At 45.4% G+C, this 72089-nt stretch overlaps 3 protein-coding genes across 3 annotated transcripts in view; 2 read left to right on the forward strand and 1 right to left on the reverse strand.

The window, feature by feature from the left end:
* LOC125533648 (putative multidrug resistance protein) overlaps positions 1-597 on the forward strand; it is a 4531-nt gene extending 3934 nt beyond the window's left edge. The window contains exon 6 of the mRNA XM_087539957.1: positions 1-597. This exon is cut by the window's left edge and continues 1873 nt beyond it. Within this exon, the coding sequence (XP_087396083.1) occupies positions 1-458 (458 nt within the window). The 3' untranslated portion in view covers positions 459-597.
* A 16646-nt stretch (positions 598-17243) lies between these two features.
* On the forward strand, positions 17244-20423 carry LOC125533649 (uncharacterized). Its single transcript, XM_048697025.2, has 3 exons — positions 17244-17613; positions 17718-17950; positions 19579-20423. Exons 1-3 carry the CDS (start codon positions 17313-17315, stop codon positions 20185-20187), a joined length of 1143 nt encoding a protein of 380 aa, XP_048552982.2. The 5' UTR covers positions 17244-17312; the 3' UTR covers positions 20188-20423.
* Positions 20424-21250: 827 nt separating this feature from the next.
* On the reverse strand, positions 21251-58125 carry LOC147985899 (uncharacterized). The gene is made up of 4 exons (XM_087541784.1): positions 57634-58125; positions 24519-24745; positions 22044-22100; positions 21251-21758 (listed from the first exon to the last, which is right to left on the reverse strand). Exons 1-4 carry the CDS (start codon positions 58123-58125, stop codon positions 21251-21253), a joined length of 1284 nt encoding a protein of 427 aa, XP_087397910.1.
* Positions 58126-72089: the final 13964 nt, after the last annotated feature.

Raw genomic sequence — 72089 nt, forward strand, 5'->3', positions numbered from 1 at the left:
CGGAGGAGGAGGTTCGGAGCGCGGCGGCGCTGGCCAACGCGCACGAGTTCATCAGCGGGATGGAGGGCGGGTACGACACGCAGATCGGGGAGCGCGGGGCGCAGCTGTCCGGCGGGCAGCGGCAGCGGATCGCGCTGGCGAGGGCGGTGCTGAAGAACGCGAGGATCCTGCTGCTGGACGAGGCGACGAGCGCACTGGACACGGTGTCGGAGCGGCTGGTGCAGGACGCCGTGGACCGGATGCTGCAGGGGACCAGGACGTGCGTGGTGGTGGCGCACAGGCTCTCCACGGTGCAGAACTCCGACATGATCGCCGTGGTCAAGGACGGGAGGGTGGCGGAGAGAGGGACGCACCGCGACCTCGTAGCCCTCGGCCGCGCGGGGATGTACTACAACCTCATCAAGCTGCAGCACGGCGCGTCGCCCTGCCGTAGCCCGATCCGTGCGGTAAGCAACTGATACAGTGCAGGTCATCTCGCTTGTGTGTAATGTAATCTCAGAGAGCATTGCATACAGTTTTTTTTTTCTTCACAATCATTCATTTGTCACAACGATTATATTTGGATTATTTGGATCTGTCTAGGACACATCTAGATATGACATAATTATGTGACATCTAACCTGATGTTCATTATGCTTGTGATCTATATTTTTTGCTGTGGTATTTTTTTTTTTGAACATCGGTACAGACTTAAGCGCTCATACACTCTCGCACCAAGACTTGAACCCTGATGGGTTAGGGATACCACAGTTCCTCTAACCATCCAACCACAGGTTGGTTCGCTGCTGTGATATTTATGAGAGCTTAGATGTGATATCCTTAGAAAATATCTAGATGTGAATTAGATAAACAGATTATATTTATATTGATAAAAAAGGAATTAAAGCCTCTGCTAAGAGCATCTCTAACAGCCGCGCTAAAAACTGCGTGTGCGAGAAAAAGGCAAGTTTTAACGCGCGCAGGACGGTTTGGCCTGGGAGAATCCGGCGCGGAAAAAGAATCGCACGCGCGGCAGTTTTGGCGTGAGGTGTCCGGCGCGCTTTATAAAAAGCGCGCGCGAGCCCGCCAACCGCCACTCCAGCGCCTTCTTCTTCCCCGCTGCCCCCTTCTTCCTCGTCTCCAGCGCCCCATCGCCACCGCCACGCCCTTCTCCCGACGCCACCGCGCCTTCTCCCACGCCCCCGACATGCCGCCGAGCGCCCGGAGCAGCTCCGGTTACCGCCACGTCCGCACCCGCCCCTCCGGCATGTGCTACGTGAAGATCCGCTCCGGTGATGTACGTCTCGGTCTCGGGACGTTTTAGACCGCCCACGAGGCCGCCCGCCCGCACGACGCGGCGGCGTGGCGCCTCAGCCGGCCACGTTCGTAGATGAATTTCTCGGACGCTCGGATGCGCGAGCAGGTGCAGGACCTCACGCCTTCGCCGCGGCTAATCACCGACGAGGCCCGCCGCATCCGGCGTAGGCGGGAGCACCACCTCCTCATCGCCGAGGCGGACGAGTACGCCATGGCGGAGTGGCGCCAGCGCTTCCAGGAGGATCTCGCCGCCGAGAATGACTTCTGGGCGCAGTGGAGGGCGCAGTGAGCCGCAGAACGGGTGAACAAGCATGCGCGAAAGGCACTGGCGATAGCGCAGTGCGAACTGGGAGCGGTGTCGATCTTTGACAACAATGATCCTCGGTGAAATGATGTGTTTCTGTCGTCGGACTAGACCACCGAGGAATAGGACAACAACGAAGAGTAGTATCTAGTATATTTGCATCGTAGTAACGGTTTTATCTTTTTTTATTATTTGTATTGTATGGACTAATTCGTATTTGGCTTGAACTATGTTATTTGTATCGTATGAATTTTTACCTATATGTTGAATTTTTATCTAAATGCTAATTTTCTTTTTTATATGAACCGGTTGCTCGCGCGCCGCTTTTTGCAGCACCTGCTGAAGTTGCGGTCGCTGGAACCAGCGCCTTGCTACACGCAAAAAACACTATTTCAACGATGTAAAAAAGTTCTACCGTGTTGTGCGGTTGCGCTCCTGTTGGAGATGCTCTAAGATAGTTAGCCTCGTAAGCTACTTCATTTGCTTCTCTAGAACAATATTGCGGTATATATGCTTGAACTTGCCACAACTATTTAGTTTAGTGCATAAACTTGAAAAATACGCTGTATTGGTTCTAAAACTTGGCACAAACGGGATTATTTAAATACTATATGACTGTAAGACTAGCGAGCCTTGGCTGCACTCAATGCAACCCATTTGGCACACGTTATTATTTTTTAAATAGAATATGCAAATTATAATTACAACAATAAAAAGTAGATTCGAATATTTATGTGTTATTAGTAATTACCTCGTAGCAAAAAATATCGTGTGCACAGATTATTTAAAAATAAATATAAACAAGACTCCATGCAACGCTATCGGTTATGAATATTTGTGGTGCATAAATAATAGCCTCATGGTACAAAAATTCGTGTGCACGCAAAGTAAATATATAGAGGTTTGCTCTAAAATATCTTACTGAAAATCTTCCTGTACTTATTTAAAATATCCACCTATTATTCATAAAAGTAATATTTTAAATATAACCCATGAGCACTTAAAAATTTACTTAATGCAAACATTTAAAATATACGGTCATGGATCATACTAGAAATGTTTATTAATTAAAAAATAAAATGTTTAGTGAATACAAACATATTTATACATGCATGGCTTATATTTAAATAATACAAAATTAGGGAGAGCAACATTACTAAATATTATGAATATTCATTGGTGTATACTTTTACTTGTGGCTTATATTCATTATTACTGTATAATGTAAATATAACCCATGAGTGAATATTCAAATAAATGTTTTAAATTACAATTATTTTTTAGTTGTACTAACATTTTATTTAACAAGATAATTATGAATTATAAAAATATGTGTATAATTATTCAAGTGTTTGAATAACTAAAATAATATTTACAAACTATAATTTTAAAATATTCTTATTAGTTTATATTATTCAAACATGGTTGTCATTCATATATATTATTTCAATTATATGAATGTTTGTAAAATAATACATGAATATTTGTTAAGTACATGACCATATTTTAAAAGTTGATTGTTTTAGTTATATGCAGAGCCTTTATAACACATGAATAGTTGAACTTTATTTGTATTACTGTCATTATAATGTATAGGCCTTTTTTCATTTGTTTTGAATAAAATTAACAGGTGCTAAATAGGCCACACCGACTACAGCCCATTTGAGAACCACTACCGTTTCCATTTACATCACATTAAGATTTAGGAGCCCCAATTGAGAACAGGATTTAGTTTACGTTGTCGCAGCATTGTCTCCTTTTTAGCTTGAGGTTGGCGGTTTGACTTCACTCTGTTGTTGTTTTTCTTTTTATTAATGTCCCTTCTGTGCTGACTGGCAGGACCCATTAGTCATAGACATATATTATTCTAGTAACCCTGTTTCGTATTTATGAGTGGGCCCCATGCCACGCCAGCTATATACGATGCCACATCGGCACACTTTACGCATACGAATGGGATTAGCACTGTATTTATACATTTATGCTAAGTTTTAGAACCCGTTTAACGTATTTTTTCAAGTTTAGACATTAAATTAAACATCCATGGCAAGTTCAAGCATCATTGATGTATTTACCTTAACAATATTCATAGGTAGAGCATCTCTAACTGGTCCTTTAAAAGGCGTTAGATAAATAAAGAAATCGGTATTAAGCCGCTAAATTGCACCTAGCCGATCCCTTATCGGTTAGAGGGGTAAAAAATTTACTCCTTGGCTGTCCCGACTCTCGAATATACTCGGTCATCTCCCCGTAGAGTATAATTTCCTCCCTCCACACCACGCCAGCACCCACCCCGACATGCACCGCATCCTCCCTCCCACTGATGAAATGTATCATGATTGTTTGAGTGCTTCCGTATGGGTGTTCGCTGACATCATTGACGACTATGTATGCGTTGGGGAAGATACAATCTTGGAGGCCGTTCGTAGGTACACACAACCGTGATTGAGATCTTTGGGCCGGAGTACTTGAGGACACCCGTCGTTGAAGACACCGAGAGGCTCTTTAGATTGAGTGAAGAACGAGGATGGCATGGGATGCTTGGTCAACTAATTGCATGCACTAGACATGGAAGAATTGTCTTACGGGATTGAAAAGGCCGGCACAAAGGCCACTACAAAGATCCAACAATCATTGTTGAGGTTGTTGCATTGAATGATCTATGGATTTGCCATTCATTGTTTTGGATGGCCTGGCTTCCATAATGACCCGAATGTGCTGTCGAGATCACCACTACCAACAAGGCTTGTTGCCAGAGATGCTCCTCCTTGCAACTATGTTATCAATGGCCGACGGTACATGATGGGTTACTACCTTGCAGATGGCATTTATCCTCCGTGGGTTACATCAAGGTTGTCAGAATCACGATGAATCAGATAGGAGCTCTGATGGCAGGATCGCAAATCGTAGAATCTTCACTATTAGGATCGTAGAAACGTAGATTCCATAAACTAAAATCGTAAAATCAGAGGGGTTAATTTGGATCATAAAGTCGTAGAATCGTATAATAAAATCACGATTCTGACAACCTACTCACATTTGTCAAGATACTCTAGCATCCTTAAGGGACCAAGATATATCACCATGCAACGCGTCAAGACTCGACAAGGAAGGATGTGGAGAGGGATTTCGGTGTGCTTCGGAAGCACTTTTGCATTATTCGGGGCCCTGCCGAGTATTGGAACCCATAGGTCCTATAGCAAATAATGGCATGTTGCATCATCGTGCATAACATGATCATTGAAGCTGAGACAGGCATGCCAGAGAGCTTTTAGTACATCTCAAATGGGGATCTTGTTGAGCCGGAGCACGATGCAAACAGGATACACAGATTCCTCGCATCACATCAAAGAATCGAGAACCAAGAAGTTCATACCCATCTCCAAGATGATCTTGTTGACCATCAATGGCTACTCCACCACACTTCATAGTTGTGCTTTTATCATGCTGTTTGCTTCATTTGAACCCTTCCATGTGTTTGACTTTGAATAATTTGGACTGTAAACTTTGAATTTGTAATATTTGTGAATTGTGTAAAACTTAATTATTATGTTTGAGTTTAATATGTGTGCAAATATGTAGTTGATATGTAGTATGTAAACTAAAACTAGGAAGATTTGGCGGTTCTTTAAGGACTTAAGTTCAGGTGTTCGGCTAGGAACCACAATTTTCGAAGGAGCAAATAAATTTTTTAAAGGATAAGAGGCCATAGAAGACCCTAAATTTTAAGGGTTCAGTTAGGGATGCTCTTACATGAGAGAAATCCCCTATTGGCAGCTTCCGTACGCGACCGCGTTTGCATCCGTCCGGAGCTAAGACCATTCCGTAGTAACATTCACATGATTCCAATTTAATGGACCGATTGTTCGATCTTTCATGCTGAGATGGATAAACTTCTACTGGATCATTGATGAAGTTGATCCTGTGTCACACTCATGCCTACTATCCTCTCCCAGGAATATTAAGTAGAAAGAAAATTAACATCAGCTAATATTAGGACAAAAAAACATCAAACTAGTATGAGATTTTTGTACTCGTTTAAAATAGCTGAAACCGTATAAGATCTAGCTAAAATTAGATTACTGGTTTTTGGTAATTATTCCATATGTGTATGATCATGTGACCATGTTTACAACCAGCTGGAGGTAATGGTAATATTAGATTACTAATTTTGGTAATTATTCCATCAGGAAATTTGATTTGCTCTTTTGTGTGCATAATTGGTAGACTGATGGATGTAAATACCGAAGGAAATATGCCCTAGAGGCAATAATAAAGTTATTATTTATTTCCTTATTTCATGATAAATGTTTATTATTCATGCTAGAATTGTATTAACCGGAAACATAATACATGTGTGAATACATAGACAAACAGAGTGTCACTAGTATGCCTCTACTTGACTAGCTCGTTAATCAAAGATGGTTATGTTCCTAACCATAGACATGAGTTGTCATTTGATTAACGGGGTCACATCATTAGAGAATGATGAGATTGACTTGACCCATTCCGTTAGCATAGCACTTGATCGTTTAGTTTGTTGCTATTGCTTTCTTCACGACTTATACATGTTCCTATGACTATAAGATTATGCAACTCCCGTTTACCGGAGGAACACTTTGTGTGCTACCAAACGTCACAACGTAACTGGGTGATTATAAATGTGCTCTACAGGTGTCTCTGAAGGTACTTGTTGGGTTGGCATATTTCGAGATTAGGATTTGTCACTCCGATTGTCGGAGAGGTATCTCTCGGCCCACTCGGTAATGCACATCACATAAGCCTTGCAAGCATTGCAACTAATGAGTTAGTTGCGGGATGATGTATTACGGAACGAGTAAAGAGACTTGCCGGTAACGAGATTGAACTAGGTATTGAGATACCGACGATCGAATCTCGGGCAAGTAACATACCGATGACAAAGGGAACAATGTATGTTGTTATGCGGTCTCACCGATAAAAGATCTTCGTAGAATATGTGGGAGACAATATGAACATCCAGGTTCTGCTATTGGTTATTGACCGGAGACATGTCTCGGTCATGTCTACATAGTTCTCGAACCCGTAGGGTCAGCACGCTTAACGTTTCGATGACAGTTATATTATGAGTTTATATGTTTTGATGTACCGAAGGTTGTTCGGAGTCCCGGATGTGATCACGGACATGACGAGGAGTCTCGAAATGGTCGAGACATGAATATTGATATATTGGAAGCCTATGTTTGGATATCGGAAGTGTTCCGGGTGAAATCGGGATTTTACCGGAGTATCGGGAGGTTACCGAAACCCCCCGGGAGCTTAATGGGCCTACATGGGCCTTAGTGGAAATAGAGGGAAGCAAGGGGAGTGTGGGGCGCGCCTCCCCAAGGCCCAAACCGAATTGGTTTAGGGCAAGGGGGCTAGCCCCCTCTTTCCTTCTTCCCCTCTCTCTTTCCTTCTCCTGAATCCTATTCCAACTAGGAAAGGGGGGAAGTCCTACTCTCGTTGGGAGTAGGACTCCTGGCGCTCCCTCTCCCTGGCCGGCCGCACCCCCCCTTGCTCCTTTATATACGGGGGCAGGGGGCACCCCATAGACAAAACAATTGATCGTTTGATCTTTTAGCCGTGTGCGGTGCCCCCCTCCACCATAGTCCACCTCGATAATACTGTAGCGGTGCTTAGGTGAAGCCCTGCGTCGGTAGAACATCATCATCGTCACCACGCCATTGTGCTGATGAAACTCTCCCTCAACACTCGGCTGGATCGGAGTTCGAGGGACGTCATCGGGCTGAACGTGTGCTGAACTCGGAGGTGCCGTACGTTCGGTACTTGATCGGTCGGATCGTGAGGACGTACGACTACATCAACCGCGTTGTGCTAACGCTTCCGCTTTTGGTCTATGAGGATACGTGGACAACACTCTCCCCTCTCGTTGCTATGCATCACCATGATCTTGCATCTGCATAGGAATTTTTTTGAAATTACTACGTTCCCCAACAGTGGCATCCGAGCCAGGTTTTATGCGTAGATGTCATATGCACGAGTAGAACAGAAGTGAGTTGTGGGCGATATAAGTCATACTGCTTACGAGCATGTCATACTTTGGTTCGGCGGTATTGTTGGATGAAGCGGCCCAGACTGACATTACGCGTACACTTACGCGAGACTGGTTCTACCGACGTGCTTTGCACACAGGTGGCTGGCGGGTGTCAGTTTCTCCAACTTTAGTTGAACCGAGTGTGGCTACGCCCGGTCCTTGTGAAGGTTAAAACAGCACCAACTTGACAAACTATTATTGTGGTTTTGATGCGTAGGTAAGAACGGTTCTTGCTAAGCCCGTAGCAGTCACGTAAAACTTGCAACAACAAAGTAGAGGACGTCTAACTTGTTTTTGCAGGGCATGTTGTGATATGGTCAAGACATGATGCTAAATTTTATTGTATGAGATGATCATGTTTTGTAACCGAGTTATCGGCAGCTGTTAGGAGCCATATGGTTGTCGCTTTATTGTATGCAATGTAATCGCCCTGTAATGCTTTACTTTATCACTAAGCAGTAGCGATAGTCGTGGAAGCATAAGATTGTCGAGACGACAACGATACTACGATGGAGATCAAGGTGTCACGCCGGTGATGATGGTGATCATGACGGTGCTTCGGAGATGGAGATCACAAGCACAAGATGATGATGGCCATATCATATCACTTATATTGATTACATGTGATGTTTATCTTTTATGCATCTTATCTTGCTTTGATTGACGGTAGCATTATAAGATGATCCCTCACTAAATTATCAAAGTATAAGTGTTCTCCCTGAGTATGCACCGTTGCGAAAGTTCTTCGTGCTAATACACCATGTGATGATCGGGTGTGATAGGCTCTACGTTCAAATACAACGGGTGCAAAATAGTTGCACACGCGGAATACTCAGGTTAAACTTGACGAGCCTAGCATATAATAGATATGGCCTCGGAACACGGAGACCGAAAGGTCGAGCGTGAATCATATAGTAGATATGATCAACATAGTGATGTTCACCATTGAAACTACTCCATCTCACATGATGATCGGACATGGTTTAGTTGATATGGATCACGTGATCACTTAGAGGATTAGAGGGATGTCTATCTAAGTGGGAGTTCTTAAGTAATATGATTATTGAACTTAAATTTATCATGAACTTAGTCCTGGTAGTATTAGCATATCTATGTTGTAGATCAATAGCTCGCGTTTAGCTCCCATGTTTTATTTTTGATATGTTCCTAGAGAAAACTAAGTTGAAAGATGTTAGTAGCAATGATGCGGATTGGATCCGTGATCTGAGGTTTATCCTCATTGTTGCACAGAAGAATTATGTCCTTGATGCACCGCTAGGTGACAAACCTATTGCAGGAGCAGATGCAGATGTTATGGACGGTTGGCTAGCTCAATATGATAACTACTTGATAGTTTAGTGCACCATGCTTAAACGGCTTAGAATCGGGACTTCAAAGACGTTTTGAACGTCATGGACCATATGAGATGTTCCAGGAGTTGAAGTTAATATTTCAAGTAAATACCCGAGTTGAGAGATATGAAGTCTCCAACAAGTTCTATAGCTAAAAGATGGAGGAGAATAGCTCAAGCAGTGAGCATGTGCTCAGATTGTCTGGGTACTACAATCGCTTGAATCAAGTGGGAGTTAATCTTCCAGATAAAATAGTGATTAACAAAATTCTCTAGTCACCATCACCAAGTTAGTAGAACTTCGTGATGAACTATAATATGCAAGGGATAATGGAAACGATTCCCAAGTTCTTCGTGATGCTGAAATCGACGAAGGTAGAAATCAAGAAAAGCATCAAGTGTTGATGGTAAACAAAACCACTAGTTGAAGGAAATATTCCCTAGAGGAAATAATAAAGTTATTATTTATTTCCTTATATATCATGATAAAAGTTTATTATTCATGCTAGAATTGTATTAACCGGAAACATAATACATGTGTGAATACATAGACAAACAGAGTGTCACTAGTATGCCTCTACTTGACTAGCTCATTTATCAAATATGGTTATGTTTCCTAACCATAGACATGAGTTGTCATTTGATTAACGGGGTCACATCATTAGAGAATGATGAGATTGACTTGACTCATTCCGTTAGCATATCACTTGATCGTTTAGTTTGTTGCTATTGCTTTCTTCATGACTTATACATGTTCCTATGACTATGAGATTATGCAACTCCCGTTTGCCGGAGGAACACTTTGTGTGCTACCAAACGTCACAACGTAACTGGGTGATTATAAAGGAGCTCTACAGGTGTCTCCAAAGGTACATGTTGGGTTGGCGTATTTCGAGATTAGGATTTGTCACTCCGATTGTCGGAGAGGTATCTCTGGGCCCTCTCGGTAATGCACATCACATAAGCCTTGCAAGCATTGCAACTAATGAGTTAGTTGTGAGATGATGTATTACGGAACGAGTAAAGAGACTTGCCGGTAACGAGATTGAACTAGGTATTGAGATACCGACGATCGAATCTCGGGCAAGTAACATACCGATGACAAAGGGAACAACGTATGTTGTTATGCGGTCTGACCGATAAAGATCTTCGTAGAATATGTAGGAGCCAATATGAGCATCCAGGTTCCGCTATTGGTTATTGACCGGAGACATGTCTCGGTCATGTCTACATTGTTCTCGAACCCGTAGGGTCCACACGCTTAAGGTTTCGATGACAGTTGTATTATGAGTTTATGAGTTTTGATGTACCGAAGCTAGTTTGGAGTCCCGGATGTGATCACGGACATGACGAGGAGTCTCGAAATGGTCGAGACATAAAGATTGATATATTGGACGGCTATATTCGGACACAGAAAGTGTTCCGGGTGATTTCGGAGAAAACCGGAGAGCCGGAGGGTTACCGGAACCCTACCGGGAGTAGTAATGCGCCATATGGGCCTTAGTGGAGAGAGAGAACGGCGCCAGGGTGGGCCGCGCGCCTCCCCCCCTTGGTCCGAATTGGACTAGGAGAGGGGGGGCGGCGCCCCCCTTTCCTTCTTCCTGCCCACTTCTTTCCCCCTCCTAGTAGGAGTCCTACTCCTACTAGGAGGAGGACTCCTCCTGGCGCGCCTATAGGGGCTGGCCGGCCTCCTCCCCTTGCTCCTTTATATACGGGGGCAGGGGCACCCCTAGACACACAAGTTGATCCACGTGATCATATTCTTAGCCGTGTGCGGTGCCCCCTTCCACCATAGTCCTCGATAATATTGTAGCGGTGCTTAGGCGAAGCCCTGCGACGGTAGTGCATCAAGATCGTCACCACGCCGTCGTGCTGACGGAGCTCTTCCCCGACACTTTGCTGGATCGGAGTCCGGGGATCGTCATCGAGCTGAACGTGTGCTAGAACTCGGAGGTTCCGTAGTTTCGGTGCTTGATCGGTCGGGCTGTGGAGACGTACGACTACATCAACCAAACGCTTCTGTTGTCGATCTACAAGGGTACGTAGATCACACTCTCCCCTCTCGTTGCTATGCATCACCATGATCTTGCGTGTGCGTAGGAATTTTTTTGAAATTACTACGAAACCCAACACTAGTTTCAAGTAAAGGGACAAAGGGAAGAAAGGGGAACTTCAAGAAGAACGGCAAACAAGTTGCTGCTCAAGTGAAAAAACCCAAGTCTGGACCTAAGCCCGAAACTGAGTGCTTCTACTGCAAAGGGACTGGTCATTAGAAGCGGAACTACCCCAAGTAATTGGCGGATAAGAAGGATGGCAAAGTGAACATAGGTATATTTGATATACATGTTATTGATGTGTACTTTACTAATGTTTATAGCAACCCCTCGGTTTTGATACTAGTTCAGTTGCTAAGAATAGTAACTCGAAACGGGAGTTGCAGAATGAACAGAGACTAGTTAAGGGTGAAGTGACGATGTGTATTGGAAGTGGTTCCAAGATTGATATGATCATCATCGCACACTCCCTATACTTTCGGGATTAGTGTTGAACCTAAAATAAATGTTATTTAGTGTTTGCGTTAAGCATGAATATGATTGGATCATGTTTATTGCAATATGGTTATTCATGTAAACTAGAGAATAATTGTTGTTCTGTTTACATGAATAAAACCTTCTATGGTCATACACCCAATGAAAGTGGTTTGTTGGATCTCGATCGTAGTGATACACATATTCATAATATTGAAGTCAAAGGATGCAAAGTTAATAATGATAGTGCAACTTATTTGTGGCACTGCCGTTTAGGTCATATTGGTGTAAAGCGCATGAAGAAACTCTATACTTATGGGATTTTGGAATCACTTGATTATGAATCACTTGATACTTGCGAACCATGCCTCATGGGCAAGATGACTAAAACTCCGTTCTACGGAACAATGGAGCGAGCAATTGACTTATTCGAAATAATACATACTAATGTATGCGGTCCGATGAGTGTTGAGGCTCGCAGCGGATATCATTATTTTCTGACCTTCACAAATGATTTGAGTAGATATGGGTATATCTACTTGATGAAACACAAGTCTGAAACATTTGAAAATTTCAAAGTATTTCAGAGTAAAGTGGAGAATCATCGTAACAAGAAAATAAAAGTTTCTACGATATGATCGCAGAAGTAAAATATTTGAGTTAACGAGTTTGGCCTTCAGTTAAAACAATGTGAAATAGTTTCACTACTCACGCCACCTGGAACACCACAGTGTAATGGTGTGTCCGAACGTCATAACCGTACTTTATTAGATATAGTGCGATCTATGATGTCTCTTACCGATCTACCACTATCGTTTTTGGGTTATGCATTAGAGACAGCTACATTCACGTTAAATAGGGCACCATCTAAATCCGTGGAGATGACACCGTATGAACTGTGGTTTGGCGAGAAACCTAAGCTGTCGTTTCTTAAAGTTTGGGACTGCGATGCTTATGTGAAAAAGTTTCAACATGATAAGCTCGAACCCAAATCGGAGAAGTAAATCTTCATAGGATACCCAAAAGAAACTGTCGGGTACACCTTCTATCACAGATTCGAAGGCAAGATATTTGTTGCTGAGAATGGATCCTTTCTAGAGAAGGAGTTTCTCTCGAAAGAAGTTAGTGGGAGGAAAGTAGAACTTGATGAGGTAACTGTACCTGCTCCCTTATTGGAACGTAGTTCATCATAGAAATCTGTTCCTGTGACTACTACACCAATTAGTGAGGAAGCTAATGATGATGATCATGTAACTTCAGGTCAAGTTACTACCGAACCTCGTAGGTAAACCAGAGTGAGCTCCGCACCAGAGTGATACGGTAATCCTGTTCTAGAGGTCATGTTACTTGACCATGACGAGCCTACGAACTATGAGGAAGCGATGATGAGCCCAGATTCCATGAAATGGCTTGAGGCCATGAAATCTGAAATGAGATCCATGTATGAGAACAAAGTATGGACTTTGATTGACTTGCCCATTGATCGGCGAGCCATTGAGATTAAATGGATCTTCAAGAGGAAGACGGACGCTGATAGTAGTGTTACTATCTACAAAGCTAGAATTGTCACAAAAAGGTTTTTGACAAGTTCAAGGTGTTGACTACGATGGGAGTTTCTCACTCGTATCTATGCTTAAGTCTGTCCGAATCATGTTAGCAATTGCCGCATTTTATGAAATCTGGCAAATGGATAAACAAAACTGCATTCCTTAATGGATTTATTAAAGAAGAGTTGTATATGATGCAACTAGAAGGTTTTGTCAATCCTAAAGGTACTAACAAAATATGCAACCTCCAGCGATCCATCTATGGACTGGTGCAAGCATCTCGGAGTTGGAATATATGCTTTGATAAGTTGATCAAAGCATATAGTTTTATACAGACTTGCGGTGAAACCTGTATTTACAAGAAAGTGAGTGGGAGTACTACAGCATTTCTGATAAGTATATGTGAATGACATATTATTGATCGGAGATAATGTAGAATTATTCTGCAAAGCATAAAGGAATGTTTGAAAGGATTTTTTTAAAGAAAGACCTCGGTGAAGCTGCTACATATTGAGCATCAAGATCTATAGAGATAGATCAAGACACTTGATAAGTTTTTCAATGAGTACATACCTTGACAAGATTTTGAAGTAGTTCAAAATGGAACAGTCAAAGAAGGAGTTCTTGCCTATGTTACAAGGTGTGAAGTTGAGTAAGACTCAAAACCCGACCACGACAGAAGATAGAGAGAGAATGAAAGTCATTCCCTATGCCTCAGCCATAGGTTCTATAAAGTATGCCATGTTGTGTACCAGACCTATTGTATACCCTGCCCTGAGTTTGGCAAGGGAGTACAATAGTGATCTAGGAGTAGATCACTGGACATAAATTATCCTTAGTGGAATAAGGATATGTTTCTCGATTATGGAGGTGACATAAGGTTCATTGTAAAGGGTTACGTCGATGCAAGTTTTGACACTGATCTAGATGACTCAAAGTCTCAATCTGGATACATATTGAAAGTGGTAGAAATTATCTAGAGTAGCTCCGTGCAGAGCATTGTTGACATAGAAATTTGCAAAATACATACGGATCTGAATGTGGCAGACCCGTTGACTAAACTTCCCTCACAAGCAAAACATGATCACACCTTAGTACTCTTTGGGTATTAATCACATAGCGATGTGAACTAGATTATTGACTCTAGTAAACCCTTTGGGTGTTGGTCACATGACGATGTGAACTATGGGTGTTAATCACATGGTAATGTGAACTATTGATGTTAAATCACATGGCGACGTGAACTAGATTATTGACTCTAGTGCAAGTGGGAGACTGAAGGAAATATGCCCTAGAGGCAATAATAAAGTTATTATTTGTTTCCTTATTTCATGATAAATGTTTATTATTCATGCTAGAATTGTATTAACCGGAAACATAATACATGTGTGACTACATAGACAAACAGAGTGTCAGTAGTATGCCTCTACTTGACTAGCTCGTTAATCAAAGATGGTTATGTTTCCTAACCATAGACATGAGTTGTCATTTGATTAACGGGGTCACATCATTAGAGAATGATGAGATTGACTTGACTCATTCCGTTAGCATATCACTTGATCGTTTAGTTTGTTGCTATTGCTTTCTTCATGACTTATACATGTTCCTATGACTATGAGATTATGCAACTCCCGTTTACCAGAGGAACACTTTGTGTGCTACCAAACGTCACAACGTAACTGGGTGATTATAAAGGTGCTCTACAGGTGTCTCCGAAGGTACTTGTTGGGTTGGCATATTTCGAGATTAGGATTTGTCACTCCGATTGTCAGAGAGGTATCTCTGGGCCCACTCGGTAATGCACATCACATAAGCCTTGCAAGCATTGCAAATAATGAGTTAGTTGCGGGATGATGTATTACGGAACAAGTAAAGCGACTTGCCGGTGACGAGATTGAACTAGGTATTGAGATACCGACGATCGAATATCAGGCAAGTAACATACCGATGACAAAGGGAACAACGTATGTTGTTATGCGGTCTGACCGATAAAAGATCTTCGAATATGTGGGAGCCAATATGAACATCCATGTTCCGCTATTGGTTATTGACCGGAGACATGTCCCGGTCATGTCTACATAGTTCTCGAACCCGTAGGGTCCGCACGCTTAACGTTTCGATGATAGTTATATTATGAGTTTATATGTTTTGATGTACTGAAGGTTGTTCGGAGTCCCGGATATGATCACGGACATGACGAGGAGTCTCTAAATGGTTGAGACATGAAGATTGATATATTGGAAGCCTATGATTGGATATTGGAAGTGTTCCGGGTGAAATTGGGATTTTACCGGAGTACCGGGAGGTTATCGGAACCCCCCGGAAGCTTAATGGGCCTACATGGGGCTTAGTGGAAATAGAGGGAAGCAAGGGGAGTGTGGGGTGCACCTCCCCAAGGCCCAAACCGAATTGGTTTAGGGCAAGGGGGGCCAGCCCCCTCTTTCCTTCTTCCCCTCTCTCTTTCCTTCTCCCGAATCCTATTCCAACTAGGAAAGGGGGGAAGTCCTACTCTCGGTGGGAGTAGGACTCCTCCTGGCGCGCCCTCTCCCTGGCCGGCCGCACCCCCCTTGCTCCTTTATATACGGGGGCAGGGGGGCACCCCATAGACAAAACAATTGATCGTTTGATCTTTTAGCCGTGTGCGGTGCCCCCTCCACCATAGTCCAACTCGATAATACTGTAGCGGTGCTTAGGCGAAGCCCTGCGTCGGTAGAACATCATCATCGTCACCACGCCGTCGTGCTGACGAAACTCTCCCTCAACACTCGGCTGGATCGGAGTTCGAGGGACGTCATCGGGCTGAACGTGTGCTGAACTCGGAGGTGCCGTACGTTCGGTACTTGATCGGTCGGATCGTGAGGACGTATGACTAAATCAACCGCGTTGTGCTAACGCTTCCGCTTTCGGTCTACGAGGGTACGTGGACAACACTCTCCCCTCTCGTTGCTATGCATCACCATGATCTTGCGTGTGCGTAGGAATTTTTTTGAGATTACTACGTTCCCCAACAAATACTTCTATTGGCTGGAAGCAAGTTGGACACACATGCTGAAGTTGTGACAGCAAGCTTCAGAGTTTGCAAAGAAGCTAGAGATTCAAGAAAAGCTAGGTGCACAGAAGCTTTTTGAAGTTCAGAAAATGAAGAAACTTGCAATGCTGTTCTGGTTGTTTCAATTGTTTTACCATTTGTCTGTGTAAAGTGTAATGATAGTGTTGGCTTAGTTAGTATGAGGCTGAATTAAGCAGTACTTTTGGCATTGTGGCAGGTTGAGAGATAATAAAAAGTAGTGAATGTAATGTGGAACTATTGCTGAATTTTGGCTATGTCCTGCTTCTTAATTTTCCTTTTCAAATTAGTAGTATTAGTTTTTTTGACGTATCAAATTAGCAGTATTTGGGATGTATGATGTTGCTCATTTTCTATGTGAATTGGCAGTATTCTTAGTGTTGTATTAGCTAACCGAAACTGTAGCATTTTTGATTGGGTTGGCATTGGTTGATTTTGCTCTGCCGGCTGCCGCCGCGTAGTCGAAGGAAAGAAGGGAGACAAGGCCAAAACAGGAGGAGCAGTTAACTAGACCCACCCCATCAAGCAGACGTGGCAGTCGTCCAACGCCCCGCAAGCAAAACCACCTGCAGAAACCACTATAATCAGCACAAGGGGGTGATTTGACTGGTATTAGAGACCTCAGGGGGTTGCTTAACTGGTTTTAGGTCTTAAGGGGTGAATTAGTCGGTTTGTGAGACCCCGGGGGATGATCTGGATTTCTTTAGAAAAAAAAACATCCAAAGTCGTCTTCACACTTTCACCATTGCAAACAATACTTTCACCAAATGAAAAGAAAATGTTCCCTAAAAAATGAAATACTTTTTTTTGAGACAAATGAAATACTTTTTGTGGAAGGGCAAAACGGAAAACCATTTCCCCCCGTTTTTTTAGGGCCTGCTCGGCCTTTGGTTCTCTCTTCACAGAGGAAAAAACCGGTAGGCCCCGGTGCTTTTCTTTTGGTCGTTGTTAAATTATAGCGCATGGGCCGAGAAAAGAAGCCCGACACATCCGATCTCTGGGCCTCAGGTATTGCTCCTTTTTTCCAACTTCGCAAAAACCCAACCCGATCGTCGTCTACGGTTCCTTCTTGCATACACCAAACCAGAGAGAGAGGTGGCGGCGGCGGCGAAGGCGCCTGCCATCTGGGCTACGAAGAGGGTTATGCATTCGTCGGGTGGCGAGATGGAGGCGGTGGAGAAGGCGATGCGTGACAAGCGGATGGAGGAGAGGGAGAAACGTGAGGCGGTGATGGAGGAGCGGATGGCAAAGAAGGAGAAGGAGGAGGAGGCGGAGAAGGCAAAGAAAGCGGCGATGATAAAGGCCGCGAAGGAATTTGTTGAAGCGACGGGGAGGAAGATCTTAGAGAAAAGGGGGGAACCCGAGGATCCCTTTGAACAGTTTCGTGGTTTCTGGACGAGGGTTTGGGGCGAAGACGGCTATTTTGGTAAATTCGAGGATGAGAGTGAGTAGCGTAACCTCTATGCCTACTCGCGCTTTGGTTTCATTTACAGTATTATTTTCCTCCCCATCCGTCCTTACTGACATTGTGACATGTCATTGATGCAGCTACTATCCCCCCCCCCCCCCCCCCCCCCCCCCCCATGCGTTTCACCTTCTCTGGCGATGGCTCAACCAAGAATACGCTGCAGTTCTTTTCAGTCAAAGTTGCAAAGATTGACGAGAGTTTACAGTGGCCGCTTGATGTGTATGGGTTCTTTTCCGTACGTGATGTGGTGGATCACAAACGCAACATGATCTTCTCCTGCGACAGGGATAACTGCCAGACCATCAGCCAAGAGGTTTGTCGCTATTGGTATCTGTCTGAAAATCATTATTCTTTAGGCTCTATGTCAGTAAGAATGTAACACATCGATCCTTAGCAATATAATGGTTATAAGTACTTACAGTTATACCAATTATAGATGCTTCTAAGAAAAATGCAACGATCCAGTGTGAAGGCTTTGTTGTTCATATAAGAATAAATATGCAAGTTTGTTGGTAATTTCTTGTTTGTGCGAAATTTCAATGCCAAATGTTTATGGCATCTCTTCACGAAGGAAAAAAGAGCTTCCAACATGAAAGCCTCCAAGCCAGCCAAACTTTATTTTTTTCTAAATTTATTCAATTCACCACCGCCACTACAAATTGTTTTGTATTTTCACTGACAACAATGTCTTGTTAGAACAATTAATAGTTTACTATCAATATTAATAATTTATTCTGAACTTATCAAATTGATTTTAAAAGTGTATGTAGAGAAAATGCTGCCCTTATGTAATGGTTCATGCAAGTGTTGGTTTTTTATCTTTGTACTTTTCAAGGAGCGTTTGGGAGGTGCATAATCATGTTTTTTTATCCATATAAATGGCTCTAGACTGGAATGCAACGGACAATCTCATAATTAGTTGAAATTAAAGCTCCTCAAGTTTTGATTGTGATCAGCTGGATGTTGTCCTTTTTAGGGCTTTATGGAACGCCTTGTGATGGGAATTAGGCCTACAACTGGGGTCATATTCCGTCACTTTGTGCTTATCATGAAGTGCATATGCAAGTGGTGAGTGCTGATAAGATTTGTTATCCTGCAGCACTCCCTCATCAATAGTAGAGCAGGCATTTTGTTAATGCACAAGTTTGAATTTGAGTATGATTCCGCGCATCAAATTAGTGCATGTTTTCAGGTATATAGAAGTCATATGGAAGAGCGCCTGTAACATTTAACCAACTCTTGATTATTCATTCCCTTGAGAACTCCACAACCCTAACTTGTGCTCCCAACTCCTGCACTACGTAGTCCATTGTCCGTCTGTCCCTCAGTTCTGTTTGGGAGTAGCGTTCTCTTTGTTGTCTCTTTATGTAAGTAGTGTCTTGTGTTCTCCTTTGAAATTTTGCTTGAAAGATCTTCTAGCGCAATATGCAAGGAATTAGCAAACAAATAATTTTGAACAATGACATGCTTAGTGTGGATATACGTGCAACTGAACAAATATACTATTATTTTTCTGCCGGTCACTTGAGCATTAAGCTAATATTTTTGTCCCGTCATTACTGTAATGTACCTCACATTCTTTATGCTATGCATTTTCAATTCAGTGCACGATTTTGTGAACTTTTTTTTCATTATGCTGCTCAATGTTTACTTTGGCATTTTGGACTTACTTTTTGTTTAGACTAGTTTGTTTAGTCTGAAGGGCTTCCAAGGTATAAAGTTGCTAACTGGCCAAACTGTGATTGTAGGCTCTTGCCTCTTACATATTTTGATCATTGTAACCTTCCTCACATTTATCTCTTTTGGATTTCTAACACATACATTGTCACCATAGTTATGTTCCACCTGTCTTTTTACCAACAGAGACCATAATAGTTTGGTTATGTTTCTTATTAATTACTGGTGAACTTTACATAATAATTAATTAATTGTGTGATGCAGGATCCCTATCTAACGCTGACAGGTCCAACCCGTGCTGTTGTGGTGACATCAGATCCTTCGTACTTTGAGATTGAGCTGAAAGTGAAGGGCACTGCTGAATCTGAGGATAAATATTTAAGCCGCCTAGTTATGACATACAGGACGGGTTTTCTGGATAGAAGTTTTACTAGTGGGCTTAGCACTCTGGAGATGGCATTCAAAGAGATCATCCAATCTGTGGAGGCCACAATCAGTGTAAAAGTCGTTGATGGATCATGGCCAGATGGTTTTCGTGGTGTATTTTGTGCGAGCATCGATGACATAGCTGGCTTGAAAGTCAAGTTGCTGGAATGTGGAGATGATAGATTGCCTCTTGATGCTGATGGCAACATCAAGCTTAGATGCAAGGTCGTTTCTGTTGGACTTGAGGGATTGCTGAGGATTTCTGTCATGGCACACTGTATTAATGGGGATCAGGTTGTGGAGAGTCATTGCAGAGAAGATGTTAAGAGTCATGAAGTAGTGTTTGAACCCAGGAGATCGGGTACAAGCTCCAATACTGAGCTTAAGATTGGCTCTTGCAGAATGGAAGTCACTGTGAGCTGGTCCCTTTTCTCTTATCAGCTGTAACTTACCTGGCAAGGTTATTGCTACTAGAGCCCATCTGCTTTAAGCAACAGCTGTCGCATTTTAAGTGCTATTTTGTGCTATACTAAACAAAGTATGTATTTCTTATTGTTGCCTGTATGGATAAAGTTAGATTTTCATAGGTGCTGTGTTGGCTTAATTCTAACAGTATCTATGTATGCTAGCAGAGTTCAACTTATCTTACAGAAACCCTGCCACATTTACTGCTACAATCATAACATCGGCGTATATACTATTCCCTCTGTCTCAAAATGTGAGACATTCACATTTTTTGACACTATTAAAAAACATCTTACATTTTGAGATAGAGTATTATTTATAAGGTTTCATCATTCTCCTATCCTTCATTATATGATTGCGGTATGTAGAGCCAAACAGAGATGAAAAGCTGGGAGTTCCCTTGCTTTTACTGTCTTTGGTCTTGATGCTTACAATTTGAATATCACTTTTGTTGAAAGGGATATTCTGGAATTGAACTGGGAGCTTAGACAATCTACAGCCGGAGCCCCATATCCTCCCCAAATATCTGGGCGGCCTGCTAGGTCATTACCCGGACAACAAATTGCCGCCAACCAGACTGTGCATAGCTATCAAACACACCTTAAGCGGCTGTTACATGCATACGGCACTCCAAAACATGATGTCCAAGTTTGCCTGATGACTTCAGGTTCACCGCGAGCATCTTCTCGCCGCTGCCCGTCCTGGTCTCCACCGTGGGGGTTTCTCTCTGCACAAATCCGATCATTCATTGGGAAAGAAACACATGATGATGTAGACAGAAATCAAACAGATAAAACAAGTCTGAATACGAGTTCAAACATAACTGCCAAAGAGCCGGCGTGCACATCCAAGTCTTAATATGAGTACAACATAGCTGACAAACAGAGCATACAGCCGGCGTGCACAGCCATCCCTGCGCACGGCCGAGCTGTCAGTCAAATTGTCCTAAACACACTTACATGTGGCCGGCATGCACAGCCACCAAATCCAATTCGACTTAAACAATAATACTAGGGTTAAGCCCAATAAGAGATACAGACCAAGCTCACCAGCTATCCGGGGGATACACTTGGTTCAGCGGTATGAAACCCGGTTCAAGAATAGGCATCCCATAGGCCGGGGTTCGCTGATGCATTTGCGGGATCAGATGAGCTTTCTCAGTCCTCTTCAGAACTGTGAATCCATTCATCATATCCAGGAAGCTGTTGATACGGTAGATTCTGTCATAATCCCTCATCTTTTCTCTGGTTCTTAGCAAGCCACCATTGAGGCCTGCTTCCAAGGCAACTTCACACATGACGCCCCAGCTGCCAATGCGCTTCCAGACTCTCCAGCTAGGCAGCCCTGCAATGTCCAGGGCGGCTGGATTCGCTCCATTTTGGATCCTCCTGACGAGCTCATCAAAAACATACTGGAACCGTAGTGCTTCGCAAATAAGCGTAATTGCTTTTTGAAGCACCAGCTTCAGATTTGAGCTTGTCATATCATTCGGGTGCCACGTCCAAATTGTGTGGAAGATAAACTCTAGAGTTGTGCGACCGCCCATGTCAACCCTGTATCATATAGTACTGGTAGCCTTAGTACACAAGAGATAAAAATCAATATAAAATGTTCAAACTAAATGAGTTGGGGATTTAATTTAGTTATGGATTTAAATAGGAAACCTGAGAATTTAAAACTATACAACACTGCAGTTGCCAAACTTTAAACTCTCCGGACAGAGTAGTATATGCATGATATCCAAAAGTATTCCTAAACGCTACTCGTATTTTCAACACACAAGTACTGAAACAGTGATGAATTCAACAAAACTTGTTGAAAATGGGGAGAAAACTTACTTGTCCTGATGCCCCCCATCAAACTCATAGTTTACAACATCACCCATCGGGAATGCCTATGTTCAATGATCTCTTTAATGGACACCTGCAACTTTTCAAATTAAACTTTGGGAATATTACTTTGCTGCCAAAGAAGGAGGGAGGGTCCGCCCTGAGCAATTCAGGCCGATCTGTTTGCTCAATGTGAGCTTTAAAATTTTCACGAAGGTTGGCACAAATCGTCTCACACAGATTGCGCACAGTGTGGTGCAGCCAACACAGACCGTTTTCATGCCAGGACGACATATCCTAGAGGGGGTGGTTGTCTTGCATGAGACCCTTCATGAAATCCACTCGAAGAAACTTGATGGTGTGATCTTTAAAGTGGATTTTGAAAAGGCCTATGATAAAGTCAAGTGGCCTTTTTTGCAACAAGCTTTGCGCATGAAAGGATTTGACAAAGCCTGGAGAAAACAGGTCGAATCCTTTGTGTAGGGAGGGAGCGTTGGTATTAAAGTTAATGACGATATTGGTCATTACTTTCAAACGCTTAAAGGATTAAGACAGGGTGATCCCATGTCACCGATTCTTTTTAATATTGTGGTTGATATGTTGACCGTGCTTGTTAACAGAGCGAAACAAGATGGTTTGGTAGGTGGGCTTATCCCACATCTAGTTGATGGTGGGGTATCTATCCTACAATACGCAGACAACACAATTATTTTCATGAAGCATGACCTCACGAAAGCAAGGAACATGAAGTTAGTTCTTTGCTTATTCGAACAATTGTCCGGCCTCAAGATTAATTTTAATAAGAGCGAATTGTTCTGCTTTGGACACGTCAAGGAGGAGCAAGAAAGATATAAACAGTTGTTCGGGTGTGAATTAGGTCCGCTTCCCTTTACGTATCTAGGGATACCAATTCATCATCGCAAACTTACTAATAAAGAATGTAAATATATTGAGGATCGGTTTGAGAAGAAATTAAGTTGCTGGAAAGACAAACTTTTATCGTACAGAGGAAGGCTAATTCTTATTAATTCGGTGCTAACGAGCATGCCAATGTTCCTCCTCTCTTTCTTTGAAGTACCAGTAGGAGTACGGAAAAGATTAGACTTCTACCGATCTAGATTCTTTTGGCAAATTGATGAGAATAAGGCCAAGTATAGGCTCGCCAAGTGGGAGATGATTTGTAGACCAAAGGACCAGGGTGGATTGGGTGTTGAGAATTTAGAAGTGAAAATAGGTGCTTATTGAGCAAATGGTTATACCGCCTTTCAGTGGAGACTGAGGGGGTGTGGTTGCAGTTACTTCGAAACAAGTACTTATACGCTAAGCCTTTGGCTCAGGTAACGGCACAACCATCGGACTCACCTTTTTGGAAAGGACTTATGAAGAAAAAGGTTGCTTTCTTTAACAGAGTGACATTTAAAATGGGGAATGGGCAACGAACTCGATTCTGGGAGGATACCTGGTTAGGGGGCACTCCATTAGCATTACAGTATCCAGTTTTATATCACATTGCACAACGGAAAGAAGTTTCTGTTGTGTCTGTGTTGCAGTCCATTCCACTTAATATTCAATTTCGACGGGCACTTGTGGGTCCACGCTAGGATACATGGTTGCATCTTGTGCGTAGGTTAATGAAGATTAATTTTTCGGATGCCAATGACACGATAAGTTGGAAGTTAACGGGGTCAGGTATTTTCACGGTTAAATCAATGTATATGGATTTAATCAATACTGGAGACATCCCATGGTCGGGCCATATCTGGAAAATTAAGGTGCCGTTGAAAATAAAAGTGTTTATGTGGTTTGTTCACAAAGGTGTAATCTTAACCAAAGATAATCTAGCCAAACGCAATTGGGAAGGGAGTCAACGATGTTGCTTTTGTGACCAAAATGAAACAATTGAACATCTACTTATTAAATGTCCGATTGCTAGATTACTTTGGAGAACTATTCATGTTGCTTTTAACATCACTCCGCCAACTTTAATATCACAGTTTTTTCATGACTGGCAGAATGGGGTGGCACCTCAGACAGCTGCACAAATCAGAGTTGGAGCATGTGAGTTGCTTTGGGTGATATGGAATTGTCGGAATGATGTAGCCTTTAACAGACAGAACATTACTAATTTTTTGCAGGTCATCTTCAGAGCGTCTACATGGATCCGTACGTGGTCCTTACTTAGCCATACGGACCACGGGGCGCACATGGCTATTGGGTGCAATCGATGGAAAGCGGTTACACGGGATACGTACAACCGATATGGATGGCGGTCCAGTAATAGGCTAGGTGTGTAGACATCTTGATCTATTATAGCCGGTTGTGACTTTTTTTATTTTTGACCGTGTGTGGCATTTGTTTCTTCATGACTTTTTGAAACCACTTGAGAAGACTTTTGAATCTCTTTTCTTAATAAAATGACTGTGTGTATCGAATAATGCAGAGGCCGAGGGTTAACCTCCTTTTCTAAAAAAAATCAGGAATAGCGGCCACCCCAGAGTAGGAGTAAAACGGAACCAAGCCGGCCACTCGCCGTCCAGCTGCCTTCTAAATCCCAGTAGATAGAGGTCAAAGTCCCTTATCAGGAATTCCACTCTCGCATAATCATTGGTGCTTGAAAAGAAGACGACACGAAAGTAGCTATGACCCTCAGTAGGATGGTTGGCTGCATTTGGGTATGGGGTGATTGGCTTTCCGTAATACTCCCTTCGTTTCTAAATATTTGTCTTTTTAGCGATTTCAACAAATGACCACATATGGATGTATATAGACATATTTTAGAGTGCAGATTCACTCATTCTCCTCCGTATGTAGTCACTTGTTAAAATCTCTAGAAAAACAAATATTTAGAAATGAAGGAAATAGGTTGCAGGGCAGATCTTTGTTAACCGGCGGATGATTATCTGCATGAAATTCTCATAGTGCTGGGCCAGCTCGTCTTCTTCTTGTGACGCCCCCGATTTAATCGTACACTAATCATACACGCAAACATATACGATCAAGATCAGGGACTCACGGGAAGATATCACAACACAACTCTACAAATAAAATAAGTCATATAAGCATCATATTACAAGCCAGGGGCCTCGAGGGCTCGAATACAAGAGCTCGATCATAGACGAGTCAGCGGAAGCAACAATATCTGAGTACAGACATAAGTTAAACAAGTTTGCCTTAAGAAGGCTAGCACAAACTGGGATACAGATCGAAAGAGGCGCAGGCCTTCTGCCTGGGATCCTCCTAAACTACTCCTGGTCGTCGTCAGCGGGCTGCACGTAGTAGTAGGCACCTCCCGAGTAGTAGTAGTCGTCGGCGACGGTGGCGTCTGGCTCCTGGGCTCCAACGTCTGGTTGCAGCAATCGGATATAGGGAAGGGGAAAAGGGGGAGGAAAGCAACCGTGAGTACTCATCCAAAGTACTCGCAAGCAAGGAGCTACACTACATATGTATGCATTGGTATCAAATGGAATAAGGGTATCATATGTGGACTGAACTGCAGAATGCCGGAATAAGAGGGGGATAACTAGTCCTTTCGAAGACTACGCTTCTGGTAACCTCCATCTTGCAGCAGGAGAAGAGAGTAGATGGTAAGTTCACCAAGTAGCATCGCATAGCATAATCCTAACCGATGATCCTTCCCTCGTCGCCCTGTGAGAAAGCGATCACCGGTTGTATCTGGCACTTGGAAGGGTGTGTTTTATTAAGTATCCGGTTCTAGTTGTCATAAGGTCAAGGTACAACTCCAAGTCGTCCTGTTACCGAAGATCATGGCTATTCGAATAGATTAACTTCCCTGCAGGGGTGCACCACATAACCCAACACGCTCGATCCCATTTGACCGGACACACTTTCCTGGGTCATACCCGGCCTCGGAAAATCAACACGTCGCAGCCCCACCTAGACCAACAGAGAGGTCAGCACGCCGGTCTAAACGTAAGCGCCCAGGGGTCTGGGCCCATCGCCCTTAGCACACCTGCACGTTGCGTGGGCGGCCGGAAGCAGACCTAGCCTAACAGGCGTTCCAGTCCAATCCGGCCCGCGCCGCTCAGTTGCTGACATCACGAAGGCTTCGGCTGATACCACGACGTCGAGTGCCCATAACTGTCCCCGCGTAGATGGTTAGCGCGTATAGGCCAGTAGCCAGACTCAGATCAAATATCAAGATCTCGTTAAATGTGTTATTTTGAAATAACCGCGAACGCCGACCAGGGCCAGGCCCACCTCTCTCCTAGGTGGCCTCAACCTGCCCTGTCGCTTCGCCACAAAGATCCACTCAGAGGGCCGTCGGGATAAACATCCTTTCGGACCCAATCCGTGGATCACTCGCGGGTACTCCTACGAGCCGACCCGTCTTTAGTTATCATCAATATCATATATTATGTATATAGTATATACCCGTGATCACCTCCCGAGTGATCACGGCCCGATAGTATAGCATGGCAGACGGACTAGGATGTAGGTGTTGGAAATATCCCCTAGAGGCAATAATAAAAGCATTATTATTATATTTCCTTGTTCATGATAATTGTCTTTATTCATGCTATAATTGTGTTATCCGAAAATCGTAATACATGTGTGAATAATAGACACCAACATGTCCCTAGTAAGCCTCTAGTTGACTAGCTCGTTGATCAACAGATAGTCATGGTTTCCTGACTATGGACATTAGATGTCATTGATAACGAGATCACATCATTAGGAGAATGATGTGATGGACAAGACCCAATCCTAAACATAGCATAAGATCGTATAGTTCGTTTGCTAGAGTTTTTCCAATGTCAAGTATCTTTTCCTTAGACCATGAGATCGTGTAACTCCCGGATACCGTAGGAGTGCTTTGGGTGTACCAAACGTCACAACGTAACTGGGTGACTATAAAGGTATACTACGGGTATCTCCGAAAGTGTCTGTTGGGTTGACACGGATCAAGACTGGGATTTGTCACTCCGTATGACGGAGAGGTATCACTGGGCCCACTCGGTAATGCATCATCATAATGAGCTCAAAGTGACCAAGTGTCTGGTCACGGGATCATGCATTACGGTACGAGTAAAGTGACTTGCCGGTAACGAGATTGAACGAGGTATTGGGATACCGACGATCGGATCTCGGGCAAGTAACATACCGATTGACGAAGGGAATTGTATGCGGGATTGATTGAATCCTCGACATCGTGGTTCATCCGATGAGATCATCGAGGAGTATGTGGGAGCCAAAATGGGTATCCAGATCCCGCTGTTGGTTATTGGCCGGAGAGTCGTCTCGGTCATGTCTACATGTCTCCCGAACCCGTAGGGTCTACACACTTAAGGTTCGGTGACGCTAGGGTTGTAGGGATATGTATATGCAGTAACCCGAATGTTGTTCGGAGTCCCGGATGAGATCCCGGACGTCACGAGGAGTTCCGAAATGGTCCGGAGGTAAAGAATTATATATAGGAAGTTTCGGGGTCACCGGTATTGTACCGGGACCACCGGAAGGGTCCCGGGGATCCACCGGGTGGGGCCACCTGCCCCGGGGGCCACATGGGCTGTAGGGGGTGCGCCTTGACCTATATGGGCCAAGGGCACCAGCCCCAAGAGGCCCATGCGCCTAGAGATAGAAAAAGGGGAAGAGTCCTAAAAGGGGAAGGCACCCCTAGGTGCCTTGGGGAGGAGGGAGTCCTCCCTTGGCCGCCGCCCCCCTAGGAGATTGGATCTCCTAGGGCCGGCGCCCCCCCTAGGCTCCCTATATATAGTGGGGAAAGGAGGGCCTCTCAACCCACACCTTTGGTGCCTCCCTCTCCCTCTCCAACACATCCTCCTCCTCCATAGTGCTTGGCGAAGCCCTGCCGGAGTACTGCAACTCCACCACCACCACGTCGTCGTGCTGCTGCTGGAGCCATCTTCCTCAACCTCTCCTTCCCCCTTGCTGGATCAAGAAGAAGGAGACGTTACGCTGACCGTACGTGTGTTGAACGCGGAGGTGCCGTCCGTTCGGCGCTAGGATCTCCGGTGATTTGGATCATGTCGAGTACGCCTTCCTCATCCCCGTTCTTTGAACGCTTCCGCGCGTGATCTACAAAGGTATGTAGATGCAATCCGATCACTCGTTGCTAGATGAACTCCTAGATGGATCTTGGTGAAATCGTAGGAAAATTTTTGTTTTCTGCAATGTTCCCCAACAGTGGCATCATGAGCTAGGTCTATGCGTAGTTCTCTTGCACGAGTAGAACACAATTTGTTGTGGGCGTTGATGTTGTCAACTTTGTTGCCGCTACTAGTCTTATCTTGCTTCAACGGTATTGTGGGATGAAGCGGCCCGGACCAACCTTACACGTACGCTTATGTGAGACCGGTTCCACCGACTAACATGCACAAGTTGCATAAGGTGGCTGGCGGGTGTTTGTCTCTCCCACTTTAGTTGGAGCGGATTCGATGAAAAGGGTCCTTATGAAGGGTGAATAGAAGTTGACAAATCACGTTGTGGCTTTCACGTAGGTAAGAAAACGTTCTTGCTAGAACCCTATTTCAGCCACGTAAAACTTGCAACAACAATTAGAGGACGTCTAACTTGTTTTTGCAGCAAGTGTTCTGTGATGTGATATGGCCAAAGTTGTGATGAATGATGAATGATATATATGTGATGTATGAGATGTTCATGCTATTGTAATAGGAATCACGACTTGCATGTCGATGAGTATGACAACCGGCAGGAGCCATAGGAGTTGTCTTTATTTTTTGTATGACCTGCGTGTCATTGAGAAACGCCATGTAAATTACTTTACTTTATTGCTAAACGCGTTAGCCATAGTAGTAGAAGTAATAGTTGGCGAGCAACTTCATGGAGACACGATGATGGGGATCATGATGATGGAGATCATGGTGTCATGCCGGTGACAAGATGATCATGGAGCCCCAAGATGGAGATCAAAGGAGCTATGTGATATTGGCCATATCATGTCACTATTATTATTTGATTGCATGTGATGTTTATCATGTTTTTGCATCTTGTTTGCTTAGAACGACAGTAGTAAATAAGATGATCCCTCATAATAATTTCAAGAAAGTGTTCCCCCTAACTGTGCACCGTTGCGACAGTTCGTTGTTTCGAAGCACCACGTGATGATCGGGTGTGATAGATTCCAACGTTCACATACAACGGGTGTAAGACAGATTTACACATGCAAACACTTAGGTTGACTTGACGAGCCTAGCATGTACAGACATGGCCTCAGAACACAGAAGACCGAAAGGTCGAGCATGAGTCGTATAGAAGATACGATCAACATGAAGATGTTCACCGATGTTGACTAGTCTGTCTCACGTGATGATCGGACACAGCCTAGTTAACTCGAATCATGTTATACTTAGATTACAGGAGGGATGTCTATCTAAGTGGGAGTTCATTGAATAATTTGATTAGATGAACTTAATTATCATGAACTTAGTCTAAAATTTTACAATATGTCTTGTAGATCAAATGGCCAACGTAGTCCTCAACTTCAACGCGTTCCTAGAGAAAACCAAGATGAAAGACGATGGCAGCAACTACACGGACTGGGTCCGGAACCTGAGGATCATCCTCATAGCTGCCAAGAAAGATTATGTCCTACAAGCACCGCTGGGTGACGCACCTGTTCTCCCTACAGAACAAGACGTTATGAACGCTTGGCAGGCACGTACCGATGACTACTCCCTCGTTCAGTGCGGCATGCTTTACAGCTTAGAGCCAGGGCTCCAAAAGCGTTTTGAGAGACACGAAGCATATGAGATGTTCGAAGAGCTGAAAATGGTTTTCCAAGCTCATGCCCGGGTCGAGAGATATCAAGTCTCCGACAAGTTCTTCAGCTGTAAGATGGAGGAAAACAGTTCTGTCAGTGAGCACATACTCACTATGTCTGGGTTGCATAACCGCTTGACTCAGCTGGGAGTTAATCTCCCGGATGACGCGGTCATTGACAGAATCCTTCAGTCGCTTCCACCGAGCTACAAGAGCTTTGTGATGAACTTCAATATGCAGGGGATGGAAAAGACCATTCCTGAAGTATTTGCAATGCTGAAATCAGCAGAGGTAGAAGTCAAAAAGGAACATCAAGTGTTGATGGTGAATAAAACCACTAAGTTCAAGAAAGGCAAGGGTAAGAAAACCTTCAAGAAAGACGACAAGGGAGTTGCCGCGCCCGGCAAGCAAGCTGCCGGGAAGAAGCCAAAGAATGGACCCAAGCCCGAGACTGAGTGCTTTTATTGCAAGGAAAGTGGTCACTGGAAGCGGAACTGCCCCAAATACTTAGCAGACAAGAAGGCCGGCAAAACGAAAGGTATATGTGATATACATGTAATTGATGTGTACCTTACCAGTACTCGTAGTAGCTCCTGGGTATTTGATACCGGTGCAGTTGCTCACATTTGTAACTCAAAGCAGGAGCTGCGAAATAAGCGGAGACTGGCGAAGGACGAGGTGACGATGCGCGTCGGGAATGGTTCCAAGGTCGATGTGATCGCCGTTGGCATGCTACCTCTACATTTACCTACGGGATTAGTTTTGAACCTCAATAATTGTTATTTAGTGCCAAGTTTGAGCATGAACATTGTATCAGGATCTCGTTTAATTCGAGATGGCTACTCATTTAAATCCGAGAATAATGGTTGTTCTATTTATATGAGAGATATGTTTTATGGTCATGCTCCGATGGTGAATGGTTTATTCTTAATGAATCTCGAGCGTAATGCTACACATGTTCATAGTGTGAGTACCAAAAGATGTAAGATTGATAATGATAGTCCCACATACTTGTGGCACTGCCGCCTTGGTCACATAGGTGTCAAACGCATGAAGAAGCTCCATGCTGATGGACTTTTAGAGTCTCTTAATTACGAATCATTTGACACGTGCGAACCATGCCTCATGGGTAAAATGACCAAGACTCCGTTCTCAGGAACAATGGAGCGAGCAACCAACTTATTGGAAATCATACATACTGATGTGTGCGGTCCAATGAGTGTTGAGGCTCGCGGTGGCTATCGTTATGTTCTCACCCTCACTGATGACTTGAGTAGATATGGGTATGTCTACTTAATGAAACACAAGTCTGAGACCTTTGAAAAGTTCAAGGAATTTCAGAGTGAGGTTGAGAATCAACGTGACAGGAAAATCAAGTTCCTGCGATCAGATCGTGGAGGAGAATACTTGAGTCATGAGTTTGGCACACACTTAAGAAAATGTGGAATAGTTTCACAGCTCACGCCGCCTGGAACACCTCAGCGTAATGGTGTGTCCGAACGTCGTAATCGCACTCTATTAGATATGGTGCGATCTATGATGTCTCTTACCGATTTACCGCTATCTTTTTGGGGCTATGCTCTAGAGACTGCCGCATTCACTTTAAATAGGGCTCCGTCGAAATCCGTTGAGACGACACCGTATGAATTATGGTTTGGGAAGAAACCTAAGCTGTCGTTTCTAAAAGTTTGGGGATGCGATGCTTATGTCAAGAAACTTCAACCTGAAAAGCTCGAACCCAAGTCGGAAAAATGCGTCTTCATAGGATACCCTAAAGAAACTATTGGGTATACCTTCTACCTCAGATCCGAAGGCAAGATCTTTGTTGCCAAGAATGGATCCTTTCTAGAGAAGGAGTTTCTCTCGAAAGAAGTGAGTGGGAGGAAAGTAGAACTTGATGAAGTATTACCTCTTGAACCGGAAAATGGCGCAACTCAAGAAAATGTTCCTGAGGTGCCTGCACCGACTAGAGAGGAAGTTAATGATGATGATCAAGATACTTCTGATCAAGCTCCTACTGAAATTCGAAGGTCCACAAGGACACGTTCCGCACCAGATTGGTACGGCAACCCTGTCTTGGAAATCATGTTGTTAGACAACGGTGAACCTTCGAACTATGAAGAAGCGATGGCGGGCCCGGATTCCGACAAATGGCTGGAAGCCATGAAATCCGAGATAGGATCCATGTATGAAAACGAAGTATGGACTTTGACTGACTTGCCCGTAGAGCGGCGAGCCATAAAAAATAAATGGATCTTTAAGAAGAAGACAGACGCAGATGGTAATGTGACCATCTATAAAGCTCGGCTTGTCGCTAAGGGTTATCGACAAGTTCAAGGGGTTGACTACGATGAGACTTTCTCACCGGTAGCGAAGCTAAAGTCCGTCTGAATCATGTTAGCAATTGCCGCATTCTATGATTATGAAATATGGCAAATGGATGTCAAAACGGCATTCCTTAATGGTTTCCTTAAGGAAGAATTGTATATGATGCAGCCAGAAGGTTTTGTCGATCCTAAGTATGCTGACAAGGTGTGCAAGCTCCAACGCTCGATTTATGGGCTGGTGCAAGCATCTCGGAGTTGGAACATTCGCTTTGATGAGATGATCAAAGCGTTTGGGTTTACACAGACTTATGGAGAAGCCTGCGTTTACAAGAAAGTGAGTGGGAGCTCTGTAGCATTTCTCATATTGTATGTAGATGACAAACTTTTGATGGGAAATGATATAGAACTTTTGGACAGCATTAAGGCCTACTTGAATAAGAGTTTTTCAATGAAGGACCTTGGAGAAGCTGCTTATATATTAGGCATCAAGATCTATAGAGACAGATCAAGACGCCTCATAGGTCTTTCACAAAGCACATACCTTGATAAGATATTGAAGAAATTCAATATGGATCAGTCTAAGAAGGGGTTCTTGCCTGTGTTGCAAGGTGTGAAATTGAGCTCAGCTCAATGTCCGACCACGGCAGAAGATGTAGAAGAGATGAGTGTCATCCCCTATGCCTCAGCCATAGGTTCTATTATGTATGCCATGCTGTGTACCAGACCTGATGTAAACCTTGCCGTAAGTTTGATAGGAAGGTACCAAAGTAATCCCGGCAAGGAACACTGGACAGCGGTCAAGAATATCCTGAAGTACCTGAAAAGGACTAAGGAAATGTTTCTCGTTTATGGAGGTGACGAAGAGCTCGTCGTAAAGGGTTACGTCGACGCTAGCTTCGACACAGATCTGGATAACTCTAAGTCACAAACCGGATACGTATATATTTTGAATGGTGGGGCAGTAAGCTGGTGCAGTTGCAAGCAGAGCGTCGTGGCGGGATCTACATGTGAAGCGGAGTACATGGCAGCCTCGGAGGTAGCGCATGAAGCAATTTGGGTGAAGGAGTTCATCACCGACCTAGGAGTCATACCCAATGCGTCGGGGCCGATCAAGCTCTTCTGTGACAACACTGGAGCTATTGCTCTTGCCAAGGAGCCCAGGTTTCACAAGAAGGCAAGGCACATCAAGCGTCGCTTCAACTCCATTCGTGAAAATGTTCAAGATGGAGACATAGATATTTGTAAAGTACATACGGACCTGAATGTAGCAGATCCGTTGACTAAACCTCTCCCTAGAGCAAAACAGGATCAACACCAGAATTCCATGGGTGTTCGATTCATCACAATGTAACTAGATTATTGACTCTAGTGCAAGTGGGAGACTGTTGGAAATATGCCCTAGAGGCAATAATAAAAGCATTATTATTATATTTCCTTGTTCATGATAATTGTCTTTATTCATGCTATAATTGTGTTATCCGGAAATCGTAATACATGTGTGAATAATAGACACCAACATGTCCCTAGTAAGCCTCTAGTTGACTAGCTCGTTGATCAACAGATAGTCATGGTTTCCTGACTATGGACATTAGATGTCATTGATAACGAGATCACATCATTAGGAGAATGATGTGATGGACAAGACCAATCCTAAACATAGCATAAGATCGTATAGTTCGTTTGCTAGAGTTTTTCCAATGTCAAGTATCTTTTCCTTAGACCATGAGATCGTGTAACTCCCGGATACCGTAGGAGTGCTTTGGGTGTACCAAACGTCACAACGTAACTGGGTGACTATAAAGGTATACTACGGGTATCTCCGAAAGTGTCTGTTGGGTTGACACGGATCAAGACTGGGATTTGTCACTCCGTATGACGGAGAGGTATCACTGGGCCCACTCGGTAATGCATCATCATAATGAGCTCAAAGTGACCAAGTGTCTGGTCACGGGATCATGCATTACGGTACGAGTAAAGTGACTTGCCGGTAACGAGATTGAACGAGGTATTGGGATACCGATGATCGGATCTCGGGCAAGTAACATACCGATTGACGAAGGGAATTGTATGCGGGATTGACTGAATCCTCGACATCGTGGTTCATCCGATGAGATCATCGAGGAGCATGTGGGAGCCAACATGGGTATCCAGATCCCGCTGTTGGTTATTGGCCGGAGAGTCGTCTCGGTCATGTCTACATGTCTCCCGAACCCGTAGGGTCTACACACTTAAGGTTCGGTGACGCTAGGGTTGTAGGGATATGTATATGCAGTAACCCGAATGTTGTTCGGAGTCCCGGACGTCAGGAGGAGTTCTGGAATGGTCCGGAGGTAAAGAATTATATATAGGAAGTGCTATTTCGGCCATCGGGACAAGTTTCGGGGTCACCGGTATTGTACCGGGACCACCGGAAGGGTCCCGGGGGTCCACCGAGTGGGGCCACCTGCCCCGGGGGCCACATGGGCTGTAGGGGGTGCGCCTTGGCCTATATGGGCCAAGGGCACCAGCCCCAAGAGGCCCATGCGCCTAGAGATAGAAAAAAGGGGAAGAGTCCTAAAAGGGAAAGGCACCCCTAGGTGCCTTGGGGAGGAGGGAGTCCTCCCTTGGCCGCCGCCCCCCTAGGAGATTGGATCTCCTAGGGCCGGCGCCCCCCCTAGGCTCCCTATATATAGTGGGGAAAGGATGGCCTCTCAACCCACGCCTTTGGTGCCTCCCTCTCCCTCTCCAACACATCCTCCTCCTCCATAGTGCTTGGCGAAGCCCTGTCGGAGTACTGCAGCTCCACCACCACCACGCCGTCATGCTGCTGCTGGAGCCATCTTCCTCAACCTCTCCTTCCCCCTTGCTGGATCAAGAAGAAGGAGACATTACGCTGACCGTACGTGTGTTGAACGCGGAGGTGCTGTCCGTTCGGCGCTAGGATCTCCAGTGATTTGGATCACGTCGAGTACGCCTTCCTCATCCCTGTTCTTTGAATGCTTCCGCGCGTGATCTACAAAGGTATGTAGATGCAATCGATCACTCGTTGCTAGATGAACTCCTAGATGGATCTTGGTGAAATCGTAGGAAAATTTTTGTTTTCTGCAATGTTCCCCAACAGTAGGGCCACTGATGAATTACTAGCTTCATATACTAAGCATGTAGGATTGCAGGTAAGGTATCAACAATAGTAGCAACAATGACAGGCTACGCATCAAGATAGGATTAACAGAAAGCAGTAACATGCTACACTACTCTAATGCAAGCAGTAGAGAGAAGAGTAGGCGATATCGGGTGATCAAGGGGGGGGGGCTTGCCTGGTTGCTCTGGCAAGAGAGAGGGGTCGTCAACTCCGTAGTCGTACTGGGTAGCAGCGGCGTCAGTCTCGGTGTCTAGAGAGAGAAGAGGGGGAAGAAACAATAAATATAATGCAAACAAATGCATAATGATGCATGACATGACAAGTATCGGTGCTAGGGGTGCCCTAACGCGGTATGAGGTGATACCGGTGAATGGGGGAAACATCCGGGAAAGTATCCCCAGTGTTTCGCGTTTTCGGGCAGAGGAGCCGGAGGGGGAAAGTTGCGAGTTCGGTATGTTAGGGATGTGTGGCGGACGAACGGGCTACGTATCCGGATTCGTCTCGTCGTTCTGAGCAACTTTCATGTACAAAGTTTTTTCAACCGAGCTACGGTTTATTTTATATTAATTTTAAAAGATTTAAATCATTTTGCGAATTTATTTAAATATTTAAATTCAACATTATCCAGAACAGTGCATGCTGACGTCAGCACGACGTCAGCAGTCAACAGGGGCGTTGACTGGTCAACTGACATGTGGGTCCCGATCGTCATTGACTGTTTAATCTAATTAGGGTTTAAATAAAGTAACTAGTTAATTAGATTAATTAAACATGATTAATTAACTTAATTACTTACTTACTTACTTACTTAAATTATTAATTACTTAATTATTTTTTTATTTTTTATTTTTAATTCTTTTTTAAACGTTTTGGAGGCAGGGCCCCACATGTCATTGGCACAGGGAGCCATAGCGGGTGTGTGTGTGTGTGTGGGGGGGGGTTCACGGGCGTCGGGCGCAGGCGCAGCCCGTATGGGCGCTGCGGGCGCGACCGGCAGGGGCAACCCAACTGGGGCGCCGGCAACCACGGCAGAGCACCGAAGAAGAGGGAGGTCGGTGGCCTGGGTGGGCGCGGGTCGGTATTGAGGGGAGCCGCAGCGAGGGGGCGCGGCGCACAGGGGGACGGGGAAGGGCAGCAGTAGCTGCGGTCGGCGCGAGCACGCGACCTTGGGCGCGCGAGCGAGCGCGAGGAGGGGGAGGCGGTGCGGTGCAGTGACCGTGGTGCCGTTCGGCGATCCCGTCGATGCGACGGAACGGACGACGGTGACGGGGAGAGAAGAGGAGGCTGGGGGCCTCACCGAGGGAGCGTAGGGGACGAGGCAGTGGGGGTTGAGGAGGAGAACGGGGATGAGCGTAGTGGAAGAGGTAGTCCGGCGAGGAGGGGCTTGATGAATCCGCCGAGGAAGCTCCGGTGAGGTGGTCCGGCGAGGCAGCAAGGGCGGCGGGGTGACGGCGCCGGCCACGGCGTCGAGAGGCGGGGGCGAAGCCGGGCTGGGCGCGCGTGCTCGACGGGATGGACCCGGGAGCGGCAACACGCTAGGCCGTTATGGGCGAGGCCAGCACAGGCCTGCCGGGGCAGCGAACGGCGGCGGGCGCGGTCGTGGAGGCGGAGGGCGACGCGGGCGGCACGGCGAGGGGCGCCGACGGGATCGGGGCGCCCGCGATCCAGATCTCGCGGGGGGGGGGGGGAGTGGGAATCATGGGTGAGAGTGGGAAGATCATGGGGGTGGTTGGGCTCGGGTCTGAGGCGACTCGCCTCTGTCCTCGGTGTGCGGCGGCGCGAGAGGGAGAGTGAGGAGAATCGGGGGAGTGAGTGGGTAACGGGGTTAGGGTTTCGGGTGGGAGGCCTAGTAGGCCAAGGGCGTGGGTGGCCGGTTGGGCCGGCCAGGCAGCCTGGTGGCCGGCTGGGCTGAAGCCTAGCGAGGGAGGGGGTTCCCTTTTCTTCCTTTTGTTTTCTTGTTTGTTTTTCTTTTCTTTTTCCTATTTTCTTTTATTCTATTTTATTTTACTTTTAGTTTCTTTAGTTTTATAATTATGACGATAGCTCCTAAATTAATGTCTCCGAAAAACCCACTGCCTTGAAAAGTTTGGTGACTAATAAACTAGTTTAATATTTGTTTATTAATCTAAAAGCATTCAAATAATTGTCTTTGCTACTGTTTTATTTAGTTAAGTGCATTTGAACTTTTTATAAAGACTTGGTTTATCCACCAACCTTACTTATGAATTATTTGGCTCACTCCGAACATTTTAGTTTTAATATTTGAAATCTTTTATTGTTTGCTTGATTTTGAATTTGAATTCGAATCGGTTTCGAACTAACGCGAGATTAGCACCAGAAATCGAGGTGATGTGGCATCATTAGCGGAGGGTTACTGTGGCTTAATTATCCGGGCGTCACAATTCTCCTCCACTACAAGAAATCTCGTCCTGAGATTTAAGAGGAGGACTAAGGGGGAAAGGTCTGGTTACGAAAATCCTAACGAATCTCCTCAGTCTTGGTTGCTCTTCTTGAAGAGGTCGATCCATTACATTGACGTCTTCATTTCTCTGCTTCATGTCATCATGGTGATGTCGTCCTTTTCTCGGGAACTCCATCGTACTTACGAATAGGTAAGGGGCAGCTCGGCTACGACAGAATGCTTATGAGGGAAACAATCTGGGGGTTAACCCATGAAGGAGCATAAGATTATCTCTCGAGTTGAACATATAGAATACATCAAGAGTAAGGTACGAAGGTACAATAAGAGGTTCCAAGCGGATAGATAGTTGCTCGAAGTCTGAACCAGAGTGAGAAAGGGGTTCAGAGTAGCGAGATTAAGTATTGCGTCTGATACCAGAATAGAGCACTAAGAAGGTGTCCCATGAATTAAATACGAAGCCAAGCACGAGGAATAACCATTAGAAACAGGGTTGTTCAGGAGAGTCAGGTTTCGATCCTGTGGAACCATGGGTTATGGGTCCACCATGTGGGTTAAATGTTGGAAGGGTGGAGACGTCTTGCGTGATCATGCAAGCAAGGCAAGTCAGAGGCTAGCCTGTCGATTATGTCGGCAACAACGACGGTACCATGGGCGAGGGACGAAGAGAACCATTTTCCTGTTCGTTGAACGAGGCGGACCAATAGGCAAGGTTCTCGTCCATCGGTGGCTACCAGAATGTCGTCAACAATAATAACAGGGTCTTACTGACAAAGTTGTACACCGAGGTGTTTACATAAGCAGGAGAATATTACTGCTTAGATCATATAGGTCACAAGAAATGTTAAACCAACCAATGGAAGGAAAATACGATTATCAGTTTAAACAAAACAATGGAAAGGAAAAATGTGTTTAAACACATATTTCAGGGGTATATCCTTCCCAAGGACAAGCAGAGTATGATATCCATGACAGGATATTATGTGGAAAACTCTTTAGGTAGGGGAGAGAAATTTCATGACATTACCCATACATCGGTGTTTGGATACTTGATAAGGACATTTTTGCATTGTGCTTCAAATGCTCTTATTGAAAATCGGAGTACCACAGACATGCCTCGAGATAGCACTGCCATGGTCTTCAAGCAAAGGTCAGACCGCGGATACACGAAGGACCCATCAGGAACAACTTGTAGAATAAGTTTTACAATTTCATCATGGAAGAATGGATAACCTTGCTAACAAGGAAACTATAACAATAGGCCCTCCGGCCTGGTGTACTAGGCATGACATCACCTTACCGGGTCATATAAAGACCATTGTTATTACTCTTGGAAATATGTTCCCACCATCATATTTGATTGAGGTTCAGATCTAATTGGTGTCGGGATACCTCAGACTCGGGATGCCCGAGAAGAAGAGGTGCAACAAAATCAACGAGATGACATTATATGATTCTCGGGAAATGAACTATGGAAGCGAGTTCCGAATAAGGGTTCATCATTAAACTAAGGAGAGGATGAGGAGGTGGCCGATGGACTCAGCGACAACTCATCAAGATTTCCAAAAACATGGATTTCCACAATTATGTGAACAAGAAGATAACATTTGTCATACCAAATAATATAATGATGTATGCTCGAGGAAAAACATACGCAATTAAACATTGGTTGAAAGGTGCACCCGAAATATGGGCCGGGTTGCACGATCAATGTTAGAATGGTGACTTAATGAACAAAAGAATTAGAATCAAACTCGACCATTCACTTCAAAGCAATAGGGTTGCTAGAAGTTTTGAATTCACACAACATAGTTCAATTGTCGGTATTCCGATTAGAAAGAACACGGGTACCAAGAAAGAATGGTGAGGGTGAGAAGTATCACTATACCAAGAATTCTTAAGAGGTGGTGAAATTCTCATGACATTATTGGCATAAGATGGTAATATTCCAAGGTAGAACATAACACAAGCTGGGTAGAAAGGAACTCAAGGTGATACACAAAACATGAGCAAGTTTGTGTTGGAGGGAGGGCATTAACTTTGCCGATGATAATACAAACCATCGAGGGGCAAGGATGGTATTTCCCATCAAGAATTCAATAGATATTTTGGAAGAGCTTAGAATGTTGATGATCACGGCACCTTTGTCGAAAGATTCCATGAGGCTGTCATTGAATAACGACGACATCAAGCAAAAGGAATGGTGAAGCAAAAGACCAATTCACCAATACCAAAGGATATTATTACAAGAAGCTTCCATGATAAGTTCTACATCGTGTCCATGGGCATGAACACAAAGTTCAAGGTCGATTCCCACTTCTCCAATGTATAACCTTTCATCCACTTCTCACTTTCGAAGAAGTTGTAGTGTTGAAATTTTATCTAGCAAAATACCAGAAGAGTATGACTCGTGAAAACTTTCGAGTTCACACATATTAAGGAAGGCATAGGTTCAACCCATCAGGGTATCGTGGAAACATATACCACAAGCTTCAATAGTAAATACCACCAGCTCGAAAACAGAGCATGGTTGAGAAAACAGAGGATACAATTTACCAAAGGCTTTATGTATCCGAGGACGGCTTAGAAGATTATTGAATATGAAGGACGCTGTCAGATAAAATCCAACAAAGTATTTGACGGTCCATAACAGTGTTTATGTGAGTACCGGCAAAATCAAAGGAAAAAACAATGCAAAGGCACTGGATTATAGAAACAACTGACTAATTCAAAGTTTAGATGCAAAGGAATTTATGATTTCCAAATCAAGGGATCAAAAGCAAACGCTCTGATTAGGGATGGATAAGTTGAATACCCTTAGGGGTACAATCGACATCAATTGGATTGGTTGAGAACCAGCTCATGTTCAAAATGACGTCTGAGCCGGAAAGATAGTTTAAAAGGATCAACTGATGATTGCGTGCATTCGCACTCATGTTGAATCAATAGGATCAAAATGACGGTACCTAAGGATACTAACGAATATTGCCAGACATATGGAAAGCATCCATAATGCAAGCAGACAAGTATTGCAGAGCAATAAGCTACTAAGGATTTTTGGAGGATCTAATCGTATTTCGAAGGCCATTGTGAAACATATGAACAAGTGGGGGATGAGCGCATTCTCGATAAATGCGAGAATTATGTTGGGGAACGTAGTAATTTCAAAAAAAATTCCTACACACACGCAAGATCATGGTGATGCATAGCAACGAGAAGGGGAGAGTGTGATCTACGTACCCTTGTAGATCGACAACGGAAGTGTTTGGTTGATGTAGTCGTACGTCTCCACGGCCCGACCGATCAAGCACCGAAACTAAGGCACCTTCGAGTTCTAGCACACGTTCAGCTCGATGACGATCCTCGGACTCCGATCCAGCAAAGTGTCGGGGAAGAGTTCCGTCAGCACGACGGCGTGGTGACGATCTTGATGTACTACCGTCGCAGGGCTTCGCCTAAGCACCGCTACAATATTATCGAGGACTATGGTGGAAGGGGGCACCGCACACGGCTAAGAATATGATCACGTGGATCAACTTGTGTGTCAAGGGGTGCCCCCTGCCCCCGTATATAAAGGATCAAGGGGAGGAGGCCGGCCGGCCTCTATGGCACGCCAAGGAGGAGTCCTCCTCCTAGTAGGAGTAGGACTCCTACTAGGAGGGGGAAAGAAGTGGGGAGGGAGAAGGAAAGGGGGGCGCCGCCCCCCCTCTCCTAGTCCAATTCGGACCAGGGGGGAGGAGGCGCGCGGCCCACCTTTGGCTGCCCCTCTCTCTCCACTAAGGCCCATATGGCCCATTACTTCTCCCGGGGGGGGGGGTTCCGGTAACCCTCCGGCTCTCCGGTTTTCTCCGAAATCACCCAGAACACTTCCGGTATCCGAATATAGCCGTCCAATATATCAATCTTTATGTCTCAACCATTTCGGGACTCCTCGTCATGTCCGTGATCACATCCGGGACTCCGAACTAACTTCGGTACATCAAAACTCATAAACTCATAATATAACTGTCATCGAAACCTTAAGCGTGCGGACCCTACGGGTTCGAGAACAATGTAGAACCTTAAGCGTGCGGACCCTACGGGTTCGAGAACAATGTAGACATGACCGAGACACGTCTCCGGTCAATAACCAATAGCGGAACCTGGATGCTCATATTGGCTCCTACATATTCTACGAAGATCTTTATCGGTCAGACCGCATGACAACATATGTTGTTCCCTTTGTCATCGGTATGTTACTTGCCCGAGATTCGATCGTCGGTATCTCAATACCTAGTTCAATCTCGTTACCGGCAAGTCTCTTTACTCGTTCCGTAATACATCATCTCGCAACTAACACATTAGTTGCAATGCTTGCAAGGCTTATGTGATGTGCATTACCGAGAGGGCCCAGAGATACCTCTCCGACAATCGGAGTGACAAATCCTAATCTCGAAATACGCCAACCCAACATGTACCTTTGGAGACACCTGTAGAGCACCTTTATAATCACCTAGTTACGTTGTGATGTTTGGTAGCACACAAAGTGTTCCTCCGGCAAACGGGAGTTGCATAATCTCATAGTCATAGGAACATGTATAAGTCATGAAGAAAGCAATAGCAACATACTAAACGATCAGGTGCTAAGCTAACGGAATGGGTCATGTCAATCACATCATTCTCCTAATGATGTGATCCCGTTAATCAAATGACAACTCATGTCTACGGCTAGGAAACATAACCATCTTTGATCAACAGGCTAGTCAAGTAGAGGCATACTAGTGACACTCTGTTTGTCTATGTATTCACACATGTATTATGTTTCCAGTTAATACAATTCTAGCATGAATAATAAACATTTATCATGATATAAGGAAATGAATAATAACTTTATTATTGCCTCTAGGGCATATTTCCTTCAGTCTCCCACTTGCACTAGAGTCAATAATCTAGATCACATCACCATGTGATTAACATCGATAGTTCACATCATCATGTGATTAACACCCATAGTTCACATCACCATGTGACCAACACCCAAAGGGTTTACTAGATTCAGTAATCTAGTTCACATCGCTATGTGATTAATACCCAAAGAGTACTAAGGTGTGATCATGTTTTGCTTGTGAGATAATTTTAGTCAACGGGTCTGCCACATTCAGATCCATATGTATTTTGCAAATTTCTATGTCAAAAATACTATGCTCAGAGCTACTCTAGCTAATTGCTCCCACTTTCAATATGTATCTAGATTGAGACTTAGAGTCATCTAGATTAGTGTCAAAACTTGCATCGACGTAACCCTTTACGATGAACCTTTTTGTCACCTCCATAATCGAGAAACATATCCTTATTCCACTAAGGATAATTTTGACCGCTGTCCAGTGATCTACTCCTAGATCACTATTGTACTCCCTTGCTAAAATCAGTGTAGGGTATACAATAGATCTGGTACACAACATGGTATACTTTATAGAACCTATGACCAAGGCATAGGGAATGACTTTCATTCTCTTTCTATCTTCTGCCGTGGTCGAGTTTTGAGTCTTACTCAATTTCACACCTTGTAACACAGGAAAGAACTCTTTCTTTGACTGTTCCATTTTGAACTACTTCAAAATCTTGTCAAGGTATGTACTCATTGAAAAAAAACTTATCAAGCATCTTGATCTATCTCTATAGATCTTGATACTCAATATGTAAGCAGCTTCACCGAGGTCTTTCTTTGAAAAACTCCTTTCAAACACTCCTTTATGCTTTGCAGAATAATTCTACATTATTTCCGATCAACATTATGTCATTCACATATACTTATCAGAAATGCTATAGTGCTCCCACTCACTTTCGAGTAAATACAGGCTTTACCGCAAGTCTGTATAAAACTATATGCTTTGATCAACTTATCAAAGCGTATATTCCGACTCCGAGATGCTTGCACCAGTCCATAGATGGATCGCTGGAGCTTGCATATTTTGTTAGCACCTTTAGGATTGACAAAACCTTCTAGTTGCATCATATACAACTCTTGTTTAATAAATCCATTAAGGAATGCAGTTTTCTTTATCCATTTGCCAGATTTCATAAAATGCGGCAATTGCTAACATGATTCGGACAAACTTAAGCATAGATATGAGTGAGAAACTCTCATCGTAGTCAACACTTTGAACTTTGTCAAAAAACCTTTTTTGACAAGTCTAGCTTTGTATATAGTAACACTACTATCAACGTCCGTCTTCCTCTTGAAGATCCATTTATTGCCGATCATCGGGCAAATCCGTCAAAGTCCATACTTTGTTCTCATACATGGATCATATCTCAGATTTTATGGCCTCAAACCATTTCGCAGAATCTGGGCTCATCATCGCTTCCTCATAGTTCGCAAGTTCATCATGGTCTAGTAACATGACTTCCAGAACAGGATTACCGTACCACTCTGGTGCGGATCTCACTCTGATTTACCTACGAGATTCGGTAGTAACTTGATCTGAAGTTTCATGATCAATATCATTAGCTTCCTCACTAATTGGTGTAGGTGTCACAGAAACAGATTTCTGTGATGAACTACTTTCCAATAAGGGAGCAGGTACAGTTACCTTATCAAGTTCTACTTTCCTCCCACTCACTTCTTTCGAGAGAAACTCCTTCTCTAGAAAGTATCCATTCTCAAAAACGAATGTCTTGCCTTTGGATCTGTGATAGAAGGTGTACCCTACTGTCTCCTTTGGGTATCCTATGAAGACACATTTCTCCGATTTGGGTTTGAGCTTATCATGATGAAGCTTTTTCTTATAAGCATCGCAACCCCAAACTTTAAGAAACGACAACTTTGGTTTCTTGCCAAACCATAGTTCATATTGTGTCGTCTCAACGGACTTAGATGGTGCCCCCTTTTTTTTAACGTGAATGCAGCTGTCTCTAATGCATGATCCCAAAACGATATTGGTAAATCGGTAAGAAACATCATAGATTGTACTATATCCAATAAAGTACGGTTATGACGTTCGGACACACCATTATGCTGTGGTGTTCCAGATGGCATGAATTTGTGAAACTATTCCACATTGTTTTAATTGAATACCAAACTCGTAACTCAAATATTTGTCTCCGCGATCAGATCGTAGAAACCTTATTCTTGTCATGATGATTTTCTACTTCACTCTGAAATTCTTTGAACTTTTCAAATGTTTCAGACTTATGTTTCATCAAGTAGATATACCCATATCTGCTCAAATCATCTGTGAAGGTCAGAAATAATGATACCCTCCACGAGCCTTAACACTCATCGGATCGCATACATCAGTATGTATTTATTTCCAATAAGTCAGTTGCTCGCTCCATTGTTCCGGAGAACGGCGTTTTAGTCATCTTGCCCATGAGGCATGGTTCACAAGCATCAAGTGATTCATAATCAAGTGATTCCAAAAACCCATCAGCATGGAGTTTCTTCATGCGCTTTACACCAATATGACCTAAATGGCAGTGCTGCAAATAAGTTGCACTATCATTATTAACTTTGTATCTTTTGGTTTCAATATTATGATTATGTGTATCACTACGATCGAGATCCAACGAACTATTTTCATTGGGTGTGTAACCATATAAGGTTTTATTCATGTAAACAGAATAACAATTTATTCTCTTACTTAAATGAATAACCGTATTACAATAAACATGATCAAATCATATTCATGCTCAACGCAAACACCAAATAACACTTATTCAGGTTCAACACTAATCCCGAAAGTATAGGGAGTGTGCGATGATGATCATATCAATCTTGGAACCACTTCCAACACACATCGTCACTTCACCCTTAACTAGTCTCTGTTTATTCTGCAACTCCCGTTTCGAGTTACTAATCTTAGCAATTGAACTAGTATCAAATACTGAGGGGTTGCTATAAACACTAGCAAAGTACACATCAATAACATGTATATCAAATATACTTATGTTCACTTTGCCATCCTTCTTATCTGCCAATCACTTGGGGTAGTTCCGCTTCCAGTGACCAATCCCTTTGCAGTAGAAACACTTAGTCTCAGGCTTAGGACCAGACTTGGGCTTCTTCACTTGAGCAGCAACTTGCTTGCTGTTCTTCTTGAAGTTCCCCTTCTTCCCTCTGCCCTTTTCTTGAAACTAGTGGTCTTGTCTACCATCAACACTTGATGTTTTTCTCGATTTCTACCTTCGTCAATTTCCGCATTACGAAGAGCTTGGGAATCGTTTTCGTTATCCCTTGCATATCATAGTTCATCACGAAGTTCTACTAACTTGGTGATGGTGACTAGAGAATTCTGTCAATCACTATCTTATCTGGAAGATTAACTCCCACTTGATTCAAGCGATTGAAGTACTCAGACAATCTGAGCACATGCTCACTAGTTGAGCGATTCTCCTCCATATTTTAGCTATAGAACTTGTTGGAGACTTCATATCTCTCAACTCGGGTATTTGCTTAAAATATTAACTTCAACTCCTGGAACATCTCATATGGTCCATGACGTTCAAAACGTCTTTGAAGTCCCGATTCTAAGCCGTTAAGCATGGTGCACTTAAACTATCAAGTAGTCATCATATTGAGCTAGCCAAACGTTCATAACGTCTGCATCTGCTCCTGCAATAGGTCTGTCACCTAGCGGTGCATCAAGGACATAATTCTTCTGTGCAGAAATGAGGATAAACCTCAGATCACGGATCCAATCCGCATCATTGCTACTAACATCTTTCAACACAATTTTCTCTAGGAACATATCAAAATAAACACAAGGAAGCAACAACGCGAGCTATTGATCTACAACATAATTTGCAAAGTACTACCAGGACTAAGTTCATGATAAATTTAAGTTCAATTAATCATATTACTTAAGAACTCCCACTTAGATAGACATCCCTCTAATCCTCTAAGTGATTACGTGATCCAAATCAACTAAACCATGTCCGATCATCACGTGAGATGGAGTAGTTTCATTGGTGAACATCGCTATGTTGATCATATCTGCTATATGATTCACGCTCGACCTTTTGGTCTCCGTGTTCCGAGGCCATATCTGTATATGCTTGGCTCGTCAAGTATAACCTGAGTATTCTGCGTGTGCAACTGTTTTGCACCCATTGTATTTGAACGTAGAGCCTATCACACCCGATCATCACGTGGTGTCTCAGCACGAAGAACTTTCGCAATGGTGCATACTCAGGGAGAACACTTCTTGATAATTAGTGAGAGATCATCTTATAATGCTACTGTCAATCAAAGCAAGATAAGATGCATAAAAGATAAACATCACATGCAATCAATATAAGTGATATGATATGGCCACCATCACCTTGTGCTTGTGATCTCCATCTTCGAAGCACCGTCATGATCACCATCGTCACCGGCGCGACACCTTGATCTCCATCGTAGCATCGTTGTCGTCTCGCCAATGTTATGCTTCCACGACTATCGCTACCGCTTAGTGATAAAGTAAAGCATTACAGCGCGATTGCATTGCATACAATAAAGCGACAACCATATGGCTCCTGCCAGTTGCCGATAACTCGGTTACAAAACATGATCATCTCATACAATAAAATTTAGCATCATGTCTTGACCATATCACATCACAACATGCCCTGCAAAAACAAGTTAGACGTCCTCTACTTTGTTGTTGCAAGTTTTACGTGGCTGCTACGGGCTTAAGCAAGAACCAATCTTACCTACGCATCAAAACCACAATGATAGTTTGTCAAGTTGGTGCTGTTTTAACCTTTGCAAGGACCGGGCGTAGCCACACTCGGTTGAACTAAAGTTGGAGAAACTGTCACCTGCTAGCCACCTTTGTGCAAAGCACGTCGGGAGAACCGGTCTCGCGTAAGCGTACGCGTAATGTCGGTCCGGGCCGCTTCGTCCAACAATACCGCCGAACCAAAGTATGACATGCTGGTAAGCAGTATGACTTATATCGCCCACAACTCACTTGTGTTCTACTCGTGCATATAACATCAACACATAAAACCTAGGCTCGGATGCCACTGTTGGGGAACGTAGTAATTTCAAAAAAAATTCCAACGCACATGCAAGATCATGGTGATGCATAGCAACGAGAAGGGGAGAGTGTGATCTACGTACCGTTGTAGATCGACAACGGAAGCGTTTGATTGATGTAGTCGTACGTCTCCACGGCCTGACCGATCAAGCACCGAAACTACGGCACCTCCGAGTTCTAGCACACGTTCAGCTCGATGACGATCCCCGGACTCCGATCCAGCAAAGTGTCGGGGAAGAGTTCCGTCAGCACAACGGCGTGGTGACGATCTTGATGTACTACCGTCGCAGGGCTTCGCCTAAGCACCGCTACAATATTATCGAGGACTATGGTGGAAGGGGGCACCGCACACGGCTAAGAATATGATCACGTGGATCAACTTGTGTGTCAAGGGGTGCCCCCCTGCCCCCGTATATAAAGGATCAAGGGGAGGAGGCCGGCCGGCCTCTATGGTGCGCCAAGGAGGAGTCCCCCTCCTAGTAGGAGTAGGACTCCTACTAGGAGGGGGAAAGAAGTGGGAAGGGAGAAGGAAAGGGGGGCGCCGCCCCCCCTCTCCTAGTCCAATTCAGACCAGGGGGGAGGAGGCGCGCGGCCCACCTTTGGCTGCCCCTCTCTCTCTCCACTAAGGCCCATATGGCCCATTACTTCTCCCGGGGGGGGGGTTCCGGTAACTCTCCGGCTCTCCGGTTTTCTCCGAAATCACCCGGAACACTTCCAGTATCCGAATATAGCCGTCCAATATATCAATCTTTATGTCTCGACCATTTCGAGACTCCTCGTCATGTCCGTGATCACATCCGGGACTCCGAACTAACTTCGGTACATCAAAACTCATAAACTCATAATATAACTGTCATCGAAACCTTAAGCGTGCGGACCCTACGGGTTCGAGAACAATGTAGACATGACCGAGACACGTCTCCGGTCAATAACCAATAGCGGAACCTGGATGCTCATATTGGCTCCTACATATTCTACGAAGATCTTTATCGGTCAGACCGCATGACAACATATGTTGTTCCCTTTGTCATCGGTATGTTACTTGCCCGAGATTCGATCGTCGGTATCTCAATACCTAGTTCAATCTCGTTACCGGCAAGTCTCTTTACTCGTTCCGTAATACATCATCTCGCAACTAACTCATTAGTTGCAATGCATGCAAGGCTTATGTGATGTGCATTACCGAGAGGGCCCAGAGATACCTCTCCGACAATCGGAGTGACAAATCCTAATCTCGAAATACGCCAACCCAACATGTACCTTTGGAGACACCTGTAGAGCACCTTTATAATCACCTAGTTACGTTGTGACGTTTGGTAGCACACAAAGTGTTCCTCCGGCAAACGGGAGTTGCATAATCTCATAGTCATAGGAACATGTATAAGTCATGAAGAAAGCAATAGCAACATACTAAACGATCAGGTGCTAAGCTAATGGAATGGGTCATGTCAATCACATCATTCTCCTAATGATGTGATCCCGTTAATCAAATGACAACTCATGTCTACGGCTAGGAAACATAACCATCTTTGATCAACAGGCTAGTCAAGTAGAGGCATACTAGTGACACTCTGTTTGTCTATGTATTCACACATGTATTATGTTTCCAGTTAATACAATTCTAGCATGAATAATAAACATTTATCATGATATAAGGAAATAAATAATAACTTTATTATTGCCTCTAGGGCATATTTCCTTCAAATTATTCGTAGGGGTATTCAGGTGACAAGAACTGCAGGGCAGTAAGCTCAAAGGATTCTTGGAACAACGGAGAGCAGTTCGGGGCATCTTGTAATAACAAGATCAATGGGATTGAATATAGGCAAGTGTGTTCAGTTATCCATACAGATAATAGTGGTAGGGAATTTGCAAAAGCGGTCAGCACAAGCATCTCGGGAAAACAACGAATAGCATCTTCGAAACCTTCTGGTGCAGCAGGCGATCAATGTAATAAGGGGATCTCCGGGAGGAAGTAGTTACGAGAACCTAGAGTCAGATTTAATAAAATCATTTAACCCGAATAGAAGAGAAATCAGAGTCCCAGAGTATAGATCGAGGAATAAAAGATCCTAATGCCACCCAATGGCGACGTGGGTCCGTAAGACACACAACCATGTTAGAAAAAGCTTTTTTTCAATGACTAGACTCAACTTCGGCCAAGGAGTTGGAAAGGGGGATTCCTACAGGCAGTCGGCTCTGATACCAACTTGTGACGCCCCCGATTTAATCGTACACTAATCATACACGCAAACGTGTATGATCAAGATTAGGGACTCACGGGAAGATATCACAACACAACTCTACAAATAAAATAAGTCATACAAGCATCATATTACAAGCCAGGGGCCTCGAGGGCTCAAATACAAGAGCTCGATCATAGACGAGTCAGCGGAAGCAACAATATCTGAGTACAGACATAAGTTAAACAAGTTTGCCTTAAGAAGGCTAGCACAAACTGGGATACAGATCGAAAGAGGCGCAGGCCTTCTGCCTGGGATCCTCCAAAACTACTCCTGGTCGTCGTCAGCGGGCTGCACGTAGTAGTAGGCACCTCCCGAGTAGTAGTAGTCGTCGGCGACGGTGGCGTCTGGCTCCTGGCTTCCAACGTCTGGTTGCAGCAATCGGATATAGGGAAGGGGAAAAGGGGGAGGAAAGCAACCGTGAGTACTCATCCAAAGTACTCGTAAGCAAGGAGCTACACTACATATGTATGCATTGGTATCAAATGGAATAAGGGTATCATATATGGATTGAACTGCAGAATGCCGGAATAAGAGGGGGATAACTAGTCCTTTCGAAGACTACGCTTCTGGTAACCTCCATCTTGCAGCAGGAGAGAGTAGATGGTAAGTTCACCAAGTAGCATCGCATAGCATAATCCTAACCGATGATCCTCCCCTCGTCGCCCTGTGAGAGAGCGATCATCGGTTGTATCTGGCACTTGGAAGGGTGTGTTTTATTAAGTATCCGGTTCTAGTTGTCATAAGGTCAAGGTACAACTCCAAGTCGTCCTGTTACCGAAGATCATGGCTATTCAAATAGATTAACTTCCCTGCAGGGGTGCACCACATAACCCAACACGCTCGATCCCATTTGACCGGACACACTTTCCTGGGTCATGCCCGGCCTCGGAAGATCAACACGTCGCAGCCCCACCTAGACCAACAGAGAGGTCAGCACGCCGGTCTAAACGTAAGCGCCCAGGGGTCTGGGCCCATCGCCCTTAGCACACCTGCACGTTGCGTGGGCGGCCGGAAGCAGACCTAGCCTAACAGGCGTTCCAGTCCAATCCGGCGCACGCCGCTCAGTTGCTGACGTCACGAAGGCTTCGGCTGATACCACGACGTCGAGTGCCCATAACTGTCCCCGCGTAGATGGTTAGTGCGTATAGGCTAGTAGCCAGACTCAGATCAAATACCAAGATCTCGTTAATGTTGTTATTTTGAAATAACCGCGAACGCCGACCAGGGCCAGGCCCACCTCTCTCCTAGGTGGTCTCAACCTGCCCTGTCGCTTCGCCACAAAGATCCACTCAGAGGGCCGTCGGGACAAACGTCCTTTCGGACCCAATCCGTGGATCACTCGCGGGTACTCCTACGAGCCGACCCGTCTTTAGTCATCATCAGTATCATATATTATGTATATAGTATATACCCGTGATCACCTCCCGAGTGATCACGGCCCGATAGTATAGCATGGCAGACGGACTAGGATGTAGGGCCACTGGTGAATTACTAGCAACATATACTAAGCATGTAGGATTGCAGGTAAGGTATCAACAGTAGTAGCAACAATGACAGGATATGCATCAGGATAGGATTAACGGAAAGCAGTAACATGCTACACTACTCTAATGCAAGCAGTAGAGAGAAGAGTAGGCGATATCAGGTGATCAAGGGGGGGGGCTTGCCTGGTTGCTCTGGCAAGAGAGAGGGGTCGTCAACTCCGTAGTCATACTGGGTAGCAGCGGCGTCGGTCTCGGTGTCTAGCGAGAGAAGAGGGGGAAGAAACAATAAATATAATGCAAACAAATGCATAATGATGCATGACATGACAAGTATCGGTGCTAGGGGTGCCCTAACGCGGTATGAGGTGATACCGGTGAAGGGGGAAAACATCCGGGAAAGTAGCCCCAGTGTTTCGTGTTTTCGGGCAGAGGAGCCGAAGGGGGAAAGTTGTGAGTTTGGTATGTTAGGGATGTGTGGCGGACGAACGGGCTACGTATCCGGATTCGTCTCGTCGTTCTGAGCAACTTTCATGTACAAAGTTTTTCCAACCGAGCTACTGTTTATTTTATATTAATTTTAAAAGATTTAAATCATTTTGTGAATTTATTTAAATATTTAAATTCAACATTATCCAAAACAGTGCATGTTGACGTCAGCACGACGTCAGCATGATGTCAGCAGTCAACAAGGGCGTTGACTGGTCAACTGACATGTGGGTCCCGATCGTCATTGACTGTTTAATCTAATTAGGGTTTAAATAAACTAACTAGTTAATTAGATTAATTAAACATGATTAATTAACTTAATTAACTAATTATAATTATAATTTTAATTTTTTAATTCTTTTTTAAACGTTTTGGAGGCGGGGCCCACATGTCATTGGCACAGGGAGCCATAGCGGGTGTGTGTGGGGGGGGAGGGTTCACGGGCGTCGGGCGCAGGCGCAGCCCGTATGGGCGCTGCGGGCGCGACCGGCAGGGGAAACCCAACTGGGGCGCCGGCAACCACGGCAGAGCACCGAAGAAGAGGGAGGCCGGTGGCCTGGGGTGGCCTGGGGCGGCCTGGGTGGGCGCGGGTCGGCAGTGAGGGGAGCCGCAGCGAGGGGGGGCGGAACACAGGGGGACGGGGGAGGGCAGCAGTAGCTGCGGTCGGCGTGAGCGCGCGACCATGGGCGCGCGAGCGAGCGCGAGGAGGGGGGAGGCGGTGCGGTGCAGTGACCGTAGTGCCGTTCGGCGATCCCGTCGACGCGACGGAACGGACGACGGTGACGGGGAGAGAAGAGGAGGCCGGGGGCCTCACCGAGGGAGCGTAGGGGACGGGGCAGCGGGGGTTGAGGAGGAGGACGGGGATGAGCGTCATGGAGGAGGCAGTCCGGCGAGGAGGGGCTTGACGAATCCGGCGAGGAAGCTCCGGTGAGGTGGTCCGGCGAGGCAGCAAGGGCGGCAGGGTGACGGCGCCGGCCACGGCGTCGAGAGGCGGGGGCGAAGCCGGGCTGGGCGCGCGTGCTCGACGGGATGGACCCGGGAGCGGCAGCACGCTAGGCCGTTATGGGCGAGGCCAGCACAGGCCTGCCGGGGCAGCGAACAGCGGCGGGCGCGGTCGTGGAGGCGGAGGGCGACGCGGGCGGCACGGCGAGGGGCGCCGACGGGATCGGGGCGCCCCCGATCCAGATCTCGCGGGGGGGGGGGGGGTGGGAATCGTGGGTGAGAGTGGGGAGATCGTGGGGGTGGTTGGGCTCGGGTCTGAGGTGACTCGCCTCTGTCCTCGGTGTGTGGCGGTGTGAAAGGGAGAGTGGGGAGAATCGGGGGAGTGAGTGGGCAACGGGGTTAGGGTTTCGGGTGGGAGGCCTAGGAGGCCAGGGGCGTGGGTGGCCGGTTGGGCCGGCCAGGCAGCCTGGTGGCCGGCTGGGCCGAAGCCCAGCGAGGGAGAGGGGTTCCCTTTTCTCCCTTTTGTTTTCTTGTTTGTTTTTTTTCTTTTTCCTATTTTCTTTTATTCTATTTTATTTTACTTTTAGTTTCTTTAGTTTTATAATTATGACGATAGCTCCTAAATTAATGTCTCCGAAAAACCCATTGCCTTGAAAAGTTTGGTGACTAATAAACTAGTTTAATATTTGTTTATTAATTTAAAAGCATTCAAATAATTGTCTTTGCTACTGTTTTATTTAGTTAAGTGCATTTGAACTTTTTATAAAGACTTGGTTTATCCACCAACCTTACTTATAAATTATTTGGCTCACTTCGAACATTTTAGTTTTAATATTTGAAATCTTTTATTGTTTGCTTGGTTTTGAATTTGAATTCTAATCGATTTTGAACTAACGCGAGATTAGTAACAGAAATCAAGATGACGTGCATCATTAGCGGAGGGTTACTGTGGTTTAATTATCCGGGCGTTACACTTCTCCATGCGGTGGACGTCCAATGTCAAGGTGGATGACAGGAGCGTTCTACAGAATTAGAAAACAACATGAGATGTGGAAGTCTATTGATACATTCCAAGTATATTAGGTTAGTGATAGTGGGAGTAACTTAGCTTTAGCTAGTAACATAACACATTTCGAGAAAATTCTGCTTATATGATAAATAATTAATAAAAGATGATAACATAATATGTTACTATAACATAGCGCTTTCCAAGACAAGATAAGTCTATGAGCTAATAAATGAAGTCATCTATAATATTACTATTATGTTACTTTGCATTATGAAGGTAGTAATTTAGACTAATGTCATATGCATGACACTAGTCTAAGTTACTCCCCACTATAATTAGAACACATTTTCAATCGGATATTAAATTCAGTGAAAAGCGCCTCAAAGTTGCAGCAGGTGCACAGAGTCGTGGGATGAGCTCGATGAGTACTAGTGGTTGGGGCCCGCTATTGCGGACCGCTTGAGAGGAACCTATGCGCACCTCATTGTCATCTCGAAATTTTTAAAGAATATTCTCGCATCACATGGACATCACAACCATCTTAAAAAGAAAAAAAGCCTAGATTTTTTTCTAAAAATAGTCTTTCTATCATTTGAAAAAGGGAAAAGATTCCCTTCGGCCGGCCGATTTGCAGTGCATCGTCCGCCGCCTGAGATGCACACCACACTTTTCATCATTCTTTTTCCATCTTATCTTAATCGCTAACGACTGAGTGCCATTTGTTTTTTTTTCTTCATTCGTCTTCTGCGGCATGGGTTCTGTTACGAAAATAATCTACAACATGACCTGTGTTGCAAAAAAAAACCAACTAACGTTTCTACAACATGTGCTCTATTGCAAAAATTATGCAATAGGACCTTTGGCAAAGAAAATTTTGTTTCCGCAACACGATCTCTGATGCAGAAAATATTCTGTAACATAAATTACGTTGCAAAACAAAATTCAGTTTTGCTAAAGCACATCTAGATGTGCCATAAGTATTGCACATCTAAGTCCTATGTCATTGATCTTACGTCGAGATTCGTGTGAATATTTCCCTTTTTCTTTTTCTTTTCTCTTTATACTTGATTCACTCACTTAGATGTGTAATAACTAGAGCACATCTAGATGTGACCTAGACACACCCAACAAAATTCTAATGACGTTTCCGCAATATGATCTATGTTGCAAAAAAATCTGAAACATAGTCTATGCTGCAAAAGTTAGGATGCCCGTCAGCTGCTTGATGGCGCTAGATCTGGCGGCTAGCGACCCGGCTGATCCACATTCGAGCTCTAGCGTCCAAGCTCGCGTTCTTCTTCTCTAACCACTCCAAGCATGTCTGAAACATGAGGCAAGTGGATGGTCTCCTCCATCATGGAGGAGAACATCAAAAAGTTACGGGAAGCCGGATACCTGGTTACGGATATCGCGCACCGGCTGCCAAATGTGGGGCAGATCATCCCAACGCCCGAACCCCATGAGAGGGTAGTTTTTCTTACGCATTTTGTCCGCGGACTGGGATTTCCTCTTCACCCGTTTGTCCGTGGGCTCATGTTTTACTATGTGATGGATTTTCATGATCTAGCCAATCAGCCGGCTGACGCGTAGCACCCCTTTAAAAAAAGTCTAAAGAAAATTTTCTCATCGTGACCAACCAGGATGCGCCACATGGCATAGCTGGTTGGCCACCATTCGAACGCGCCTTAATGGGTTTAATGCGTGCGCTGGTCCGAGAAGAGCACCCTGGCGAGGCCTTCAGGTCAATCACGAAGGGCGTTATCTTTTGGCGGACGAGCTCATCGCGTTGCGTTAACTCTTGGGCGCGTTCGACGTCGCGTGGGTCGGTGGGGTCTGGGGTGGGTGACTCGCACGACTTGAATCGCCGGCTGGGCTAAAGCTAATGGACAGAACACAATCAGCGACGAGTAAAGTGGAGAACACGAGGAGCAGAGCGGACGAGCACCGAGTACGAGTACGAGGTCGCCGACATGCTCGCATTCCTCGGCAAGGTGGTCTCGACTCCGAGTGGTTCGCCGCTGCTGCCAGTAGAGAAGAACTGCGACCGGCAAGATCAGGAGGCGAGGAGATGGAGAACGGCCTCAGATCCGTGCGCAGGAGCCAGGACTTTCCATCAGATGCGAGGTGCATGGCAAACGAGAGGCTCCACGAGACCAGACCGCCGCGGACGGCGTCGTGGTGCCCAAGGGCTCCATCCTGGTGTTGCGGCCCCATGGCCATTGCCTTTCGCTTGCACGGTCTACGCCGACGCGGTTTGTGCCTCTAGCACGAGCTAGAACTACCACGCCAAGCGCTAGCTCCGTTCCAATGCTGGCTGGGATGCTGTAGCTGTACGCCGTGGTGCCGTACATCTAGGACCGGCGTACGTGCGCATTTTTCCGACCAACTGAATTTTATTTGACCCGAAACAATACTCCAAAACCCACGGTAAAGGACAAATCCCTTCTCCACATAGTGATGAGGATGCTCACGACTCGTCCTTTTTTTTCTTCGAAATTTTCTTTTATTTTTAAACCGAATCAATTTTTTTTTCGAAACTAGGATGCTCACGACTCCAACAAGCTGAAAAAACGCCCAAAAATAAACGTGATATGTAGTACTGCAAAAAACGTGATGTGGTAAACAAAAAGAGAGAGAGAGAGATCCGCATGCATGTGGTGCTGCTGGGCATACGCATTCGCTGATACTTTTTTTGAAAGAGGCAAAAGCTTTGCCTCATTCATTAAATAAGATAGAATAGAGTTTGTTACAAGCCACCGAAATACAAGACATGCGGATTACTCGCGTACGATAAAAGACCCTAATTTTTTAGCTCCGGCGATGACCCAAAGGCTTGCCTCGGTGGAGATGGACGAAAGCAAGATTAGCGGTGGGGCGCTCTTATGCTTAAAAACCATTGCATTCCGCTCGCTCCAGACTGTCCAAGAGACAAGCATGGTGATGGCGGCCTTGGCTTGACGATCTGGCGCTCCTTCAACGCAAGTGCTTGCTCACCAATCTTGAACTGTTTCAAACAAGGGCCAAGCGAAAGTGTCGAGCCCGAGCATGGGGAATTTCCCGATGACCAAAGACCAAAGGCGCCGGGTGTAGCGGCACTTGTAGAAGAGATGGGGCCCGCACTCTTGCACTCTCTTGCAAAGAGGGCAAACATCACAATTTGGCCATCCTCGCTTTGCCAATCTATCCGCCGTCCAGATTCTATCTTGAAGAGCTAGCCAAGCAAAAAATTTAACTTTTGGAGGCGCCCAAACCTTCCAAACCATCCTGTCCATGGGCGACAGGACCATCCCTAGGAATTGTGCCCTGTATGCGGAAGTCGCCGAGTACTGCCCATTGCTCGTATGCTTCCAAATGATTTCATCCTCGGTGAGCACGTCAAGGTGGACCTCGTTAAGGAGCATCCAAAGAATGAAAAATTGTGTGATGTGCTCGGCGGTTACGTTGGTGGGGGTTTTGATCTTGAGGATCCATGCATTGTGCTTGAGGGCCTCCTTGACCTTCTAACTTTTTCTCTTGGAGGCTTCGAAAATGAGTGGGGCAATGTCTTTTGGCGAACGCCCCAGAAGCCAAGGAGAGTCCCAAAAGGGTGTGCTCGCGCCGTTACGAACGGTGATGGTGGTTGAGGCATAGAAAAAATTGAGGTCTTCCGCATCACATGGGTTTCCCATCCCCACCCACATCTTGTTGGGCTCTTTCCATTCATACCACGGCCATCGTAACCGGAGAGCCCTCGTAAACTTGGCGGTGTTCAGGACCCCAAGCCCTCCGTACGAAAGTGGCCGGCAAACTATCTCCCAATTCACCTTGCATTTGGCCCCCGATGTTTTTTCCGAGCCGGACCATAGGAAGGCTCTTTCGAGCTTGTTGACGTTGTGGAGGATGGTTGGCGGTATGACCAATGGGGTGCCGGGGTAGACCACATGGGAAGTGAGCACGGACTTGACGAGGGTCGTTTGCCCAATGTTGGTGATGTTTCGACCATCATACGTTGGCAACTTGCTTGCCACTTTGTCCACGAGGAATTGGAAGTCCACCAATTTCAGCTTCCACACGAAGAGGGGGAGACCCAAGTATCGTAAAGGAAAAGACGCACGCGCAGCAGGCAAGCTTTGAGTTAGGGACTCCAAATCGAGGTGGTTGCAACGAATGGGCACCACCGAGCTCTTTTGGAAATTGGTGCAAAGACCTGTGACATCCCCAAATCCCCTCAAAATGCTAGCAAGGTTGTCAACATCCTGCTTGATCGGTGCCAGGAAGACGGCCGCGTCGTCCGCATAGAGAGAGGTCCTCATCATGGCCCCCCTTCCCCGGATTTTATGGAGGAGCCCCTTCTTTGTTGCCACATCAAGGATATTTTGGAGCGGGTCGATGGCGATGACAAAGAGAAGCGGGGAAATAGGGTCTCCCTGTCGAAGCCCCTTCCCATGCTTTATTGGACAGCCGACAATACCATTCAAGATGATCCTCGAGGATGAAGAGCTAAGGAGGGCCGCGATCCAATCCCTGAATTTACTTGGAAATCCTCACCGCTGGAGGAGATCAAGCAAGTACTCCCACTTCACGGAGTCAAAGGCCTTGTGGATGTCGAGCTTGAAGAGGAGGGATGGGGTCTTCCTCTTGTGTAGGCGCCGGGCAAGGTTGCGGACATACAAGAAATTGTCGTGGATGCTTCTTGTTTTGATGAAGGCGCTTTGGGCATTAGAGACGAGATTTTTCATGTGTGGGCTTAGTCTCATGGATAGCACCTTCGCAATAATCTTTGCGATCGCGTGGATGAGGCTGATGGGTCTATAGTCGGCGATCCCCTCCGCCCCTTCCTTCTTGGGCAGGAGCACGACATTTGCGGAGTTGAGCCACTGGAGGTTTGAGGTGTGAAGGTAGTCAAACTGTGTGATCACCTTCATGAGATCGTGCTTAATGATGTCCCAACACCTCTTAAAGAAGAGGCCCGTGAACCCATCCGGCCCTGGCACCTTATCACTTGGCATGTCGTTGATCGCATCCAGGACCTCACTCTCGGTCATTGGGGAGCCAAGATCGTGCAAGTCAAGAGGCTCCAAATTTAGCTCATCCCAATTGAAATCGTTCTGGCATCGGGGGCCTCTCTTCATGACATTGGAAAAATGGTCATGGATTATCTTTTCTTTAGCATCGTGCTCGGTGACCCAGCCATGCTCATTTTTTATTCTATGGATATGATTTTTTCTCCTCCTTGCATTGACTTGGCGATGGAAGAATTTTGTATTAGCATCCCCATCTCTAAGGTTGGCAATTCTTGCACATTGCTTCTTGCGCGATCTTACGAGCGCCGCCAAGGCGATGACCCTTCTCTTGAGCCTGGCCCGGAGCTCAATTTCCTCAGAGGAGAGGAGCCTATCCTCTTGGGCGATGTCAAGGCGAAATATCACCAAGAGCGCGGCCTGGTGGTGAATTTTAGCCTTTGAGAAAAGACCTCGACTCCATTCAGAGAGGCGGAGAGCCGTCTTCTTGAGCTTGTGGTAAAGAATGAGGTATGGCTCAGTGTGGTCAACCCTCTCGTTCCACGCCTTTTGAACCACCTCGTTGAATCCGGGCATGGATGCCCAGAAGTTTTCAAATTTAAACACTCGAGGCCTTTTTGGTCCCTTGTCATCATCAAGAAGAAGCAGACAATGGTCGGAGAGAGAGGAGGAAAGCGCATTAAGGACATGAGTGTTGAAAGTTGTGTCCCACTCGGCGTTGCAGAAAAAAGAGTCAAGCTTGCATAAGGTTGGATTTGCCCACTCATTGCTCCAAGTGAATCTCCGGTTTTGAAGGTGGGTCTCTTTGAGCTCACAACCGTGGAGCGTTGCCCTGAAACGGTTGATCCTGCTGCGGTTGACATTTCTCTTATTTTTATCTCGCGCCCGGTAGATTTGGTTGAAATCGCCTGTGGCAAGCCAGGGTTTCAGGCGCGCTGCCCAGGCCAGACGTGTGGGAAAGAGAAAGAACTCGGGACACGCACAGGTCGTCCGAGCCGAGCAACTGGAAGCCGGCCGGACGACCGAGGCGAGGAGGACCAAACGCCGACCGGGTGCTCGGAGCCAACACAAGAGGAAGCAGGCGACACATAGGAAGCGGCAGCTAGCTAGAAAATGCGTGCTCCACCTTGATTTTCTGCAAGGAGGTAGAAACTTACGTTCAGGTTTTGCTGTCGCGGAGCGCACATGCGCTGCTGGTTGAGATCTCCATGTCCAAGAGGGTCGACCTGCTGCTGCACCGGCAGCTGGTTCGCCATGGGAAACCAAGCGGCGAGGTTGGGGAGGCACCGCACCACTAGAGAGTAGAGAGGACCTGGATGCTCTTTGTATGTATGGGGGAACACTCAACTGAAGCCATACGCCTGTGAGTTATATGGAGGATGTGCAATTGCCTGTACATTTATTCACTTCGTCTCATTGTTGTTGTGACGCATTCAAAGAGGCTAGCTGTGGGTTGCTTGGCTTGGGGACTATGGTATGCTCCGGTCGTAATAGCAGTGCAGCTTTGGGCGATAGGCACGCCACTTCAATATCCGTATGAACGAACTAGGCAATCTGCGCAGAGTGCAGAGCACTTCAATATTTGTATGAACGAACTTGGCAATCTGCCGGCAAATTTGACAATTTTAACCTTGGGACGAAATCAATTCACAGAATGAACTGTCCGTGAAACTATTTCACAACACTGACCCTTTTGTGTAGCGCCCGCCACGCAGGCGCCACACACTACGGTGCAACGCCCAGCTCTGGAGCGTTGCACGCCAGTCCACCGTGGCAGTCCTTGGGCCTGCACCCAGTAGTGCAGCGCCTCCGAGCTAGGAGCCACACATGTAATGTGCAGCGCCTAGCGTTCGGGTGCTGCACTGTGACTTATCCAGCGGCTGGGCCCCCCTCCCCCACTCCCCCACCCCACACACCCCAACCCGAGCTTTGCCCCCTCTCCCACTCTCCCCCCCTCTCAAATCCTCTTCCAAATCTTGCAAATTTGAAAAATTTGTTCGTGGATTTCGAAGTCAAACCCTCCCTCAAGGTAATCTTCTCCGATCCCCTTGTTTTGATCCAAGTAATGCTAGTTTGGGGGAACCCTAGTTTTGTTTGGATCTAGAGATTTGCATGGAGATGTGAGATCTTTGTTTGCCAATTTCCTATGATTAGGCTTTGTTAGTATGTTAGGGTTATTCTTATGGGTGTTCTTATGTTGGTGCTAGGGTTATGGTTAGGGTTAGGGTTATTGTTAGGGTTATGGTTAGGGTTAGGGTTATTGGGTTATGGTTAGGGTTAGGGTTGTTGTTTGATATATATTTTAGGGTTTGTATTCCGTGTTAATCCTTAAATTAGTACTCATGAAAGCAATGTTACGTTGTGTAGTTTGAATGCTTATAGGGATGGGAAGAACATGTGTGTTTGTTCATCATGGGGACAAAGAAGCCTTCTTGAAAGGCAATATTGAACCGGACCCGGATGAGCTTGATATGGTGTTTGATAGTAGTCCTAACTATGCGGAGCTCTTGCAACAAGTGAGGAAAGATTTGAATTGGATGGACCCTAGTGATATCGTTGAGTTGGAGGAAAGGAATAATGTAGGTTTTGGAATGCACATCCGTTGGAAGACAATGCGTGTCAACTCGGAGCAACGTTGGGTTGCATACAAGGAAACAGTGGCCGATTCACTTGACAAGGCTCTTGAGTTATTTGCAACGAAGAAGGTTGATTCAAATTTGCATTTGGACTTGAACCGGAAACCCTCCCCTTTGGTTGCTAGTAGCCCCCCACCCTTGAAGCGAGATGAAATTGTTGAACCTCTTTTGACCCAAGAAGTGAGGCCAACATTGAGCCCGTTTACAAACAACCAAGATAAAGCTTTGCAAGAGGACAATGATGAGTATGCGGACGATGACAATGAAGTTGATCTCCATGACAACAATGTGGGTGATCTTGACAAATATCATTTGCAAGAGACAATGGACCATTCCATCCCTTTTTCCCGTGCATATGCATCGGATTTGGATGAAGAAGGTCCCGATGAACAGGTTGATGAGGAGGGGTTCATGGTGAAGGAGGCCGAAGCTTTCGAGAAGGTATTCGGTCGGGATCACAAGACACCATTGTTCAAGGATGTTAGTCTCGCGGATGAAGCCGTTGTGGATGGTGGCAAATCTATATCTCTTGGGGTTAGGCCAAGCTCTCACCGTGATTTGGCAAATCTATATCTCTTGGGGTTAGGCCAAGGAGTTGGCCGATGATCTTCAAGATTGTTGTCTCGCTTTCTCCGAGAAGAGGTTCGCCACTTTGTTGAACAAATTGCTCGCACACAAAAAAAACTTGATCCCGGGGGTCAAGACTTTATCAATAGGCACATTCAACACTGGAACAAGTGGGCACGTGCTTTTGATGAAGATGGCTGGAGATACGGTCAAATGACAAGCAATATGGCCGAATGCTTCAATACGGTGCTCAAAGGTGCACGTGGATTACCCGTGACAGCAATAGTTCAATACACATTTGACAAGATGAATGCATACTTTCTAAAGTACTCAATGGAAACTGATGCACAGATAGCGGGTGAGAACCCGCGCAAGTACAAGTACAAGTTCCCACCCAAGGTTGATGAATGGTTAGAATTTCAATCACGAAAGGCGGACTCAGAAGAAGCTATATTATATGACAACGAAGAGTGGAAGTACGAAGTGAAAGAGCCAGGAGGAACCACAAACGATGGCCGACAACATGGAGGTCGGGCTTTCAAGGTGTCGTTAACACAATGTGATTTCTCTTGCGGGAGGCAATTGTTGCTTCATCTCCCATGCTCACACTTGTATACCGCCGTTCGCGTTAGAAATGTGGACATCAATCACCCACGCACCGTGAGGGAGTTGGAGTTCTCAATCATGACGGTCAAGAAAACATGGGCTCCCCGCTTTCACCCATACTTTGACCAATAACAATGGCCGGAGTACCATGGAGTTCAGCTATGGCCGGATCCGGAGTTGAAGGTTGTTAAACGGGGTAGGCGTAAAACAAAGCGTCTTAGAGGCGACATGGACGGATGGGGCCATGGTGGCCGCCGCGAAGCGGGAAACGATCAATTCCAAGAGCCTCGTGAGAGCTCTCATTGTGGGGAATGCAAAGGTCATGGCCACAACAAAAGAAAATGTACGAAACCAAGGAAAAGGTTGAAGAAAAATGATGCAAGCACTAGCCAACAAGGAGCTACACAAGGGAGCCAACCAAGTGGTAGCCAACAAGTGCCAAGCCAACCAAGAGGTAGCCAACAAGTGCGAAGGCAACAACGTGGTAGCCAACAAGTGCCAAGGTGGGAGCCAACAAGTGCGAAGGCAACAACGTGGTAGCCAACAAGTGCCAAGGCAACCAAGTGGGAGCCAACCTAGTGGTAGCCAACAAGTGCCAAGGCAACCAAGTGGGAGCCAACCTAGTGGTAGCCAACAAGTGCCAAACCAACCAAGTGGGAGCCAACAAGTGCCAAGCCAACCAAGTGGTAGCCAACAAGTGCCAAGCCAACCAAGTGTTAGTCAAAGAGGATCTAGGCAACAAAGAGGTCGATAACTAGGACTTACAAGAGGCCGTGGTGGTGGTAGTCTAGGCCGTGGTGGTGGTAGAGCTCGTGGTGGTGGTGTTGGCCGTGGTGATGGTCTTGGCCTTGGTGATGGACTTGGCCGTGGTGATGGACAAGAGCAAGGTCGTTATAGAGGAATGTTTGGATACCTCGATGGACCATTTCCGTATGTTGCTCACTAACTATAATGTTTCATATGTTCTTATTTTTCATATGTTCTTGTTTTACATGTGCTTCCATTTGTTTTTATTGTCTTTACTAACCATTATGTTTCACTCATTGTAGGTATGGAGGCTTCCCAACCCAACAAACCAACAATGAAGGAGGATGGCGAAGATGAGATGGCGGGATGGTGGGAGAAGGCTGCGAAGAAGCTTAGAGAGGAGGATGCAGCCAAGCTAAAGAAGAAGAAGGAAGAGGAGCTTGAGGAGAAGAGGAAATCAAAAGAGAGAGCGTCAAATGCGATGCGCGCTAGGGAGCAAGCATTGGTGAGGAAATGTGAGGAGGCACAGAAGAAGCGTCAAAAGGATTTTGAAGAAGGAACCATGAAGCTTTGGGCAATTGCAGCTGGAAAAAAAGAGAGGGAGGATAAGATATTCATGGAGAGGGTGGTTAAGGAGGCCCACCTCATAAGAAAAAGGGAGGAGGAAGAGGAAGAAGAGAGGAGGAAGAAGAAGGGAAAGGGGCCTTGCTCTACGCAATAGAGCTATGTCATCTTCAACTTGCTTGTGGATGATAATCGTGTTATCCTCTAAACTATGCTCTTCGATTTGGTTGTGAACTACTATGTGTCATGAACTACTATCTCTCCTCCTCGATTTGGTTGTGAACTACTATGTGTCATGCACTACTATCTGTCCTCCTCGATTTGGTTGTGAACTACTATGTGTCGTGAAGTACTATGTATTATGAACTAGTATGTGTCGTGAAGTACTATGTGCCGTGAAGTACTTTGTGCATATGTTGTCTTCACACTTTGTTTGCAAGCTACAGCTGCTGCAGCACCTAGCCTGGAGGCGTCACACTGTACAGTGCAACGCCTAGCTCCAGGGCGTTGCACTGCTCAGTGTGGCGCCTCCAAGCTAGGCGCTGCAGCGGCTGTAGGTTGCAAACACTTTGTTTGCTCTCTGCTTAGCTCATCCCAGGCAACGCCTAGCTCTGAGGCATTGCACCCCTGGGATGAGCTAAGCAGAGAGCAAACACTTTGTTTGGAAGCTACAGCCGCTGCAACGCCTAGCTTGGAGGCGCCGCACCGAGCAGTGCAACGCCTAGCTCCAGGGCATTGTTGGGGAACGTAGCAGAATTTTAAAATTTTCTACGCATCACCAAGATCAATCTATGGAGTCATCTAGCAACGAGGGAGAGGGGAGTGCATCTACATACCCTTGTAGATCGCGAGCGGAAGCGTTCAAGAGAACGGGGTTGATGGAGTCGTACTCGTCGTGATCCAAATCACCGATGATCTAGCGCCGAACGGACGCACCTCCGCGTTCAACACACGTATGGTTGGGAAGACGTATCCTCCTTCTTGATCCAGCAAGGGGGAAGGAGAGGTTGATGGAGATCCAGCAGCACGATGGCGTGGTGGTGGAAACAACGGTGATCTCGGTAGGGCTTCGCCAAACTGAGCGAGAGGGAGAGGTGTCACGGGAGGGAGAGGGAGGCGCCAGGGGCTAGGGTGCGGCTGCTCTCCCTCCCCCACTATATATAGGACCCGTAGGGGGGTGCCGGCCCTAAGAGATCCAATCTCCAAGGGGGGCGGCGGCCAAGGGGGTGGCTTGCCCCCCAAGCCAAGTGGGGCGCCCCCCACCCCGAGGGTTTCCAACCCTAGGCGCAGGGGGAGGCCAAAGGGGGGTGCACCAGCCCACCAGGGGCTGGTTCCCTTCCCCCTTTCAGCCCATGGGGCCCTCCGGGATAAGTGGCCCCACCCGGTGGACCCCCGGGACCCTTCCGGTGGTCCCGGTACAATACCGGTGACCCCCGAAACTTTCCCGATGGCCGAAACTGGACTTCCTATATATAATTCTTCACCTCCGGACCATTCCGGAACTCCTCGTGACGTCCGGGATCTCATCCTGGACTCCGAACAACTTTCGGGCCGCATACTAACATCTCAACAACCCTAGCGTCACCGAACCTTAAGTGTGTAGACCCTACGGGTTCGGGAAACACGCAGACGTGACCGAGACGACTCTCCGGTCAATAACCAACAGCAGGATCTGGATACCCATGTTGGCTCCCACATGCTCCTCGATGATCTCATCGGATGAACCACGATGTCGAGGATTCAATCAATCCCGTATACAATTCCCTTTTTCAATCGGTACATTACTCGCCCGAGACTCGATCATCGGTATCCCAATACCTCGTTCAATCTCGTTACCGGCAAGTCACTTTACTCGTACCGTAATGCATGATCCCGTGATCAACCACTTGGTCACTTTGAGATCATTATGATGATGCATTACCGAGTGGGCCCAGAGATACCTCTCCGTCATACGGAGTGACAAATCCCAGTCTCGATTCGTGCCAACCCAACAGACACTTTCGGAGATACCCGTAGTGCACCTTTATAGTCACCCAATTACGTTGTGACGTTTGGCACACCCAAAGCACTCCTATGATATCCGGGAGTTGCACAATCTCATGGTCTAAGGAAATGATACTTGACATTCAGAAAAGCTATAGCAAACGAACTACACGATCTTTGAGCTATGCTTAGGATTGGGTCTTGTCCATCACATCATTCTCCTAATGATGTGATCCCGTTATCAATGACATCTAATGTCCATAGTCAGGAAACCATGACTATCTTTTGATCAACGAGCTAGTCAACTAAAGGCTCACTAGGGACGTGTTGTGGTCTATGTATTCACTCATGTATTACGATTTCCGAATAACATAATTATAGCATGAACAATAGAAAATTATCATGAACAAGGAAATATAATAATAACCATTTTATTATTGCCTCTAGGGAATATTTCCAATAGTCTCCCACTTGCACTAGAGTCAATAGTCTAGTTACATTCTGATGAATCGAACACCCATAGAGTTCTGGTGTTGATCATGTTTTGCTCTAGGGAGAGGTTTAGTCGACGGATCTGCTATATTCAGGTCCGTATGTACTTTACAAATATCTATGTCTCCATTTTGAACACTTTCACGAATGGAATTGAAGCAACGCTTGATATGCCTGGTCTTCCTGTGAAACCTGGGCTCCTTGGCAAGGGCAATAGCTCCAGTGTTGTCACAGAAGAGAGTCATCAGGCCCGACGCATTGGGAATGACTCCTAGGTCGGTAATGAACTCATTCACCCAGATTACTTCTTGTGCTGCCTCCGAGGCTGCCATGTACTTCGCTTCACATGTAGATCCCGCCACAAAGCTTTGCTTGCAACTGCACCAGCTTACTGCCCCACCATTCAAAATATACACGTATCCAGTTTGTGACTTAGAGTCATCCAGATCTGTGTCGAAGCTAGCATCGACGTAACCCTTTACGACGAGCTCTTCGTCACCTCCATAAACGAGAAATATATCCTTAGTCCTCTTCAGGTACTTCAGGATATTCTTGACCGCTGTCCAGTGTTCCATGTCAGGATTACTTTGGTACCTTCCTACCAAACTTACGGCAAGGTTTACATCAGGTTTGGTACACAGCATAGCATACATGATAGACCCTATGGTCGAGGCATAGGGGACGACACTCATCTTTTCTCTATCTTCTGCCGTGGTCGGGCATTGAGCCGTGCTCAATCTCGTACCTTGCAACACAGGCAAGAACCCCTTCTTTGACTGGTCCATATTGAACTTCTTCAATATCTTGTCAAGGTACGTACTCTGTGAAAGACCAATGAGGCGTCTCGATCTATCTCTATAGATTTTGATGCCTAATATGTAAGAAGCTTCTCCAAGATCCTTCATTGAAAAACACTTGTTCAAGTAGGCCTTTATGCTTTCCAAGAATTCTATATCATTTCCCATCAACAGTATGTCATCCACATACAATATGAGAAATGCTACAGAGCTCCCACTCACTTTCTTGTAAATGCAAGCTTCTCCATAAGTCTGCGTAAACCCAAACGCTTTGATCATCTCATCAAAACGAATGTTCCAACTCCGAGATGCTTGCACCAGCCCATGGATCGAGCGTTGGAGCTTGCACACCTTGTCAGCATTCTTAGGATCGACAAAACCTTCCGGCTGCATCATATACAATTCTTCCTTAAGGAAACCATTAAGGAATGCTGTTTTGACGTCCATTTGCCATATCTCATAATCATAGAATGCGGAAATTGCTAACATGATTCGGACGGACTTCAGCTTCGCTATGGGTGAGAAAGTCTCATCGTAGTCAACCCCTTGAACTTGTCGATAACCCTTAGCGACAAGCCGAGCTTTATAGATGGTTACATTACCATCCGCGTCTGTCTTCTTCTTAAAGATCCATTTATTTTCTATGGCTCGCCGATCATCGGGCAAGTCAGTCAAAGTCCATACTTCGTTTTCATACATGGATCCTATCTTGGATTTCATGGCTTCCAGCCATTTGTTGGAATCTAGGCCCGCCATCGCTTCGTCATAGTTTGAAGGTTCACCATTGTCTAACAACATGATTTCCAGGACAGGGTTGCCGTACCACTCTGGTGCGGAACGTGTCCTTGTGGACCTACGAAGTTCAGTAGCAACTTGATCTGAAGTTTCATGATCATCATCATTAACTTCCTCTCTAGTCGGTGCAGGCACCTCAGGAACATTTTCTTGAGCTGCGCCACTCTCCCGTTCAAGAGGCAATACTTCATCAAGTTCTACTTTCCTCCCACTTACTTCTTTCGAGAGAAACTCTTTCTCTAGAAAGGATCCATTCTTGGCAACTGTAACATCCCAAATTTTCAATTTGGAATGTTATACACTAGATCATCATGCATAACATATTTCTTGCATCTTGGCCGATCCTAGAAATTTCACGCAACTCAAGGACCTCCGGAGAGAGTTGGAGATTTCGTTATTTTCATATTTGAGAGTTTCTCAAATTTTGAAAAGAGGATCGTTTGATTTATTCTTTTTATCTTCAATAAATTTTCCGGTGTCAAAATATGAGAGAGGGAATAATATGACTTTCCCAAAATTTAGGAAAATGAAGATTTAATAAATAGATCAATTTTTGTTTGCCGGAGTTTTATTTGCATTTTATTTGGATAGGGAAAAATGCGCGTTTTCGAAAATTGCATTTTACGTCCGGAGAAAAGTTCATTTTGTTCGGCTCATTTTTAGGAGTCGGGGAAAATTTAATTTAGATTTTTCGGAGTTCGTTTAGATCTCCTTTTGTTTTTTTTCTCTGCGCGCTGAACCGTTTATATATTAAAAAAAACTGGAGCAGGCCGGCCAGGCCAAGGCCCAGCCGGGCCGAAGGCCACCGCGCCCTAGGCCACCGCGCGCCTAGCGCCAGGCGCTAGGGAGCCGGCGCCGCCGCCTCTTGCTCTACGAATCCTTTTAGGATTCTAGGGTAGCCCTTGCCCCTTTTTTCCTTTGTTTCGTTATTCCTAGTCCTACTCCGTATATTCTTTCCTATTCCTAGTCTAATTCCTTGCCCTCTACCCCAAGTAAACCCCTCCCCTCCCCAATATAAATACCCAAGCACCCCCCCCCTCTAAATCATCAAACCCAAAGCCTAGAGCTCCGCCACACCCGCGCGCCGCCCTAAGCCGCCGCCTCACCCGCGCCGCACCGCCACCCCACACCCGCGCCGCCGCCGCACCTTGCCGCCGCCGCCCCACGCCCACGCCGCCGGAGCCCCTCGCCGGAGACCTCGCCGGAGGTAGCCCCACGCTACATCTATTCTTTTTCTCGGATCGTTTTCTTCTAATTGTTCCGATTCTTTTCTTCTCTAAACCGTTCCGGTTTTCTAGATCGGTTTTTCGTTCGGTTTTTCTTCTCCGAAACCCTAGATCGGATTCGTTTTCTTCTCCGATTTAGTTGTCTTTGGACCGTTCGCCGGACCTTTCGTCCTAACGAACGTGATCACCGGATTTTTCTAGGTTAACGACTTCCGTTCATTTAACCGTTCTTCTTTTTCTTTTCGTCGGATTTATTCCGCGATCGCGATCTTAGATCCGATCTCCTTTCTAGTTTTTCTTTTCGCTCGTTTATCGGAATCAGGTGATTCAAGCGCCTGGAGTTTCGTCTCGAAACCACCGTTCCGTCTAATCAACTTGAACAAGCTTTTGCCCCGATAAAAATTTGACCTAGTTTCAACTTGCTAGAACCGAGTTGTTTTCTTCCGCCATTTGTTTTCCGTTTCTTTGTTCGGTTCGTTCTTTCTTTGCAGCCGGAGTTCTTAAATTGAACTTTCTGGTTCGTTCTCTTGTTCGAGTTTTACCTGTGCATTAGATGAGTACTTATTGTATGCTTGTTGTTTGTCTGCGATAGATTACCCGGATTGCGCCGCTTGTTACTTCGAAACCCTAGGACTCGCGGATCATCAGCAAGGCAAGTAACACTTTGATCATACCTTTTCTACAACCCATGTTTTATTGCATTAGATCAATCCTCACACATTGCATGATTAGGATCTAATTAAATTGTGGGATGGGAAGTAGATGAGGTAGTACCTATTACCTGTATTATTATGAAACCTTTGGGAGTTACTTCTACGTTTGCTTATTATTATGCCATGCTATGCTAGTAGACGTGGATTGGGTGAGTGATATCCATTACAGATGTGAGTTGATAATTTTAAAAGGTTTATCTAAGGTGGCAACTTAAACACACATCTGGGTGGATTGAGGCACCTGATGTCTATCAGGACTTGCCTGTTTTTTTGGACCGCCACCCAGGCTCAAAGGGATCATAAGATCTTTCATGCTAGAAACTTCCGTGTGCAGCCACAAGCCATTATGGGCTCTGGCATAGTTGACTAAGTTGTGCGAACTCTTACGGGGTGGACTAGCAGATGTAGGGGTTGTAGGTGGTACGGTCTACCCCACATGTAAGGTGCTAGCGCTTCTGAAAGACTGTGTCTCGGTCATCCGTCTTCTCAAACACCATGTAGTGCGAGAAAACAAACGGAGGCGATCGAGTCTTGTGGGGAAAAGTGCGCAAACCTCTACAGAGTGTACAAACTAATCATGATTAGCCGTGTCCCCGGTTATGGACAACTTGAGTATCTAGTACTTGAATATCATTGTGAATCTCAACATGTTACTTCTAATTAATGTTGTTGGGTTTTTAATTATTTTTAATTGGGATTGAGAATGCTGTCAACCATTCTCAATGTTTCACAACCACCATGATAGTTAAATAAATTTATTCCTTTGCAGTAGGGAAAAATTGGCTTTACGCAAAACTGTAACCATAGAGCTTTCCACCAGCCATAGGTGCATATAGTATAGCTGTTTCATTCCATTATTCTCTATGTGTTACATTGCCAGCATATTCCATGTGCTGACCCGTTTTCGGGCTGCAACGTTAATGTTGCAGACTTTTCAGACGACGATTGAGGTGCGTTTAGGTCGTGGCCCTATACTCAGTGATGCCGCTGGAGTTGATGGACCCATTTATCTTCCAAGTCTTCCGCTGTTATTTTTATTATATGGCCTTAAGCCATATTCCGTGTAATAAGTTCTTTTTGAGCCATCGATGTAATAAGTGTGTGATTGCAACTCTGCTATAAAACCTCGATGTACTGTGTGGTGTCAGCATTACTGATCCAGGGATGACACCGTAGCACAGTAGACGTGATCCATTCGGGTCAGGTCGCTACAGAGATGGTATCAGAGCACACGCTGACTGTAGGACACGACCACTAAGTTAAAGCCATAGATCACTATTCTCTCCTCATTTTCTAACTCCTCATCTTTTCTACTCTATTAGGATGACGAACGTGAAGATTAAGTACGCTCAACCGGATGAGGGCACACCATTTGGATTTCACCTGAAGGAAGTCACCAAGTACCTGAACATTGGATTACCAAGCTTCACGGGAACCTTCAACGCCACTCTGCCTGAAGAGGAGCGCTGGAAGATTCAAGCTCACGTTCCGGGAAGGACATTCGCGCCAAGCACGAAGCCCATAGATAGTGTTTTCAATGCACCAACCTGGAGTCTGGGAAGGAGCATGGCAGCCCATATCACCATAGGACGCATTGGAGAAGTTTATCAAGAAGGCCTCAAGGACACTATCTACCAGATTTGCGGACGCCGAGATGAACAATGGGAGTTAGTCAGCACCAAGAAGGATAGATCCATTGCGGCATTCATCCAGGAGTTAAACTAGCACATTCGACGCCACGAGAACCAGATGTGCAATGATATGATAGAGTTGAAGAATGCGAAGGCAAGGATCATCGAGCTAGAAGGAGAACTGAAGTCTACACGCAAGGACTACATGGACGAGATCGTAGCTCTAGCAAGGCACAATTGCGATCTTAAGCAGGAGATTGAAGAACTCAAGAGCAAGTTAGTATCCCAGGAGGACGACGAGTACGTCACATGTCCGGACAACTACATCATCATCGACGACACCGATTCGGATCCAAGTGAACCCGACTTTGAAGACGAAACTGGAGCAGATATCATGGAGTCTTCCACCGGTTCAAATTTCTAGATGATCGCCAGATAGTAGTAGTATTTTCCCCATGTAAACAGTATAGTCGAGCACTTTTGCGATAGTTTTAGACCGATT

This window comes from Triticum urartu, chromosome 2A (genome assembly GCF_056163025.1).
Source record: "Triticum urartu cultivar PI428250 chromosome 2A, HENAU_Tu73, whole genome shotgun sequence".
Taxonomy (NCBI): Eukaryota; Viridiplantae; Streptophyta; class Magnoliopsida; order Poales; family Poaceae; genus Triticum; species Triticum urartu.

What these genes read in the sequence shown, in the direction of transcription:
- LOC147985899 (XM_087541784.1), bottom strand. Translation starts at nt 58,125, where the DNA reads ATGATGAGGACCTCTCTCTATGCGGACGACGCGGCCGTCTTCCTGGCA. An exon ending in CATCGGGGGCCAAATGCAAG is followed by an intron (nt 24,746 to 57,633) that starts GTGAATTGGGAG and finishes ACAAATATTTAG; the next exon opens with AAACGAAGGGAGTATTACGG. An exon ending in GATGGGGGGCATCAGGACAA is followed by an intron (nt 21,759 to 22,043) that starts GTAAGTTTTCTC and finishes TATATGATACAG; the next exon opens with GGTTGACATGGGCGGTCGCA.
- LOC125533649 (XM_048697025.2), top strand. Translation starts at nt 17,313, where the DNA reads ATGCATTCGTCGGGTGGCGAGATGGAGGCGGTGGAGAAGGCGATGCGT. An exon ending in TGGTAAATTCGAGGATGAGA is followed by an intron (nt 17,614 to 17,717) that starts GTGAGTAGCGTA and finishes TCATTGATGCAG; the next exon opens with CTACTATCCCCCCCCCCCCC. An exon ending in GCCAGACCATCAGCCAAGAG is followed by an intron (nt 17,951 to 19,578) that starts GTTTGTCGCTAT and finishes TGTGTGATGCAG; the next exon opens with GATCCCTATCTAACGCTGAC.